Source organism: Cryptomeria japonica, chromosome 5, assembly GCF_030272615.1.
Source record: "Cryptomeria japonica chromosome 5, Sugi_1.0, whole genome shotgun sequence".
Lineage (NCBI taxonomy): Eukaryota > Viridiplantae > Streptophyta > Pinopsida > Cupressales > Cupressaceae > Cryptomeria > Cryptomeria japonica.
This window is the reverse complement of record NC_081409.1, coordinates 254,378,245-254,450,333: the sequence shown is the minus strand read 5'-3', so window position 1 is coordinate 254,450,333 and position 72,089 is coordinate 254,378,245. Positions and strand designations below refer to the sequence as shown.

Sequence of the window (72,089 nt, the reverse complement as noted above, 5' to 3'; positions counted from 1 at the left end):
GTCTTTGAAGCAAATACATCTTGTCGAAGGCCCCCTATTCACAAAGTCTTTTGGATCTAAAATTTACCTAGCTTGTGTGCTTCCAGAAGGGGTATTATTGCAAAACTACTAACAAATCTTTGTTGCAAAATTTTGGCAAGGGTTTTTTATCTTTATTGTGTGCCTTATTTTCATAGATTATCGAACACTTCAATTGGTGCACTAAAATGAACCAGTGTCTTTTGTGTATTGGGCAATAGGCTCTTTTTGTTTAATCTCTAGAGGGCCTATCTCCCCATGTGGTCATTAGGACTACTAGTGAGGAGAGAACGATCTAAGTGGTAACGACGAAAACCCACCTCTTATGAATCACTATAAATAATTGTATCCATGGTGAAAGCCATGGGTAACGTGTGCTAGTTAGTTCATACCGACACTATGTCTCCCCATAAACCCATTTGATCAATTTTTTTTGATCATTTGTAGGGCGTAACCCCTACCGACTGGGAGCCTTCTGTATTTACAAAGCTGAAAGTGTCACATGTATGGCCACACGAGCGGATGCCCTTACTAGCACCTTATTGTTTTAGAAAGCCAAAATCCTTCTAGTTGTTGGGGCAGTAGGTCGGACCTCTGGATTGGCCAACACACATACGGTTCTTAGTAGAGATACAAAGTTCACCACAGGGAGTTTTTCGTGGGGACTAATGCTTGGTTGTCCCAAAGAAGAGAGTGTTGAGGGTGGAGCCAATGGGGTCAAGCATCTAAGTATCCGCTCTGAATAGCGTAGCCTCGGGGGAAACCCCATGTGGGATCAACAACTATTGTCTTGGCCAACCATAATAATTGTGCTTGTCTTTTTTTGAACACTCAAACATTCAAGACCAAACATCAAAACATTGTGTCTTTTGTGTCTTCAAGTGTATGCAAGACTTTTTTTTACATCAAACAACACACTTTCTTTTGAGTCATTTTGAGTCTAAACACTTGCAAAAATTGAGTCCTCATCAATATTGTGTCCTCTTGTCACGAAAAATAGTCAAAAATTCAGATTTGGTCACAATAACAACTTTACAAAATTGGAAAAATTGCACTTAGTTTTTGGAAATGTGTTTGTTCATTGTTAAACAACGTCTATGTCATTTAGCCACATTTGTGAAGGGTAGAAATGATTCTATGTTAGTACAAGTAACATTACATTTACAAAATCTCAAAACGCGTTTGTGCGGTTTTCAACAATGTTTATATCATTTAATCGCATTTGTGAAGTATACAAGGACGTCTGTATTCAGAATTGGAAAAACTTATAGTCCAGCAAACAAGAGTAGTCAGTTTCAGACTCATTGAGCTTCCTAGGTCATTTCTCTAGGTTTTCATCTAGAATTCAGCCTATTTTGGGTCTCACAAAGTTCATCATTGCTTTACACCTTGCATTACATTCATATTTGTCTAAACTTGAGTCAAAATGTCACTTGCTTGTCCTCATGTTACTTTGTCAACACACTACATACAACAACATTTTGCTAAGTGGTCCCTCATCAAGGTCTATCACCTTTGGGTCTCATTTGGTCTTACTTAGAGTCAAGGTCAACTTACCTCATCAAGAGAAACTATCATTTCTTTGGAAGCCACACCTACTCGACTACATACATACTTGGTCTTACACGTTGGACATTGAAAGTACACTTCAGATTCATTTACATTCCATCCAAACTCTTGGTCTTCCATATTCTTTTCATTTTCATCTAATCTCACACATCTTGGTCAAGACCTAGTTCATGGTTGAAACCTGTTCCCAAAAATCTAGGAGAGAAGCTAAAGAGGCTCAAGAGTCCGCAAACATGAGTGCCTATGAGTATGAAAATGATGTCTTTTTCAATTCGGATCATACCACATTACCTGACATGGACACTTATAGAAACATCCAAAATGTTGAGAACATGGACAATACAAACAACAATGATACACACAATGACAATATGGACAACGTTTCCGTACATTCAACATAGATCGCCATTTTAATCGATTGGTTGAGGAAATAATGAGGAGAGATAGACAATATTTTCTACAAGTAATGGCACAAAGTGGAGCCAAGATTCCTCATGATTTTGACATGTCTCAAATAATGGAACATCGACCTTTGCAAGATTCTCAACTCAACATGGATCAAAGGAGGCCTAATAGTGGAGGCAACAGGGGACCATATTTTGTGCCTGAGTCACCATCATCTTTGTTTCAAAAACCCAAGATCCCAGATACACATGGTCAAGCTTATGATACTCATCTACGCAGACCTTTATGGAAGTCTTATGCAAAAAAATACACTCAATCGCATACCAATGCTAAGGACCAACCACAAAAGCAATTGGATATCCAAAGGCATGCTCAAATTTTGGACACAAGGAAACCCCATATGAAATTTGGGGGAAACACACTAGAACAAACTCATGACATGCCTATACAGTATGGTATACATGGACAAAACAAATATTTTATTCCTCATCATGACTCTATACTAGGTGGGTCCTACATGCAGCATCACTATAGACCTCCTCCATATGAACATGTGTATGATCAATATCATCCATATATGCAGTATGATCCACCCCCACCCGGTGGCTTAGGCATGGGATATGGTCCAAGAAGTCGATCTCCACCTAAGAACAATTTGGAACATCAAATCAAGGACTTACAAAAGAAAATAGAGGACATAAATACACCAAAGCCAGCTTACACAATGAGAGACATATGTCCATATCCATTTGACAAAATCATTCCAATGCCTCCTTTTCCTACACATTTTGTGACACCTAAGTTTGATAAGTACAAAGGCAAAGGAGACCCTAAGGCACATATAAGATAGTTTTTCATAGCTTGCATTGAGGTAGCATCAGAAGAGACGTACTTGATGAGACTATTCCCACAAAGCTTAGGTGATCAAGCCATGGAATGTTTCTCCCAACTCCCATCTGGAATTAAGTCATGGGGTGATTTAGCAGAGGATTTTATCCAACATTTCTCATACAACATAGAGACAGACATATCAGTCACCACTTTGTGCAACACCAAACAAAAGGGTGGGGAGTCTTTTTCATCATTCTTGCAACGATGGAGGAATTTATCCAGCAGATACTCTTGTGAAATTCCACAAAAACAAATGGTAGAGATTTTCACCCAGAATGTCAACAAAGACATTGGTTATGACTTGAGAAAAGCTTGGTTGTACACCTTCAAGGAAGTCATTGAAAAAGACTTAGTGACAGAAAAGGTCTTAATTGAGCAAGGTGTCATCAAAATATTCAAAGAAAACAAAGAAGACTTTAAAGGAAAATACAAGCCAAGATTTTGGAACAAAAACAAGAACACAGTCAATGATGGTGTTGTTGATGCTAACAGTGTAAGACCCAAAATCATTCTTTCTAGACTGAGTTCTACAAATAATCAAGTGAATACTCAAACAACTGCAAAACCACGAAGGAAATACACCCCATTGGGAGAACCACTTGAATCAACTTTTAGGAAGCTAGTGGCAAACAAGATAATAATAATTCATGACAATCTTTCAGATGAACCAAAGGTCAAACCAAATTGGTGGAATGATGATGAGTACTGTAAATTTCACAAGAGAAAAGGACATAAAACAAGAAATTGTCATCATTTGAAGAACATCATACAAGATCTTATTGATAGAGGTGATATTGAGATCGAAGTACATTCATCCAATCAAGAACATGAGATGTTTAAGGAACCATTCCCTAAACATGACAAGGGAAAAGCCAAAGCCATAGATGAGCAGACCAACTATACAAGAGCATCCTATAACTATGATTCAACTATCAATCACATTTCGATGGATAATTATGTCTCTACCATTATCATCAAGGACAAAATGCCCAAAGACCCAAAGTTGTCCTAAAAGGCATTAGACCTTCTTTTGAATCTACCTCCGAATGTAATGTCACAACTTGACAAGGTAAGGTTACTTTGCAAGGTGCTCTAGCTAAAAACACTGCTTCCTTAGCAACCAAGCCATAGTACGATATGGTATAACAATTAGGGAAGACACCCACGCTTATCTCTATATTAGAGCTTTTACGCATATCCCCCACACATAAGGCCATTTTTGACAAAACTTTGAGAGATACTATTGTCCCCATAGATCTAAATGTGGACCAGTTTCAATCCATGGTGGGATATCTCTCTGTTCCACATTATCTTACATTCATAGAAGTTGATGATGCCTCTGTGAGCCAACCGCATAATGCACCCTTACACATTGAAGCCTTTCTACACAAACATCAAATAAAACGAGTCATGATAGATGGAGGAGTTGGTCTCAATATATGTCCTTTGAACACAATAATATAATTGGGATAGTTTGATAAAGTTGTGAATGCTACAAACAAAATTACCATCAAGGCATATGATGACGAAGAGCATTCATCCAAAGGCACAGTCACCTTACCTCTCAGAGTAGGCTCGATTACAAAGGATGTGGTTTGTCAAGTCCTAGACCTCGATCTCAAATACAACATATTGCTAGGACGTCCATGGATTCATGAGATGAGAGCAGTCCCATCTACATACCACCAATGCATTAAGTTTCCTCACAATGGAGTTGAAGTAATAGTTAATGGTGATCCTAATCCATTTATATACTGCAATAACTTAAGACCAAAAGATGAGACAATCATTCTAATTAATAGAGAAGCTATCCCTTCTTCTGCATACATTGACCCTGAATCATTAAAACCTTCAACATCAAAGCAAGGTGAGCTTAAAGGGAAATACCAGGACAAAGGCATGGGTTAACACACTCTAAATCAAACCATGTTCTTATGCTAAGTTATGAGTTTTCTGAAAGAATATGGACGACCACATCCTTCTAAACAGGTATCTATCATTACACTAAAATGGAATCCTACTATCTTCCAAAAGTGGGGTGAAATGGAAGTAGAAGACTTATACAAAATGCTTTACAAAGACCCTAAAGATGGTACATAGGATCACATCAACATACCATGTGAAAAATATGGCAAAGGATTCAAGATCCCACAAAAGTTTGGGTATGATGGTAAAAGTCCTCTTGGCTTAAGAAATGAAGGTATCACTCAACCTTTGCAACCAGAATTAACATTTAAAAATCAATACTCAAAAGGGCTCGGTTTCATCTCTTCTAGGGTAAACACTCACAAATTAGAAGAACCATTACAAATCATGATGTTCAATGATCAACAAGAGAACCACTATTCCATCGACTCTAATGATTGGGAATGGGCTTTGAACAAATCCTCCAGTGACTATGAACTCACCGAGACATTCAGAGAACCAGGTGAACCCATAGAAGAAGAGTAATTTCATAGAAAATTCAGAGTTGGTCAAGAAACAACCGCTGAGGATCCCACACAGTCTTTGTCTCTAGGTTCTAGGTTGAAATCACAAAGGATGAGGACACTAATTCCGGAATGTGCTTTTAGTGATGACAATTTGGACTTATTCACAATAGAGACAGATGAGGAGAGTGTCAATGATGACCTCGACAACTACCTTGGCATACCTGAATATAACTATATTTGCACCCTAACACCCGCCGACTTCGAAAACATTGAAGGCCTTCCCCTTGTTCACCACCAACTTATCGATTGGGACCATGAAGGACCTGTAAAATTTGACACACTCCAAAACAATGAAGCCTTTATCGACTATTTAGGCATATGAGATGATCTTCCACTTGGGGACCATACGACACGATACACTATAGAACTCAACAGCGTGGCATATTTTGGTGAGGGTGTTGGGACTTCCAGTCGCAAAAATGTAAAAATAAAAACAAATCAAGGGTTTTATGGTGAAAACCACATTGTGGCACTGTCTGACCCCAAAAAAGTAAAAAGAAAGGATGTATCTAAGGGTGAAAACCTCTCTGAGGCGCCCAAAGATGGAAGGCTCGACATTTTCCCAACATCATATGAAGAAAAATCATCTATGTTAGTAGAAGAGACCATCAAAACAAACATCGGTAAAGAAGAGATTCCACATAACATATTCCTAGCACAATCTCTAACAAAGGGAGAAAGATCAAAGTTCATAAGTTTCTTCACAGAGGGACAAATCAATTTTGCATGGACATATGCCGATATGCCTGGATAGGATTCGAATTTAGTAATGCATCATTTGATAGTTAAACCAGGGGCAAAACTAGTAAAACATAAATTAAGAAAGATGCATCGACAAGTGGCATTATTAGTCACGACAGAGCTTGAAAAATTATTGGATGTCGGATTCATACAACCAATTGCTTATCCTGAATGGATCTCCAACCTAGTACTAGTCAGTAAGCTAGATCACAACATCAGAATATGTACAGATTTTAGAGACATCAACAAAGCTTGTCCTAAAGATGATTTTCCATTGCCAAACATCGACCTAATCATAGATTTCACAGCAGGTCATGCGATGTTATCTTTGATGGATGGATTCTTTGGCTACAATCAAATAAAAATCGCATCTGAGGATCAATAGAAAACAACATTTACTTGTCCTTGGGGAACTTTCTGCTAGAAAGGCATGCCCTTCGGGATAAAGAATGCAGGTGCTACATATCAACGAGCCATGGCTACTATCTTTCATGATCTCATGCACATAATTGTAGAAGATTATGTTGATGACCTCTTGAGAAAGTCAATAGATAGAGATACACATTTGGACATCCTTTCAGTTGTTTTTGATCGGTTGGAAAAATACAAAGTAAGACTAAACCCAAAGAAATGTGTCTTTGGAGTAACCTCTGGGAAGCTCTTGGGATTCATTGTCTCAAAAAGAGGAATTGAAGCCGATCCAACCAAAGTCAAAGCGATCCTAGAAATGCCACCACCAAGAAATATTAGTCAACTTTGATCTTTACAAGGAAGAGTCCAGTCCACATGAAGATTCATAGCACAACTTGTGGATAAATGTCATCCTTTTCAACACTTGCTACACAAAAACATCAAATTCAAATGGGATGATAACTATCAACAGGCTTTTCAGATACTCAAATATTATCTTTTGAATCCACTAGTCTTGATGCCACCGGTCCCATAACAACCCTTGTTACTCTACATATCAGCTACATCAACAGCATTGGGGGTACTCTTAATGCAACAAGATGCTGAGGACAAAGAAAAGGTAGTCTATTACATCAGTCATACATTGGTTGGTTATGAGCTAAACTACACACCAATTGAGCGTGCGTGTCTCGTTGTGGTTTTTTCTTCGCAAAAATTACCACATTACATGCTAACTCATAAAACTAAGATGGTCGCAAGGATTGATCAATTAAAATACTTTCTCAATAAGGCGACGCTTACTGACAGACTAGCCAAATGGGTGATGCTCTTTAGTGAATTCGAAATTGAATATGTGGACAAAAAAGAAATTAAAGGACAAGCTATCGCAGATCATTTAGCAAATGCTCCCATGATAGATGATGCTCCTCTAACTTCAGAATTTCCTGATGAATCCATCTTGATGGTATCACACACAAAGCCTTGGCAATTGTACTTTGACGACTCATATAAGCAGCATGGTGTAGGAGCTGGCATCCTCTTTATCACACCTCAAGGGGATTCCATTCCAAAATCATATTGATTGTCATTTCCTTGCACTAATAACATAGCAAAATATGAGGCATTAACAACTAGATTATGGATTGCAGTTCAGTGGAAGATCCAAGAACTTCATGTTTTTGGGGATTCTAAACTAGTAATTTGTCAAGCAACCAATGATTACCAAACAAAGGATGAAAAATCAATGCCTTACAAGAAAATGGTAGATGACTTCAAGCAATATTTCACATAGATAACCTTTGAGTAGATACCAAGAGAGCAGAATCGAGCCATAGATGCCATGGCTACTATTGCTTCACTGATCGATCTACCACAGAATGAAACCCGCTATGAGTTCTTGGTGGACAACCTTTTGGTTCCCTCGTATGAGATCACTCCTACTAAGATGATATTTGTCATTGGTCCTGATTCCTAGTTATATAGTTCCATTTTCACATACCTTCATAACAAAACCCTTCCTCCTGACTTATCCAACAACCAACATCGCACTTTCATTCGCCAATCTTCGTGATACGTCATTTTAGCTGATATCCTATACCATCGAGGTCTAGATGGCACTCTCCTTAGATGTTTAGAAAGGGATGAAGCTCAAACTACGTTATGTGAAGTTCATGAAGGAATATGTGGTCCTCATTCTAGTGGTCCTACCTTAGCCAAGAAACTCATCAGGATTGGATACTATTGGCCCAACATGGAAAAAGCTTCATATCAGTTTGTCAAGAAATGTAAGAAATGTCAAATTCATGGAGACCTTATTCATGCACCAACACAAGAACTTCAACTGATTGTGACTCCTTGGCCCTTTTGTCAATGGGGACTCGATCTCATAGGCAAGATTCACCATCCTTCCAATGGCCACAAATTCATTATCATTGCCATAGAGTATTTCACAAAATGGATTGAAGTCATGCCTCTCACACAAGTCACTAGAAAACAGATTGCTACATTCATTTTCAACTATATCATTTGTCAGTACGGTATTCCTCTTTCCATCATCACCGACAATGGACGTCCCTTCAAAAACCAAGATGTTTGTGAACTTTGTGATCGCTTCCATATTACTCATCATTTCTCCACTCCCTATTACCCCCAAGGTAATGGTCAAGCTAAGGCGTCTGATAAAACTATTCTTAAAATCCTCAAAAAGACAGTCGATGACGCTGGCCAAAATTGGCATATTCAACTTAATCTCACACTTTGGGCTTATCGCACAAGTGTTCGCACACCTACAGGAGCCACACCTTATTCACTTGTCTATGGCGTTGAATCTATCTTGCCTATTGAGGTCGAGTTACCATCTTTACGAGTCTCTTTGCACGACATTATCAATGATGAAGACTATAGGGTCTCTCGCTTACAAGAACTAGAACTATTGGATGAACGAAGACAAACTACTTTTAATCATCTCAAGGTTTATCAATAACGGATGAATTGCAGTTACGATCACAAGGTAAAGTCTCGCACATTTGAGGCAGGTGACTTAGTTCTTAAAGAAAACCCTAAAAATCAGCAAGACAGAGAGAAGAAGGGCAAGTTCGAACCAAATTGTCTTGGTCCTTACATCATCACAACAGCCTATGGATCCGGTGCATATCAGCTCTCAAGCACAAAGGGTGAACCTTTGAAGGATCATATCAATAGCATGTACCTTCACAATTTTTATACATAGCTCTTCAGAATATCCTAATTCAAAAATAAACAAAGAAAAAACAACAACAAACATTTCATCCAATGATGAAAACCACTTCAGTGGCACCCTGGGCGAGTACCATGGTGAAAAACCGGGTCACCGACGCCATGTGTAGAGACATTGCTCCTCCCGCCATTAGGATTCCATCTCATCCTTTCACTTTTCACACACCCACAACATTTCCATCCATAATAAATTAGCTCCTATATGTGACTAAGGAAAATCCTACGTCTAGTGATGGGTGTGGAACTGAGAGCATCACATATTTTGAGGAGTACAGTTTCTTCCAGTTTTCTTCAGTCTATCCACACACAGTCCACAATAAAGCAACACTTGCATTGTCAATCCACAATAAAGTTTCATCTTCTCTGCAATAAAGTATCAATTTCATGGATTCAGTCAGTTTCAGATGAGACACAGCAACAACAATGGGCTTCAACCAATCAAATATTCCAGCAAACTCAAGCAACATTATGGTTCAGTGCTATCTATCCTTTTGCGAAAGTAAACATTGTGACCACAATCAAATCGAATTATACAAGTGACAAGAGACACTAAAATTGAGGACTATAGTGGATGTTGGTGTTGAGTCTTGCTTTTCTTTTTTATTTTATCTCTTTGGTGACATGTCTTTTAGCTTTTCCAGGATGTCTCTGACTAAAGATTCTATCTCCAGGATGTCTTTGACTAGAAAGATGAGGATGGGGTATCGTCGCCTATTTTTCTTTGTTGTCTATAGATTGTTTCTTAGTAATGCTATGACTTGTCCAAGGATATGAGGAAACTGTGAGTCTAGTGTGAACTAGGGAATTCCTTGTTTGCGACAATCTGATATCCATGCAAAGGTACAATGAATTTTTGGGTCGAACATAGACCTGGATTGTCATAACCTATTTTCCATAATAAAGCTCAATGATGATAATAGCACAAGAAGCTCTTTCATTTCCATATCTTCTATCTTCCATCCCCCTTTCGTGACTGACCTCCATCGTCCTTTTTGAGTCCGTATAGTCCATTATCACATGACTAAGTATAATGACACGCCAAAAACATTTGCATTTCATGTAATCTGCACCTAAATTACCACATATTCACATTTCATACATACATATAGATACCACAATTGTGTCACATCTTGCACACAACACATGTTAGCACATTTTACATCCTCATCATATTCATCTGCATTTCATACATTCACATTTGCATTTGCATAACATATAAAAACCCAGAAAAAGAACAAAAAAATATTGCATTTCATCATGTACATATTTGCATCCATATCATAAACATCATATATAAACATGCATAACATAGAAACATCGCATAGGTACACATGCATATAGCTGCCGCAAAGATGAATCATCCCATATATATCTCAAAATCATAAGTGTCATGATATAATGATGTCAAAATCATATGGCTACAATCACCTGAAGGTGTCATCATACAACATGGTACAAAACTGATACATAAGGAGCCCTCTAAGGCTATGATGAAATCCCTCCCTCAGAGTCGGTTGGCCTCGACAGAGTCTGAGCCCTGGAAGGACCTGCCTCAAGATCATCTCTCCTGCCCCCTCTATCTGGTGGTGGTGGAGGAACCATGACCCCACCGCTAGACGCTTGTCTCCTGTCTCTCCCTCCAGAGGTCATCGCAGTCCGCGATGGTCTCCGGAAGCTCCTAGCCCGTTGATCTGGTGGCACCACTCCATAATACAGGTCTCTCTAGTAGGCTGTCTCCTCCCTTGCTCGTAGAACATAGGCATATTTTTCCCCTGTATCCTTTGCTACCTGCCCGCCTGCCTACCCTCGGTGTTGTCTTAGCCTCTGTATACACTGAATAGCCTAATCCCTCTCCTGCTCAGTGTCCCTCAACTATCTCCTAAGCCTAGCCGTATCCCTCTCTAGATCATGGATCTCGTATGCATGTCCCTGGTAGACCTCCCTCAAGGATAGTAGATCATCCTCCTCCTCTCTCCCCTCACCCTGTCCCTGTGGCTGCTCTTGTCCCTGTCCCCATCCTTGTATCTGTCTAGGAGGCTGTACCTATCTGGGAACCTGTGCTGCTGGCACCTGTAATAGAAATCCACCTCTACCCCTCACCACATGTATTTGTCTCTCATCTCCTCCCTCTCTCCTCTGGGCCACTCTCCTCTCTACCATTGTGCCTCGCCTCTGTCGTTGACCTCTACCTCCACCATCTCCATCACCTCTACCGTCTCCCTCGATCGGCTCCCCTAGATCTGTCAGCTGTGGAAACAGATGCTCTGGCTAATATGTAGTATACTCTACATCCATCCTTGCATCCTCCACATCTGCCCATATGTCCCAAGGCATGGGAACCATCTCCTGCAGTTGTGTCACAACCTGATCATATGACAATAACAGACCCAAATGCACCTGACCCCTCACTGTCTGTGCATACATCCTTGAACCCCATGGCATATGTTGTATCCTGCCAAACTGTCTGCATACTCTGTCTATCAACTACCTCTCAATAATATATGGTGTCCAACCAATCAAATATCTGCTCCTGAACACATATGGCAGTTCCACTGCATCATCCTCCCACTCCTCGCAATCTTGATAAGGCCTCCATACCACACTGTCTATCTCATCCGTAACCCAACGCCAATACTCTAGCCTCCCAATCTGTGGCTGAGAAGTAATCATATCATACAAATGAACATAGTTGCGCCCATGCCTCTAAATTGTATTGGTCGTGTAACCGGTGGATGCTCATAAGCCTATACTTGCAACAGTGTCACTCTGCATCCTAATCCTGCTGAACCGTGATACACAAACTGATGTAGCTCATAGTATAAGTGTGTCAGTAGACACGGCCCCCATGCAAACCTAGTTTGCTCAGGCACCAGAGTGTCTAGAGTCCTCCCCCATCCCACTACCAACTCTCATGTCGCCCTATCCGAACATAGGAACCCACTGATCACTCGTGTCAGCACCGCTAGTAGTGCCAATCCTGTAGTTGTCATGGTGTCCCACGCCACATGTCCAACACTCATCTCCAGTCCTGGATCCTGGAACATTTGTCTCAGTGCATCCCTATCTCTGTCTCAATCGATATCCGCAGTATCCTATATACATCCTCTAAGGTGACTATCATCTCACCCATTGGCAAATGAAACATACATGTCTCTGAGTGTCGTCTCTCAAATAATGCAGTTAGCAAACCCATGTTTGCCCGAAACTCAGGCACATACAAAATATATCACAGTCCCATGACCTCAACTGCTGCTCTATCCTTGAATGTCAGCTCTGGTCATAAACTTTGAGTCGAAGGGAATCTCTCTTGTGACTCCAACATCAGTAGGTTCTCTTGCAGTCAAGCAAATCAACTATGTCAATCCTAGTGGCATTCCCTATTCATCACAAAGTGCAGCTTTTTATCCTAATGGTACTCCTTGTTCATCACAAAGTGCTGCTTTTTATCCTAGTGGTACTCCCTGTTCATCACAAAGTGTTGCTTTCTATCCTAGTGGTACTCCATGTTCAACACAAAGTGTTGCTTTTATCGTATCTTTTACGGCACCTACTTGAGTGTATCCTCTTGAGTAGCTTATCCAATTGACAACGTATGTTCTATCACAAAATTATCAATTTCAGCCTAATCCAGTTGACAACGTATGTTCTATCACAGAATTGTCAATTTCTATTGGTACTCCCTGTTCATTACAAAGTTCCTCGCTCTATTCTATCCTAAGGCCTCTGCTTGAGTGTATCCTCTTGATTAGTTTCCTGATTAGCAATGTATGTTCTATCACGAATTGTCAATCCTGGCCCTAACTACTATCCTAGTCTTCCCTAGAGGACCTACTTGAGTGTATCCTCTCAGCAGCTTATCCAATCGACAGGGTATGTTTATCATAGAACTGTCGATTCACCCTTGAAGATAAAACACACTTGCATACTTCACAGACGCACCTGCTCTGCACAGACGTGCTTGTCCTGCACAAACGTGCTCACATCTGACACAAACGCTACTAAAATTGTAGAAGCGCCTAGCACAAACATAGATGCGCCTATCCTACCCAGACACGCCTCGCACCAACACAGACACGCCTTGGTGTTTTCCCCCCCACTTGAAATTTTTTTTTCAACATTCCTAAAGCACATTTATGACTCTACTTGACATGCATTTATGACAACAATTAATGCAACAAATTACAAGGAGGTTTTGTAGTACTCGCCGACTTTCCTGCATCTGCTGGCCTCTGATATCGACGAACGCGATCGAATCTATGCACAATGCCATCCTTGTTGACTGCTCTCTTCTCTCTCTGCACTCTGATCTCTTGGATGTGTGGATGACAATGAGGATGTTTTCCCTTGTAGTCTATCTTATAGACTACCCTAGCCCTCGTCTCTTGAGATAGTCTTCTTTATCCCGTGACTCTGTCACTCTATCCTATCCGGTTAGTCCATTCTAGCCTATCTTTCTTATTGAGAGATTGTCTATGATCTTTTCAGACATTTTCATCCAATCTCTCGAGGGGGCATATCATTCCCATCTTGGGGTAGCTTTGTATCAGTTTATCTAATCTTCTTTGAAACAACATGACAAACTGCATTGTCTCAAAGAGGGGAAAAATGTAGACACCTAATATTGTCATGTCTAATTAAATAAATATCTTAATTTATTTAATTACTTTATCCTAATTCTTCTATTAATTAAATAAATCTTTATTTATTTAATTAATTCATTTATCCTCTTCTAGCCTTATTTCTCATTTAAATAAATACATTTATTTATTTAAATTGTCCTTTCCTAAATTAAAGAAATATTTTTATTTATTTAATTGATCCCACTTCCTCTATTAATTAAATGAATCTTTATTTATTTAATTAATTCATTAACCTTTTCTACCCATGACACATGCCATTCATCTCTTAATTCCTACACTACCTACTCTTTCATTATTTTCTTATTTCTTATACCTACCATTTAATCCTAGCGACCATCTATCTTTTACACCTCTTAATCTTATCCCTCCATTTCTTATAGTGTCTTCTATATAAGGAGATTCTTCCTTCATTATCAACCCCCAACTACGCTTTCGAACTTTCATATGCGATCAAGCCTACTTGCAACCATATTTCCGTTCTTTGTTGAACTCTTGTGCACACATAAAATCTGAGAGCAAATATATCAAGCAAGATCAATGGAGATAGGAAGAATGGAGATCCAAACCCTATTGGACATGTGATGGTATAATCTTTGTGATTTCATTTGATTTGCATTGTCTTTGGTAATCTTCATATGTTATGGTGGATCTTTGTTGTTGTTAGGCTAGGGTTTTGTGGTTGAATTCATTCAGTTTGTCAATATTGTTATTCCATTTTTACCATAAACACAAAGCACATTGAGCATTGATAGCATCTAATTACACAAGACGTAAAGGGTAAGATACTTTCACGCTTCTGTTGTGCATTGTACAATTCGAATGATGCCCTCATACCTAATAAATTGTCTAGACTATTTGAGGCTTTATGGTTTTTTTAAAATTCTCTTTAATTTAGTTAATGTGCTTAGATTACTTTAAAACAAACAACTTCAAGTCTGCATATGCACGAATGTATATGCCAAACTACTTTGTTTCGCAGCAAAGGTAGAAATAAACTTTATGCAATATACTTTTTTGTTCAACAAACAACTTTATTCTTGCCTTTTTAAATCATGCTTCTCCTCCTCTTGCAATGAAAACTTTACCTTTACATCTCTATGTATGCCTCATCTTAGCTAGACGCACTTTTCATTTTTCATGACAATAATTAGGAAATCATTTTGCATGCTCTAGGATCAAGGGGCATGGCCTTTGTTGAGACCTTGGAGTTCAAATAGTGGGGTAATTGGCATGAATTTTATGATTAGGATAGTATTGTTAATCGTTTGGTCGTTGCTCCATAATGTACATCATGGACCATAAATTGCAATCAACAAAACCATTAAAGAACATTATAGATATAAAGAACTATAAAACTTCCAATGTGAACTTGTCAAAACAAACAATTGTCATGGTATTAGAAAACAATAGCATGTTTAGGGTGAAATCATTTGTATACAATGTAGGCGATTGTCTGTTTGACTCTTTTCATTTTTTATTACACATGCGATACACTTCTACAGAGCTACACATTGGAACTACTGACCATTTTATAAATTGCCTAGAAATCAATGATCATGATTCTTTATATTCATACGACCATAAGATGGACCCCCAAGGATTGTATGAAATGCATGGAGTATGTGATGTTGACACTTATCTACAACGCATGCGTCTCCTAGCAATTCCACTACCAGGTTGTAATGAGAATGGCCTTTGGGGAGATGCATTTTGTATTGGATGGCTAGCCAAATGGCTAAAAATTAAAATGTGTTTGGTCTTCAATAAGAAAATCAAAGTACTTGCACTTCAATAAGAACTTATAAAACAATGCATATTCTATCCTATTCCATGACCAAAACCCTACTCATGGACATTTTGAACTGCTAATTAATAAGAAAATGACTCTACACATGATGTAGATCAGATTACTAAACAATTCAAAGACGACTCCTGCATCAACTAGTAGTTTTGTAAAAGGCAAGTTTGTAAATGCAACACCCAACCTGTGCAAAGATGCATTGTCAATGTAAGATTGTGGCGACAACTTGTTCAATACAATAGCCAATCTAACAAACAATGAATACGATGGCCCATCTCTTTGACGGTACATGGCTCAATCATTTTACAATGCACTACTCTGCAAAGACAATGTAGCAATAGGTTGCATATAAACATGTATCAATTTTGACCTCATGATTAGTTGTGATGTGTCAAGTTGACAAGCATTTATCACAAAAAATGGATATCCATATGAGCAAAGCAAGCTTGAAGGTGCAGATTTATGTTTTGAGTGGCTATCCTACATATTGCAAGTAAGAGTTCAAGTATGATCAAGAGTGACCAACATGTGCATACAAGAATATTGAAAATCCTTAATACCTACCAAAGTATACAATATCACGAGTTACAAAGTCAACCAAATGCATACACACTATAACCCATATGGAGTGGACAATATAATGGCAACTCAGACTAATGTTGAACAACCACCTACAATGACATTGGTTCAAGCAAGACCAACAACTAATTTGCACAGGCTCAAATAATTTATTCGAAACAATGAATATACACGAATCAATACATCTACACAATCAAAAAATGTTTTAAACAAAGTTGTGCATGCATCAGCATCTATCGAATCGGAAAAACAACCTACGGAACTGTTCACAAAAATCACACATGACTAGCTTCGCAAAGTGAAACAACAAATACGTAAAGCAGTTGCATATCAGGGAATTTGAAACTCAACAAGAAGACCACAAACAAAACTAGAACATAACATTGAAAAGATACACGACATACCAAAACATTTCTATGCAATATGTGTGCGACTCCATTTTAAGAAGAATATGAGAAATTTAACACCAAAAACAATACAAGCATACCAACACCTACTACCAAACAAAGCGCACATTTCTAATCAAAACATATGCAAGTTTTGTATTTATCAACTAGACAAAAAGATTAAACCATCATATGCAACTCTAGAACATATCAACACAAATAAGCCACTAGTACACACATTTATAGTTTCACAACTTGAAGAAAGATTAGTGTCAATCCGAATTGCATTTGCACAAATTTGGCAATTAGGACACAAAATATCCCAAATTGGATTAACTGGAACAATTATTAATGTACCAACAAATATTAATATTGTACAAACACCATTGCCACGATCATCTGATGAAACATGGATAGTTGTTGTTGTGTTGAAGAGACATTTGCAATACAAAAATGCATATCAAAAAGGCAGAGTGCGTCTGAACGCTGTTATAAATTCTTTGAATGAATTGTGCAAAACAACATTATACAAAATAAAAAATGTGAAACTAAACAAAAAATGGCACGAATATTTGTACCCTTCACAAGAAGAGGCACCTAGTAGGGACTCTTCATTAAGTGACAATGACAATGAAATTGGCAATGCCTTGGAGGTTGAAACAAACACCATGATACACAGGTTCACTGAGTCGCGAACTATACATTCTCTTCAAGACAAAATGATCGAAATCACACCTTCAGAAGGGAAACAACCTTTGGGAATATTCCAAGACAAGTATGCAGAAGAGATGAACTTTCCAACGTTATTTTTTGGCGAACGACGTGACGAACAAATTCCAAAAAAGAATTCATATCAAAGAATTTCTCAATGCAAATTGCAAAATTCAAATCAAGCATTTGCATATTACAGCACTAATTTGCTTTTCAAAGCTATCAAAATAATAATTGCTCAAGTGTTTTCTTGCATTTGGATAAGAATCCGCAAAGGAAAGTTAAAAGAAAGAACATTGATAGCAAGAGATGTCAAGTACAAACCAAACCTCAAGAAAATTTTGCAATCTGATATTGGATATATAGATCTCAAGAAGATCAGAAATTCACCAGACTATTTGCAACATCTCAAGAAGAACATTTTTGCAATGATACGACAATTAGGACGACCAACATTATTTTTCACATTCACTAGTGCAGAGCAAAATTGGGTGCCATTGACACAAACATTGGGAGAACTCTACATCACACATCACACAACCACAAGACAAATGCAAATTGATTCGTTGTCCGACATTGACATTTCATCTTTGATAAAAAAAAAAGATCCCATCACTTGTATTCGCTATTACAAACATAGAATTAATGCAATGAAACAATTATTTTGTTCAGATGAAACTTTTTTTGGAAATGTATTAGACTACTTCTTAGTTACAAAATTCCAAAGTTGAGGAAATGAACATGACCACTTCATGTTATGGGTTAAAGACGCGTCGATCTACGAAAAAGATAACAATACTAATATTGAATGCTTTGTTGACAAAAATATAACTTGCGACACAGACACTTTAGATGACCACATAGCTAGATTGCATATGCACCATCACACAAAGCAATGTGGGTAGTCAAGAATGAGAAAGTGTCACTTTGGTTTCTCACAGCCTCCAATGAAGGAAACAACAATACTTGAACCATTCATTGACAAAGACCGTGACGATATGCACATTATTGCTAACTTTAGATCAATTTTAGAGACGTCAAGTTATGAACCATGCATCTCCTTTGCAGATTTCTTAGTCAACATAAACATGTCTGAACATGAATACATCATCGTCATACATTCTACGATGATCAAGCCAACATTATTTCTCAAAAGAAAGCTAGCTCATATATGGAATAATTCATTTGCACCTTGCATTCCACATCTATGGAAAGCAAACACGGATGCACAGTTTGTCCTCAATGCATATGCTACAGCAATGTACTGTAGCTCTTACATGACAAAATCCAATAATTCAATGACAAATACATTCACATTGAAGCCATAAATATGGTAAAAAAACTAGGAAATGCCTTGCTCAACCTGCAACAAATGTCTGCTCAACAAGTTGTACACATTGTCCTCTCTCTGCCCCTTAACTATAGTTCACGTACTTGTAAATTCATTGATACTTCCGCTCCTCACAACCACACTTTTATTCTAAGGACTCGTGAGGTTCTAAACAATGAACTAGACGAGTCACAAAATGTTGCTTGCAAAAGCTCTATTGATCATTACATTGCACATCCAGAAGCATTAGCCAATATTTGTCTTGCAGAATTTGTTGCAGAATATGCAATGACAAGAGGAAAATTAGCAAAGAGAGATCGATCTCAAATTATCAGATTTATCAAGTATGATAAGCATGTTGATAGCGAAAACTACTACAGAGAGAAACTTCTACTATACGTTCCTTTTTCCACCAATGAAAACACATTGAAGCAAGGCTTCCAAACTTAGCAAGATGCTTTTGCCAATAATGAAAAAATGGTACACATTAATGAAGAAAAGTACACATACAATGTAAACGAATCATGGGGTGATATGGCCAATGCTATAAATGATACGAAGCTTGAAGACGAATACTATAGAAATGTACATGACCTCTGAAAGACAAATAAGGATGACAACGAAGAGTACAACTTGGAACAAGACATAGCCACACTAAGACATAATGTCTACGTAAAAAAAAGTGTCAACACCATTTGAAATAGTTGGACATCCCCGCCTAAATGACAACACAAAATATTATGTTGATCGTAGAATGCTGAACAAAGAAATACAAGCTATAGTAAAAACATATTAATGAAGAAACAACAAAACCCAGATGATCCATTGTACTTGTTGGGTGAACTCACAAAGTTGGTTCCCACTTTTTGGTACGTCCTGATTTTTCCTAAAATCACACATTTTAAAAAAAATATAATGATTTAAGCTTTAAGAGGTCCCATTTGGAGTAATTAATTGAAGAGAGTTAAATCAAAGGCTCTTAGATGAAAATTTCTTGGATAGAACCTCTCTACTTCTAAATCATACTTGCAATGGAGTCTCCTTTGCATCTATCAAATGCTGATAAAAAACCAATTTTACATTAGCTTTTGGGGGGTCAAATTAATTCCTTTTAAAGTTTTTTATTTTTAAAGTATTTAGTCCTTATTATAAGCTTTCCAAATAGTATAACTTTTAATATATTTAATTTCATTAATATATTTTTATTTTATTTCTTATGAATGTAGGTTTTTCACCGAACATGAAGTTCTTTGTTCAATGCATTGGGAAAAATAGTAAACTAATTCAAAAAAAAATTGAAAAATATCTATGCACTAGGTATTGGTGTTTTCTTTCTAACAAAAAAAAGAAAATTGAATTTTGATATATATAGAACAAGTTATGTGTTCAAATGTACACCTATATCCAAATTATAATTAGTTGAACTTCAAAACTTAATAAAATAAAAAATACTCAACATATCACTATCAAACCAAGTGCATGCCCTGGGTATTGATGTTACAAACCAAAATTCAAAAGAATTAAGTTTTTATCATTTATAGAAAAAAAATTATGTGTTTCAGGATACACATCACTCCTAAAAAATGTTGTTTGTTGTAAACAACTACATTTTGAGGGAGATGGAAAAATCAATAAAATTTTATTCAAACAAATTTGCAAAAAAAATATTTAGAATCTAAAAACAAGATGTTAAAAATCACTAGTTTATATCATCTTCAAATTCTTAACGGATTAAAAGTTCTTAGGTGTCAAAAAGTGAAGGTTTTTTTCAAAATATTCATCTAAGTGTCAAAGTTGGTCAAAAAGTGGGAACCAGTATTGTGAGTTCACCCTGTTCTTAACAGGAGGTGTTGGCACAGGAAAAACCTTCACTAAAAAGGCAATGTATCAAGGACTTCTCCATATATACAATAACGCAATAGATAGTCACCCAGACAAAGCAAAGGGCTTGTTACTTGCATACACAAGAAAAAAAATGTATAATATAGGAGGCACAACATTGCACTCTACATTGTTCATACCATTTAACAAATCAACTTCTAATACTCTAACCTAGGAAAGATTATATGCATTGACAAAGGAATACCAACAGTTACAAAAGATTTCGTGAAATAAGGTGAACCCCAATTAAACACTTCGATGGCTTAGACATTATATTCTGCAATGACTTGTACCAAGCAGAACCTATACACGATTTTCTAGTGTTTCAATCACCAATAATATACATGGACCTATTGCCATATGATTTTTGGCAACAACATGTCAAATGATACAATCTGCAAACTACAATGAGGTAAACATATCAGTTGTTTGTTGTTGTCCTCCAGAGAATACGCATGGGCTCCCAAACCAAGGAAGACATAGCATATTTGAATAGCAAATGTTCACGCTCCCCACCTATAGACCCAATGTTTCCATTTATTTTTTACAAAAGAAAAGATGTCAAAGCACAAAACCAAAAGATATTATCTACTCTTCTTGGAGAACTACTCATAATTAATGCAATTGATGAACACGACAACAGTGTTCCTATAGAACAATTGTACAAACATAGTGCAAATCTGGCTAATCAAATTATGTTAAAAAAAGACATATTGGTTGAGATATATGGTGGTACCTATGATATACAAGATGGTCTTGTCAACGGCTCAGATGGACGATTCAAATCACATACACAAACCAAAAATGTCGATGTCATTTCGGTTGAATTCAACAATCAACGCATTGGAAGATCTCAAAATGCAGAACTACCACAACCAAACCAAACATATACTGACAATGGATGGGTACCAATTCTTCAAGTTGCAAAACCACTCCCCAGATACAGTGCTACATAAAAGACTACTATTCGAAAACAATTTCCACTTCAGCTAGCATGTGGTCGAACAATACACAGAGCATAGGGACTCAACATGCATGGTCTTGCATTTGAACCTTTTGGTGTCCATCAACATGGTTTGTCTTATACAGCTCTGAGTCGCACATCAACTATTGAAACATTGTTCTTGTTGAGCCCTCTAACACCATGAAACATCAAGATAAAACCAACAATCATAGATGAGATGGAACGACTCATCACAACTGCTAATTGGACTCTTCAAAATGACGTGCACTATCAAAAAAGTATAGCCCAAATTGTCATTTATGCATTAAACACTCGACATTTCCAAATGCATAGATAAGACATCCTATGTGACATAGACCTAATGTCATCAGACATTATTTGCCTCTAGGAAACATAGTTGTATACACCAACAATAAACAATACACTTCCGTGCTACAATTATTTTGCAGCGTTCCATGTTCATGGCATAATGACTTGTATTAATAAAAACATACATGTGGTTAGCACAACACCTTTAACACTAGACAATGTTGAAGCACTATTCCTCTCATGCATTCTTAATCAACACACATTGTTCATTTGTAATATTTATGCCAGACCAAGAACATCAGTTACCAACATCATTGCAATTATCAATGAAGCAATGGAAATTGCTCCTAGTGGCGCCATTGTCTATATTGCTGGTGACTTCAACATTGACATATCAATACAGTAAAAAACAATACAACTGTTTAAAAGACACATGCAAATACAAAACTTGCACTTGTTACATGAACAGAAAGACACTTTGCCAAGAAGCAATATTGATCACATTTGGACAAACAATAATGCAAACATAGCTAGGATCGAGAGGCTGGAAGCATATTGGACTGACCATGATATTGTTCTCACACACATAGACAATATTGTCTAGCCATGGCATATGCTATGCAGTGAGCAAACATTAATAGGAGATACCCCTTAGACAAAGTGTAACTATCTACCTCTAGCATTCCTTGTGCTAATACTATTGCAAAACATGCTTTATTCTTACATGCATAGCATAAGTTCCCCTCACAAAATCTAATGTCACCACTCTTTTGCAGGTCACTTAACACATGGATCCCAGCCACACAATGTCATCTGGATTAGTGTCTTCCCTAGAACATCATTTACCCAAAAAACAATACAGTATTTAGACAATTTTAACAAATTCCTTGACTGCATAGAATTAGCACAAACATTTCCACTGAACAAGCATTTTTATTGTCTCTTTAGGACTCATTGTTTTGCTTTTACAGATATTCCATACATATCCATTGCACTCAGCGAGACGCTCATAGCTTACAACAGGACCTTGGAAAACAATGATAACTAAATAATATTGCAACAATTGCTTGATTAATAATTTTGCATTTTCTACAAATGCCTTAACATTGGATGGTTCTAAATATTCTATTTTGCAAATACGTGCACAACAAAGAGACTTTGAAACAACCAACCCCTACTGTACAAATACCAACAACAAAGTGGTAAAACATGCCTACTATACTAAATAAATGCAAACTTATGCATCAATAAAATTAGCATCACAATTTGCAACATCTGTTTGCTTTGCTATCTAACAATAAAATTAGCATCAAAACTTACAACATTTGTTTTCTTTGTTGTGTTATAGCCATGTCAATCAGCTCAAAGGAAAAGGCAACCCTTGCTGCACCCTCACTACACAAGAAAGTCATACCAAACAAAGGTACCCCTCTCAACCACTTCATTACCAACCAAATTCTTTGCTTTCAAAATTTCCATTACTTCTCTCTTTCTAGTTCGCATTGCACCTTGAATTTCTTATTTATTATAGTTCAGGCCTATATGTCAATTATATATACAACATAGCACAATATGTCAATCAATTATTCTCATGTAAATTAAAAATGATTTCCATCCTATGCTATGCTTTCTTCCCTTTGTAAGAGCTCCACCAAGGTCGAATACAATAAGCAAGATTGCACTCCTCCACATGAGCACATACGAAAACGGTAACACATGTCCACTCTGCTAATGTACTTCACATCTCTAGCATATTGCATTGATTTTATAATGTCATGAAACCCTAATGACATTGAAGCTAAATATGCCTCTTTAATCTCCACTTTGTCAATGAATCACCTTATTCTCAACAACATTCCACAAATGTGCTACCATTGCATTGATCTCGATCTGTTAACTTTGTAGATGCCTCACCAACATGGAAATCAGTGCACCGGATGCCACCTGTCCACAACAACACACAATAAAATGGTAAAGCTAGCGTTGCTCCACAGATACATTGATCCTTATAGCATGTCTTCATTCACTCTGTAAGTTGCATTTGTATACATTGATCCTTATAGCATTTCTTCATTCACTCTGTAAGTTGCACTTCTTACTTTGCTTTCCTGTAGGCAAATTAGCAACATTGAACAACAAAACGTCACCACTGTCAAAATCAAACACAAAAAAGTAAACATAAACAAAGGTATCAAAACCATGCATCTCATTTCTACTAACACTATTTTGCTTTCAGTTTATTTGCTCCTTCAATTTCACTTCCACTCTATTTCTTGTCCATCAATAGATTACATTTCTACTTGGTCATTAGTCGACTCACCATTCATTTCCCTTTTGTGAGAGGAGACATTTCTAACACAACCAGCAATGTACAGAAAGCACACTAATATTTTGTCTTGCCTTCCTGTTTTATGTACAATCAACAAATGGATTCCATCAAGCAATACAATCCCAATCCATATCCATATAAAAGCAAGAGGTAACCCATGTCAATCTTGATAACAAAGGAAGTTCTACCTTTTGTAATTTACATTTACATTGAAGTCTGGCTTGAATTATCTGACTTTGATTCCTTGATACCTTGTGAAGCCCCTCAAGTCACTAAAACACTTTTTGCACTTCTTCTACAGATGCACTGGCCACATGGAATGCAATCAGCAAGAGAGTGGTGTTGAAGCCCTGCATATAAGCAAATGGTAAAAATGCCCAATGTAGTAAGAAGACTTACACTTGCACAATATTTCCCAAAGTCCTTTACTAATTTTTTACTCTCATGTCTTGTAGCCAACTCCAAACTCTCAAACAACAAACAGTGCCATGTTCCAAACATGCTCCACAAACTAGCCATTCAAGCCGCAGGTATCCCTCTCAAATTTTGCCATCTATTTAAATTTTTCTTTTGAATTGGAGAGATATATTAAGGATTTGAGCTTAAGTGTCATGATTGTTGCAATTTATCTTGTTGTTTGTTCTAGTGCCACATTTTCTTGAGGCGTTTTTTTTTTGTTTTATTGAGATCTCTCCATGTCCAATATCCCATTCTTTTTCATTTACTCTCTGGAGTTCAATTTGGTTACTCAACATGTACTCCAATTTTTTGTTCTATACTTCACTTCTTATTTCCTTTATGTTTTTATGACACTTGCATTTTGTTCTAATATGTTCTCATCTTTCTGATATGTTTATGTCCAATATCTTTATATTCGACTTTATTAAACTTGTTTTTGTTCCTCCATCCATTTTTTTATTAGTTTGTCATTAAACTCAATTGCAAATCAAAATTTGCAACTATGTTGTTTTCTTCCATTTAAAAATTTAATATTTCTTGCATCCATAACTAAGCCCTTTTTGTTTTGAAAAATGGAACTTGGTCTATAATCTTTTCAAAGAAGACTTTTGATATGGTGTCCACTTTCTATTCTTTAGGCTTTGATTGATCATGGAAATCTTCAAGTGCATACCAATTTTTGTCATTACTTGTCTACAAAGTCTTTTAGTACCTCAACTATTTTATTCTGCCACCCATGTCTTCTAGTTCCTACGTTGCTTTTAACCTTTCCTTGAAACACTAATTCAAAATTTTGGTTTCATATGTTATTTGCTTTTTATTTTGGCAAGGCAACTCTCAGTTACTCTTCAAATCTAACTGTGTTAATTCGGCTGGCGTCAACATTAGTCCTTAATGTTGACTACCACAAACATTGTTTTTTGTAAAGGATTTGTTCGATTTAGTTGTTTCTATATTTTCACAGTCTTAATCCTGTAGTGCTATAAATTGTGCAATATGGTTTACTTTTGCTCTTTCATTGATTCCCTATTGACCCTTCCTTGTGCAACCTCTCTTCAATACCAACAAAACCCAACACAATACTGGACTTGTGTAGACAACGAGTTGGTTCTATATTTGAAGGTGACATTATTGCTATATATGGACATAAAACAAAACAAAGATATTGCATGTGGACCTGATAGATTGTAAAGGCCAGATGACAATCATAATGAATATTAGCAACACATTGGTAGAGACTTTTTTGCCACGCTTGAGCATTGGATCAGGCATCCGCATTTCCAACTTTACAATTAAAAATAAATCACAATACGAAAGAGGTGATGCAAATTGTTGCATTTCTTTGACTGCAAAAAACACCTTTGAAACTATCCCATGTGTTTGTACCAAACACAAACTAGCACCTGATTTTACTATCTCACAACTAAGTGAAGCTAACTGCAACTATTCCGTTGGTTCATTCGAAACAATTGGTACCCGTTACAATTTGACCAAAACACACCTTGAAGTACATATAAAGGATGGTGATCTGCAGGATGATATGGCCACTATACATCTTGAACACTTTGAATTGCACCTTCTTTTTTGTTTCTCCTGTCATGTCCTCTCTTGTCCTTCCCTCTAACGTTTTTATTTTGCAGGTTCTCATCTCCACCACCTACACAGAATTGTGCACAACTTTGCAACAACTCTTCTCAACAGCAGATATGCCTTTTATACTGTTCAAAAATATTGTGTGTAATGGTTCCCAAGGAACCCGGTCATTCCGCCCATTGCAATCTACTTTCATTGAAGAGCTTAATGACTAGTGCACAAAGACACATTTGGAGACGCTTGCCAAATGTAATATCCAGGTGATCACACATACCTTTACAACTCTGCCTTTAGCTTTCTACTACATAGTATTTACAATTCTTTGCTTATTGTATACAGTGCGATTGCAGGTTGTCGGTATCCTGAAAGCAAAGAATGCCTATTTCCCACCCTATGAAATATCTTGCTCAGCATGCCACCACTCCCTGCCATTTGACACTGCAACTGACATGGACTTTGTCCATTGCACGTATTGCAATGCTGACACACAAGCCTCTTGCCACCATAACATAGTTTGCACATTGAATACACAAGAAGGCAACATCAACTGCTCCTTGCAAGGAGAGATACTTCAACAAACTTACCCAGATATCACAGATATAACATATAAACAATACCAATAGGACATCTCGCCAATGGTGTTTATGTTGTGTAGGCTCCACGTCTATGGCACTTTCACATTAGTTGTGAACAACACCATTATTGATATTGTTAGGCAATAGGAATTTTGATGTAATTGGGTTTCAACACTTGTCTGCAAGTACGGGTTTTGTAATCCACACTTTGACATGAATTTTGTTGTTAAATTCAGTTATAAAAATTTATTCATGAATCATTGGTACATGCTTCCGAAACCAGTATCTTAAAAAATCAGAATAGAAAAACTCAGAACGGTTCGATATGTAAATATATCACTTCGTTGCAGCCATACTAGGTCCATGTTAATGGATATTGCAAACTTGAAAAATACTTCGGCCTTTAAACTTGAGCTTTGTTAATTCCTCTTGCATATATATATATATATATATATATATATATATATATATATATATATATATATATATATATATATATATTTCACTTTCTCCTATCTCTTTGTATAACAATTTTAAATGTCCATGTCTATTTTCTTGTCAGTTTCATTGCTCATATGTTTTCCTCCATAATAGTTGGCAACATAATTATTTAGTGCAATAATGGCCTATGTGCTTTCTATTGCTAGTCTTATTGATGTACAAACAAATAAATAAGGCATTTAACCAAAATATTTTTGAGTTGGGCTTGATACATTATTCTAGAAGGTTTACTTATCTATACTTCCACAGTCTGCTTTGGTTCATGTTCATACACTATTCTAAAACTCCCATTTTAGCATAGGCTGGAAGCAGACTTAAAAAGGTTGCAAAACTTTGCTTTACACCTGCGAACTACATGAACTTTAAGTGAAAAGAAATGCTATGTTTTACTGTATGTATTTCAGTAACAATGTCATGATGGGGTTTGTTTGCCCCTTTTAGATCTTTGACTTTGTTTGTTCCTATTTGGTGTAAAATGTTTAAAGCAAGGAATTCATAGATTGCAGCACTCCTAGTTTGCTTCTATAGGATGAATTTCATATTGGGATTGATAGAATTCCATTCTAGCTTTGAGATTTGGGAATTTCTATGCTGAGTGGTTTGCACTTTAGTAGATTACTTCACAGTATGTCAGAGTTTGAAAGATATTTCGGGTTCAGCTACTTCAAACTAATACAATAGATATATGGTAAATGTCTTTCAAATGGATGCTAGAAATCTCTCTTTAGCTTTAAAAATTCATTTAATAACTTATAGAAGATTCTTTCAACTTGATGTAAGATGAATTGGCACAACTCGAGGCATTGATCATAAAAGTTGCAATCATAAAAATTGAATCTTACCAGCTGAAAATAGTTGCTTCCCTCCCTATAAATAGTAGTGCCAGAATGCTCTGTAGTTTTCCAATGCAAATTATGCGCTACTTGAAACATTTTGAACTTCTTGTGCAATAAACCAATCCAAACCCACCTTCGCAGGACTGGGCAGGAACTAAGCTGCCCTGTAGCCCTTGTTCTAATAGTAATTATTGTCTAGAGTTTATATAATCAAATTTCAAAGAAAAATATAACTGATGGGTTTTTATTTTTATTTTATTTTTAAACTTTAAAGAAATTAGAATTCAATATGAGATCTTAAATGCAATTTGAGTAATTTCTTTTTGTTTGAAAATGAACATTATTGAAATTAAATGGATAATTGAAAATATTCATACTTGAAAATACATTAAAATTATAGTTTTTTAAATTTATTTTTTAATTTACTAAAGACTTTTTGAAATTTGTGAAAGATAAATGAATTAAACAATTTAAGTAACCAAATAAATATTTTATAATTGTTTCTCATTTTCAATTGCATATAATAGTGATAATTATGACTAAATAAGAAAAATACAATTATGAAAAGAAAATACATTTGAAAAATGGTAAATACAGACACATGTCTAGATCTTGTGCTCTCTTTCTTCTTGTTAGACTTCTTATACATTTATACTCATTTCTTAACTCAATACAATCTCATATATTGAATCTCTCTTTAACTTTGAGGATGTCTTACATACTGATTCCTGAATTGGGTGGAGACACTTACATGGGCTGCAGCGCCTCCTTCCTCTTTTGCGAGTTTTCACTATTTTTGAGTTTTTAGAGTCAAGCTGGAAGTGCAGATTGCAACTCCATTTCCCGGTTTGTGAACAGGCATCTTCCATTGTGGATCAATCACTGCGTGATTGGCCTGAGTTCACTAGCTTGGGCATTGCCAGCTGAATTTTTTGTCTATCAAAATTTTACCAGACTGCTCGATGGTTCTTTTATCTGGCTATCTACACATCGTGGGATTAATTTGGCAGTTCATTGCATCGACTGTTGCATGACTAGCCACTGGTTTTGTTTAAGAGGGATGCCACGCAGTATCGTCACCGGACCTCACCACTCCATCGTTGTCAACCTCGCCAACTTCTTGCCTCTGTTGCTTGTGCTCACCGTCATTTGAAGTAGTGGCCTTTTTCTGTGACATGCTAAGCTGCTAGGTCCTATGGAGGACTAGGCCCTCACCCTTGAGTACTTTTGACGGGTGGGCCGCTTTTTTCACCTTTAGCTTCTATTCGATGTTTTTTTTTTCAAATGGTCATAACTGGTCATAACTTGGGTGTTCGTCATTTGTTTAAACAAAGTATCGTCGAAAAGGTGCTTTTGTGCACCATTCATTGGTCTAGGCTTTTTGTAAGCACATTCTTGTATTGCATTGAAGTGTCACATCATATATTTGGTGGATTTTGTACAAATTGTGTCATTTTTTTGTACTTGAAGTGAGTCGAATGCTATATTATAAAGTGCCATGGGAGGTTGTGTGGAGTTTTTGTTGTTTGCTAATTATAGTTTTGTCAAAGTGAGTGTAACTCCATGACAACAGATGAATGTCTGGAATTCATGCCTCATGTGCGTGTAGTTTGGTGCACACCCTTTATTTAGTTACAAGTACTATCTTGGTCACTTTCGACCTTAGATCACCCCTATCATGCATTGCTTGCTGACACATGGTTTCAGTGAATTGTCATGCTTCTCCCTAGTCAACATTATGGGTGGTATCATATTGTTCATGCTAATGCTTCATTGGTTTCACTTGAAGTGAGTCAACACACTCTTGCATTCTTGTTTTGTGGAGGCAACCTTCTCAGTTGATCACAGTTCTTCAAACTTTTGCACTTGTATTTTCAACTTCATTGGTTGAGTAGTGATGATGATATCACTTAGGCAACTTCATTGGTTGTATAGTGATATTAAGGTCACTCATGAAGATTCATGTGTCATCTGTATCTTTGATTGACTAATTGTTTTGCCATTGTTGTCATTTGATCATTGTTCAAAAAGTCTTATTTTGGGTACTTACGTAGATTATCATCATCGTTTTTAGAGGAGGATCTTGAGTTATAGCACCATATCATTCCTAGATTGACAACTATCTAAACACGTCTTCATGCTTTAGTGATATTCTTCATGCTTTTAGGACATCATTTTGGAGGCTTCCTAGACTTCATGTTCGCTCTTTTGGAGAGGAGTTTTCTCCTTTTCTCCATTTGTGAGAGAATCATTTGTGAATTAGTTGTACATGGATACCTAATATGGCTTTGTTGCCAAGATCCATAAGACATCTCATATTGCATGCTTTACTCCCCGAGTTTCACTTAAGAGGGGGCAAGGGTGGGGGGGGTGGGGGGGGGGGGGGGGGGGGTGTTGGAGTAAATAGCTTTTACTATTTACATTTACTTAAGTTTAACTTAGACCTAACTTGCATTTATTAGGTAGATGGATAGTTGTAGATTAATATTTGGACTCTATCTTCTCTAGGTTGAGACACATATCTAAATATTGTGCTCTTTTTCCTCATGCTCTTTCCTATTTAAGAAAGGCTCCTTGTAAATTTGTACTCACCTCTTAACTCAATACAATCTCATGCATTGAATCTCTCTTAGTTGTGGAGGACGTCTTGCAAACTGGCGCATGGATTGGGTGGAGACACCTACACCAAACATCTCATGGAGCTAAAATATACTTTCCCACACATGTAAAAGGAAAATGATTAACAATAACATTCAAATTCTACTGTCGTCTTGACATTGACATAATTTCAGCCTATAGTAGAGAAATGAAATACAAATATAACAATGTAGATGAAGTCACTATAATGATTATATTTTTTTATTGTAGTCAAAACAGTTTCCTTTCCCACATAAACTAATGTTTTTTTCTATCTAAACTACTCTTTTTATTTTATTTTACAAACTTTTCCTTTGCTACTCATACAACATTATAGATCACATTGTAGCATCATTTGACCTATACACAAAAATTTGAACTTCTAAAGTTGATGGCAACCAATCTCCATGTGAAGGTAAGTCTTTAAATGATTCTCAGCTAGATTGGATACACTTGATGACTTAACTATAAAATAATGACCTATCTAGTGGTTTTTTTTTTTTTTGCTATATTTCTTAACATTAACATTTTGTGTCATATCCCTTTTATTGTTTGGTATCAATATTTAAATTGTTTTATATGTGATTTAAAATTGGCTTGGTATTTTCTATTAGGATCATTCCCAAAGAATGTCTTGATTTAATTTACACGTAAAGAATATTTTCAAAAGATTAATATAAATCACTTATTGAGAAACACATTAACATATTATTTTTAATTTAATAGATTCTTTCAAATCCTAATGACTGTTAATTTTGACTGATAGTAATTTTGGGGAAAAGTAGAATTAAACTTATTCTACTCATCATTGATAAATTGGCCTAAAGGCTTCATACGCTGATCAAATATAAGATTAAGACAACAATTTTAATTTTTTTACCATTATTTTGAGTATGGCTATTAGAATTTCTACAAACTCATGAACCTAATAGGATAAAAGAATAAAGGTATTATGAGTAAACCAATAGGGATTATAACAAATAGTGAAGTAATGCCTAAAATTAGGGAAGAAAGAAAGAAACATCATTTGGAATTTTGTGAACTAATTCTAACATGATCCCATGAGGTTGACAAACCCCATGGCCACTTTCTGCATAATACCATCAGTAATAGCACACGAAGTTTTAAGAGTCTTTCCCATTTGATAGTGTCTCTCCCTATGTTCCTCCACCTTCGCTTTGAGGTTTGTGACCTTAACCTGTTGGTCAAGTATCTGATTTTGTTGTTTTTTGGCACTCTAATTCTCCTTATTAGTAGGATTTTCCTGAGAGCAAGGCACCATTTCCACATGCTCGAGAGAATTTTGAGGCAGGGAATTATGTTTTGAGTCCTCCTTTTTCCCTAGGGAATCACTCAATCCATCCAAAGCCTCCTTACAATCCTCCTCTTTCTCCTCCTCTTCCACTTGAAATTCCTCATCTTTTGTATCCTAACTAGAGGAGTCATCATCATCTTTTGGGGTGAACTCAGTCGGTTTAGGGGATGTATCCTTGGTTTCCATTTTGATTCTCTTACCTGTAGCAAGGAGGCGAGCCAATCATCGTTCACCAGAGCTACCCACCTTCTTCTCCTTTTCATGTGGGTCATCCTCTTCCTCCTCAGAATCATGTAAATCAAGGTAAATTGTGATGTTTTTCTTGCTCGACTCCTTTTCTAACTGGTTCATCCTCTTCCTCCTCAGAATGATCACATGAAACAATTTATTCAAACAAATTAAAACAGAGAGGAAATAAATTTTTCAATATATTAGGGTTCAAACTTAAATCGCACACATTAAGTAATATATTAAGTCGAGATAATGTTAGTCAATTCTGAGTGTTTAACATTTTTAAGTTTAGAAGTGTATTCTTAGTGTGACCATGCATCCTAAGCAACATATTAAGCCTTGAAAATGTCAGTCAACTCTGAGTATTTAACACTTTTAAACTTAGAAGTAGAAGCTTAGTGTGTGATTTAAACCGTTCTTATATTAGATCACTCCAGCAGTAACCCTAAATCACCAACATCCTCCTTGAACCGTTGCATATTGTGGAGGCAATACTATGAGCGGTCGCCTCCATCCTTTCTTGAGGCCAACCCAATACATTTGGGGGAGGATAAAGATATGGAGATATTGTGTGTTAATGACGCTCCAAAACATGGTCTGAGAAAACCACGTCTGGTATAAATATTTATTTTTTCTTATTGTGCTTCAGCTCACCTCTTTCTGAATTCCAACTTGATTATAAGTAAGATCAAGGTAAGATAGGTTGAGCACTAGACTGAATCATAAAGATACCCTAACACAACAACAACAAAAAAAAAATTATATGTAGATTTTATGTTTATAGAGGGCGAGCAGATATGAACGCATTCTTTTTTTCAATTTCAGTTTATAACATTCATTGTTTCTACGGTCTGTTGGGATAGCTTAGAATCCGCCTTATCCACAAGCATTGGCATTAGGGTCCAAATCTGCTAAATTCTTTTCTTAGCTCCTAGTTTCATGCTTATTCATAAGTTTTTAAAATGCCCCATTTTAATCCTATAGGGGACACTTAACCTTCTTTGCATTTGCAATCGCTTGCTTCGTACTGGAACAAAATTGCCACAATACTACTCTTAGCATTTTTTATTTTTATTTTTATTTTTCCTTTTTTCATGAATACACTTCTACATCTGCCACATCCGGATTATATATCACTATGAAATTGTCCCAGTATGAAAATATTTGCATATGAATGGTTTTAGTTCGAGCTATACTGAAAGGTAGAACTGATGCATAACCTTTGTTCTAATATATTTAGAGGAAGAAAATTTTAATATATCCAGAGACAAGTTGAGCTATATCCACACAGTTTCAGTATTTGCACAGGTGCATTATATCAGGTTTATTATAGGCATATTTTGTAATTGATTTTCTTTTTTGCTCTTCAAATTTATCGTAGATGTATATTAGTGCGTCCCAATGCAAATGTATATTTAGGTGTCTATTTTACATCCTCTCTAAAAATATGTACATTTTATTTATAAAGTGAATGGTATTCAACTCAGTGATTAACCTGATTTAATATAAATGATTCAGAGTTAAATTTAATTTATCTGAGTGACTCTTAATTTTTTTTGAAATTATAAGGAGCTAATCACATAAAGGAAGTGAATTAGCAATCAAGGAACTATTTTAGCACTCTTTATAAGATATATTTAATAAACTTCATCGCATATAAATAAAGTGAAAGGGATCTCAATTTTATCGCATTTAAATTAAGTGAAAGAGGTCTCATTTATTGAAGGAGAGAAATGAAAGAGAAATCAATTAATCATGTATTTTTTACTTTGAAATGAAGAACATTGACTCTTTTTTATCACAAGAAGAATTAAACCTTCCAATTACCATTTGTATCAATCATATCGCCTACTTACAACAATAAGAGAATGCTTCAAGTAAAAGTTTATCATCATTGCACAATAGATAGCGTTCAAAATTGGATATCTCCAAGGTTAACATGCCAATAGGAGACAACTTGCTCTCCACCCTACCCATATGGCATCATCAAGTCATATGAAACTCTAGCCATCCTCTAAGCAAGAAGAACCATTTTAAACTTGATAATTACAAGTATATTTATTAGATTTACAAATACAAACTATTTTCACATCTCACAACTACAACACCAAAAGCATGCCAAAAATCATATTCCTTTCAAATTCATAAGTATCAATAAAATATGTGCACTTGCACTTGTTGTCCTGTTTTTTTAAAATGAGGCACAAACATGCAACAATAAAGGAAGAGCAACAAAGAACAAGTTTAGAATAAGAAAGTGATTGAAAGAATTATCTCTACATGAGGTTGCAAGGATTGAGCTCCTCCCCTCAAGCTATTCTCATCATGACTTCAAGAGATTTCTCCTTCCTTTCCAAGTCTTCTCACACAATCACTTACAAAACTTATAAACAAGATTGAAAAAATATTTGTTATTTTGAAAAATTTTAAAATAGAAAAAGTTTATTTTATTTAAATAATTGTAGAAAAGTATAAGCTTTTGGAAAATATTATTATTATTTTTTATTTAAAAAAATATCCAATAAAAGAGGAAGTATAGTTTTAATGGTGAAATTTACATACCATGTCATTTCTCATTTAGTTTTCTACATATTTTAAGGTAATGTTTTAGTACATATACTTAGCGAAAAATTACACAATTTTGTGTGAACTTGGGCTCATTTCCCTATCCTTAATATATATCTATACACGTAAGTATTTCTATAAAAAATATCATACAATATATTCATTTACACACACGCATGCGTATATACTCACCCTATCTACCCACATACTACATTTACTTATGGAAGCAATTCCAACTAGCTGCTTTTGACCTATATTTTATTATCATTCCATTCTAGGATAAATGGTGACCTCACTAAGGTAGAATATCCCATTTCAATTTAAAATTTAAAATTCAAATTTGATAGATTAGGCCTCTTCACCCTTTTTCCTTGAGACAACTAATAACGCTTGTGGAACTCGATTCTATGTACCAATAGTTAAATACATTTGATAGATTTATTGTAATAATAAATAATAATCAAATTGTCTATTAGAATTCAATTATTTATTTTTAATCTTAACTTTATACACTAATTTTATTAACCTTTAAGAATAACTAATTAAAGAGATTCTAATTGTTTCTCATGGCATGCCTTTACTAATCTTCACGTCTTGTGCCTTTTTTTGGATAAAAGGTAAATAAATAATTGTAGGATTACCTTGGTGTATATTTTTAAGATTACATGAAAATTATATGGAGAAGCTAAAAATATAGTGGATAAAGAATTATATCCAAAAAATAATGCAAGAAAAATAAAATTAAGAAAATAGAAACTAGAAACATAGAGGGCGAAGAACTACAGTCTGAGTTGGCCTAGTGGTGGAGAACTTGTGCTCTTAAAAGAGAGGTCACAATTTCAAATCCCACAAGGGGGTATGGTATGTACGCCTCATTTGTCGTGCAGTTAGGCATCTCCCGCGAGGAGTATGAGGTAGACCCATATTGAACCTCCTGCGAGGAGTATGAGGTAGTCCCATATTGCTCTAACCCATCTATAGACCAATATACATATTGTTGGCATTGTGGACTATAAAATGCCCTTCCTTTCCTTTTATGAGGAGGGATCAAGGAAGACGGAATATTCATAGGAGGAGGTTTATCTAATAGAGAGACGACACCAATAAATAGTTATAAAGTAAAACTATACTCCATTGAAGGAAGAATCTGGGAATTATTGATAAGAAATTTGAGAGCATTGAATACTCTCCTATCCCTAGCAACCAAAACAAATGTAATTTGAAACTTTTGAGAATAAGAAAAATAAATATTTTTCTAGTCTTTAATGAGCTTAATTGCACCTTGTTGTTAAACAAGGTTTAGAAAAAGTATGCAATTAAAATTTTCACAAGTGTATGCAAATTCAAAAATATTTTTTTAATAGTGGATTACCAATTAAAGATTAAATATGGAAGATAAGATTTATAAAATATAATATGAAAACCCTAACACTAGATTTATTTGGAAAAATCCCTTTTGAAATTTTGTTTTCCATCAAAGAGAGGTTGAATACTGTATCAATCTTGAAGAATAATTTCATTTGAAACACTAGAGATCTTTTCAATTTTGTAGCATTCAAAAAATGCATGTGTACATGTAAAATTAGTGAAAATATTATCTTCTACATCCATTGAATATAGAATTGAGAGAGGAATAAAAATTTTGGTTTTTCAAAAGTAATAAACCATCAAAATATGATAAAAATTAAAAATTTCATATCATAAATTGAGGATCTTTTAAAAATTGTAAGTGTAATTTCCAATATTCATGACTAGAAAAGGTAATATTTATAATAAAAATAGATGGTATATTTTACTTGTAACTCCTTCATAACAACACACATAACTAGTTATTCATCTAAACCCACCTCATACCTCATGTAATGATTCAAGATGATCCACTACTCAAATCATGTGATCAAGTTGAGGAATATTTTAAAAAATAGATTTATAACCACCACTACCAACTCCATTAGAAATGATAATCTAAAACATGGTAAAATAATAATAAAAGATTTTCTATCAACATCTCATGCAATGTCTCGCGCCCAACATTTCCAGTCCAATTTTTCAAACTCATCCTTCCCACCTATGGACTCTTCCCTTGCACTCGACTTGGTGGTTGACCTGGGATTCATCGCCAATTCTACTATTGAGGGTGTACCTCTTCATTCTTTTGTGTGCATTGGAGGAGCTACTCCTAATCTTTTTGGTGTGGGTTCAAGTGTTTATCACTCGGTGGCTGCATGGGGGGTACTATGGAGTTCTCCAATGTTTCAGGTGATGTTGTGGCTGCTTTGGCTATAGATTTTGCTTTCCTTGATAAATCTAGCTCTCGTCAAAGAACCTTTACTAACTTCTTGAGAAAAATATTATCGAGCTCTTCTCAGGCTAGGGCTTCCTCTCATAAGGCTATTCCCTTTTCTTGCTCCTCTACCTCCCCCAAGGTGGCTTTAGGCCAAGTGATATTAGACAATGAGATTTTTTTCAATAAACTAGGCCTAGTTGGTAGGCTTTTCTACTTATGGCCTTTTCTATTTAGGCTTTTATTATTTTAGATTTATTACCATATACATGTTAAATAATGTAGTTCATGAGACCACAACTTTGATAAATTTCAAAGCTTAATATTTTATGCTTAAAGTGAACTACAAAATTATGGGACCATCTACTTTAAAATAATCCTTAAAAATTTTAATAGCACTCATTAAATTGTTTTTGGAAGCCCCCCATGGTACCACATCCTTAGTGATCCAAGCCAACCTCCTCTTCGTAGCACTAAATATTAGCACCATCATACCATATAAATTCTTCAAAACCATGTATCTAGAACTTGGATCTCTCATCTCATTTGGGATTATTTTTGTAATGAGCAATCAAATGTGCATGCCACTAAAAACCATGTATATAGTGCAACAACTATTGTGAGAGAAAAGTAATAGTTATGATTGTAACCCCCACTCACTGTTGTAATTAAATAAAACAACCAATCTTTCTCTCCTTTCACCTCATTGTAACTAAAGTCTAATAAAGAAGATTCCCCCAAATTCAAAATGACACATTACATCAGTTTTAAATAGATAGTTTCCAAACATAAAACTTGTTATGATAAAGTAATATTTTTTTTTGGATAAAAGCCTGAGGCCTATAGCATATATATATATAGATATAATAAAAGATTAAATTAAATATAATAGAAAGTATGAGAACCCAGGAGGGCAAAAAACTCGTCCTCAAAAAGAGGAGAAAATCCAAAAGAAAATTCCACATAAGGAATTTATACAAAGTCGTTTGTCTCTCTCCCTTATGTTGAAGGCATATCGCACAAGATCTCAAAAATCCTTGGGAAAAAAGGTCTCTAGTGTACCTTCAAACCTGTTTCCACCATTAAGAGGCATGCCCCTCAGCTTAAGGACGCTAGGGATGCCTTCTTAGAGTCAGGTGTCTACAAGATTGTATGCTCTTGTGGTACTCCATACATTGGTGAAACAGGTCGTTTGTTCATGACTAGAATAAAAGAGCATTGTGCCGACATTAAGCACGAACGGGCCCTCAAATCAGCCTTACCTGAGCATTCGTCTACTACCAAGCACCATATTTGTTTGGAGGACACTCAAATATTGTGCAGGGAGAACAATTTTTTCAAGAGAAAAGTCAAAGAGGCCATTGCTATTATTCATCACCCCTCCAATCTTAATCGTGACGATGGGTTAAACCTCAGTATCTCGTGGCACCCTCTGCTTTTCGTCCTCCAGCACCATCCCCACCCCCCACCTTGACTTCTCCCCCTCTTTCTTTTTCCTTTGTGTGTCTCCCTCTCCCCCTTTGATTTATTTGCATATTTGTATATTTTCATTGATATATACGTATATTGATATTTACATATGTATATTTATATTTGCATATGGCTATTGGTATATGTTAATGCTTATATACATACATGGTTTTGTGTCTCTGCCTTTTGGTATAGGTATGTGTTTATACACATTTTTGTAATTGTTTATATATATATATATATATATATATATATATATATATATATATATATATATATATATATATATATATATATATATATATATATATATATATATATATATATATATATATATATATATATATTGTTGGCTTTATTTCTCTTTCTCATTTTTTGTTTTTTAGTGGTTTGTGTGTGTTGCTTGGCTTTCCGTTTTCTTTTCCTTGGGTGGTTATTCCTAGGAGTTTTTTGGTCTCCCTTCCTTCAGGTGGTCCTTTTTCTTTTTCTTTTCGTTTCTCCTTGTTCCTCGTGCCCTCCCCCACCCCACTCCTCTTTTTATTTTGTCTCAAATCTGCAACTCAACATCTTTCATATCTTTAGAATTCTCTTCATCCTGATGATGAATCACGGAGTGTGATTCGAAACGTTGATGGAAAAAAATACACACAATCGAATCCAGAAAAATAAACTAGTATACAATATGGATTGTGGAAATCTCATAGCTTTAAAATAAAGCACGTCAAAAAGGAGGGAAATGGAGGTAAATCAAACTTCCAACCCATAGCTTTGTCATATAGACCTATTTCCAAGCCTAAATAGTCAAAATCATGTGCAGGGTACCTATGGTATAAGAAGCGTGTACGCTCTGTGTTTACTATAAACAACGCGCACGCACTACTTTTGTTTAAAATTTGGGAGTGTGTATAATATGATATTGTATATATAATGTGTATATACATATTTTATATATATATATATATATATATATATATATATATATATATATATATATATATATGTATATATAATATATTTTATATAATATATAATATATTAAGTATATATATACACACATATGTGTGTATGTATGTGTATTTTCTCCCTCTCTCCCCTTCTCCCTTCCTCCATACCCCATCCCTCTCTCTCTTCTTCTCTCCCTCCCCACTCTTTCTCTCTCCCTACCGCCTTTATCTCCCTTACTTTATATTGTTGTATTGCAATTAGGTCTACCATGTAGTGGTCACCATTTGGATGAATAGTAGACCTAAAATCCCAAGGTCCATAGTTTGAGCTCGAGAGGCTATGCTTTCCTTGATAGACTTAGCATTTGACTCAGTGTACAAAACCCATTATGCATCATCTCTCTCTCTCTCTCTCTCTCTCTCTCTCTCTCTCTCTCTCTCTCTCTCTCTCTCTCTCTCTCTCTCTCTCTCTCTCTCTCTCTCCACTAGTACAAAAATAACAATATATGACTAAAAAAACTGCCAAAAATTATAGATAAATGACGAGATTTGATCACGTGACCACTCGTAGTTTATTGTCAGTCATAAATCAATTTGATCATGTGACCACTGGTTTTTTTTATTGATCAATTTGGTCATCGAGTTGGTCATTGATTTAGTCATATATTTAATCACTAATTTAGTCATGATAGTCACTAATTTAGTCATTGATTGTTGTTATCTGGTCATTTATTTAGGCATAATAGTCACTAATTTAGTCATATATTTAATCATTAATTTAGTCATTGATTGTTATTAATTGGTCATTTATTTAGTCATTAATTGTTGTCAATTGGTAGTATATTTAGTCATTCTAATCATTATTTTACCGTTAACTGGTCATATCTTTAGTCATATTAGGGCACGATGGAATCCAACCACCATCCTCTTGCTTGTAAAGCAGGTGCTCTTCCATTTGAGCTAGCACCATTTAAAGTATAATTATACCATGTACCCTATGTTAGTCTATAAACATACATTTCTACAAATATTTGATTGTCCCATTTTGTATAAACAATATCGAATATTTGGTTCCATCTCTTCAACACGTTGTCAGGTCTGTAATTTTTCCAACTAAACAACCTTAGGATATATACAATTTTCTTGCATGCTAAAATGATGAATGCAAAATATAGATGCCAAACCCCAATGAAACGAATGTTGATCAGCAGTAAAAGTTGTAGCAACAAAGTTAGGAGACTGTATCAATCAAAGTATCCAATTATGGACAGTGGATTCCATAATTAACAACGTTGATAAGAGTTTTCGAACCTTCAAATGCCAAAAATAATTATGATAGATGATCAACACTATTTATGGGGCTAATATAAGCTTTGAGATTCTTACATGGCAAAAACATGATTAATATAGAAAAAATAGATCTGAGTACTAATTGTTGATATGATTAATATAAAAAAAATAGATTTCAGTACTAATTGTTGATATGATTAACATAAAAAAAAACAAATCTGAATACTAATTGTTGAGAGGTGATTGATATGTTCATTTAGAATGAATAGGTGTACTTGCAGTTTTATAATTTTCTTCACTAATTTCATTCTTTTCTATTTAAAATTTCTCAGGCTAGAAATTATGGTTATTTGCCAGTGATTCTACCTGCACTTAATCCTATGGCAACTATGGCAACTACAATTTGACGATTCTTCCTACTGATTTTTTTATGTTGCTAGAGAGGCACAATCAACACTACCCTGGTTAGGGATCACAACAGAAACAGAGTAAGCTCACCTAGAGCATCGACAGTCTTATAAAAGATTAAAACAAGTATGTCATTAGATAAAAATGAGAATGATATATCGAATCAATCAATCAGGTTCCTATTCTGTTCACGTTCTTTTTCTATGCCAGTTCATTTTCAGCAATTAGTTGCGTATTCTCTTCCTGTTGTTATACCCGCTTTGTGACTCTCATCCACAATGTGAGAATAGGAGAAAAAGAGATCAATATAATACCCGGTTTACAAGGATATTCACTCCCTAAAACCCATAAAAAGTAACAACTAAGACTAGCCTCCAAGATGCAATGATTCAATATCTTTTGAAAATTAATGGAATTTAACATTAAGTTTTAACAAGCAATGCTAACTCTTGTTTAAAAAGCCTCAAGTCCTCTAAGATGAGAGTAAAGAAGTCCCCATGAAATATGGTTTGCAACTTGACTTCAATGAGATTCAAGTAGCTTTCAGCTGAGCTGTGTATCATGAAAAATTGTAACTTTCCCTAATCATCTAGTGTCTTCCAGGAGAGGCCCTTACTAGCTTAGATGGGTATTCAATAAATAACTAATATCAACTTGTAAAAAAATACACAAAAAACCTCAAAAGAAGGGCATTTCTACCATAATAATTACTTAGAGAATCTGTTGCACCAACTATTTGAAGCATTGCCTTAACTACCAAAGTTTTGTGGAGCATTAACTATCCGAACAATTATGCTTGAAAGAAGCTCAAGACTAGATTGTTATAAAATATATATTTTGTCCAGTGCTAAACTAAAGGTGCAAAATTAATACATAGACCAATTTTGGTCTTGTTTGTGTTGATGGAAGAAGAGTCTATTGAAGTTTCTATGAATTAAAAGAGTTCTGTAAATTTTCTGAAATGAGATCATAAACAGTTGAAAATTAGTTACTATTGTGACATTAGCATATACAATCATTTCTATTATTGTGATAAATGTGCAGGACCACTATAAATGCTCCATTTAAAACCATTAAAAAGAACACCACTCATAAATAATATGTTTGACACAAAACTCTGCATCAGAAGCTATGAAGGCTTAATTCTTTGACCCCGTGAAAAAAAATCTAAATATAAAAAATAACCATTGCAAATGGCAGAAATACAATAAATCTCACTTATTGTGCTGACCCATCGCAATCTACAATTCTAAAAGACAATAACTTCTTCAAAGAAACCAAACTTGCAAGTCCTTGCAAGATTATAGAGGAGGAATTTCATATTAAATTTTTAAACAGGCTTGCATCTTTATTATAAGTAATTCTAGATCGTAGCTTTGAAACACACAAATTTAATAATAATTGAATATATTCCATTAGCAAGCTGAAGTAAGCCATACATAAAGCATAGGAGCACAAGCATCCTCAGCTACAATCAAATATCCTCTTTCAGTTTAGCTTACCCATACAGAAAATTTGACAGAAATAATGAAATAGTTTGTCCTCTGGATGAGATGAACTTAAGTGACAAAAGCATCAGGGATTTCATAAGAAAGATGCAGGTTCAAATCTCATAAAACATGATGAGTATTCTTTTTTTTGTAAAATACTGAAACACTTATTGAGTATGGCATATCTAAGGTCCAGTCCAAGCCCTTGGTGAATTTCATGAAAGATAAACCCTTAGTAATGGCAACAAAGCCGAATTTTACACACTTAAAAAAGGTAAGGCAATTTACCAAATGAAATAGAAACAAAGAAATGACAAAATTTAATTTAAGCTACAATGGGACTCAACACCCACTAGTCAAGAGTCTTTGGTCATGAAGGGACAAACTTGTTATAAAAGGTAAAAGAATATAGTGAGGTCAAATCAAGAAAATAGAGCTTCAAGGCACAATGTGGAAGGGGAAGTGATAAGGATTTTTGACTCCTTGACAGTCACAAATGTATGAGAATCAATAACATTGACAATCATGTTCAAAGCATGTAAACCTTTCATTTGTGCAGTCCAAACAACCCTGTAACAATATGAAGATCAAACATACCATTCAAGGATAATGATAGCAACATAATCCTTCAAAGGACATAAACAGAGTAATTTGCAGCAAAATGGGGCAGCTTTAAATGGCCATAACTTTACACTATTAAGCCATATTCAAAACTTCAATATTTTATGGAAAGGTGGTAAGATGAAGAACAAAACCTAAAAGGATTTTAGCATGATTCTTAGGCATGTGCGAGCAGATTTTTCTGCAACTTAGCTTACTGTTTCACCCAGAACAACAGTTGGAAATAGTGCAACATTAAATCTAGCTATTTATAACTCATGCCTTGGGTAGTAAACTAGTTGTATAACAGTAACTGTCTATCATTTTGGATTGCCCTCGATGATATGCCTATCTTAAATAATAAATAAAATTAAAAGTGAATCCACTAAATGATGACACTAGCATAATTTCAAGTGTACATCAGAGAATTTACTACCAATTTTTTTTATGCAAGCATTTAGTGGTTCACTTGTGTAACTTTGATGTTGTAGTTTTTTTCTAAACATTCCTAACACCATTCATTTGATTTCTTAATCTTTTTAACATTTCCCTTTTCAACCGATGTTTAGTTACTTTGGCTTCCTCTTGACTACACTTTTGGATAGCTTTGGCTACTTGTAGAATAATGTGGTTTGGACAGCAGAAAAATATACAAACAAACCACTAAATTAAAATAGAAATGCCAAACATAGCTATGGAGAGCCTAACAAGCCATTCAAGGGTTTCTTAAGAATAATGTGGACCAACTAGTGAGACTGAGAGAAAACTAAATCAATCAACAATGAGTATGATACGGTGGATTATGAGTATAAATCTCTTAGATATTTTTTAATTACTAACACTTGAATTTTAACATTTTAAAAATTCCAAGTGTATGTGTGTTCAAGGAAAGGAAATGTATTCTAATCCTATTTCCTTTTATTAGGAGTTGCTAAAAAAATACTAAATTGATTTTTAAAGCGATCTCTAAATTCAGGTAGGATTTTGGATTTTGGACTTATGAATAACCTTATGCAAAAATTTGTCTAACATTTACATTCAAGAGGAATAAGATTATGAAATGGCCATACTTTTAGATTTTGTAGCAGATCTCTCACAACCACAGTGTTCAATCTTAATATTTATATATTTTAGGGTTATTAATGGATTGAATATATGCATCAACATTGAAATTAACAATGCATACCTTGCCTGCAATAGATATATCAAGCCAAGACCTCCTTGGTGGAAAATAAAGACAATTTACTAATTTGTCTAAGTCAATAGATAGTCATAACTATTCTTGCCTGAGACTCATGAAGAGAGCCAAAATGTGGTTTCCATGGAAAATGTAGGCCCAAAATAATAGCCTTACACATTAAGGCATCATAATACTTTAAGTCAAATATTCTAAATATAAAGGATAGTTAAACCAGATAAATTAGATATGGTTTTAATAATTTTTCTAATCATAAGCATATCAAAATGAGAAGGCATAGAAAATATACACACACTCAATGCTAGGTGATAGAGGAAAAGTGATCATGTTGCCTAGTAATAGGCCATTTTAATAACTACAAGCAACAAATTGCAGGTGTAGAGTTGACACCCTTGGTAACCATTCTACCTATGCCAAGCCAAAAGTTTTGGTATATGGATACCATTAGGGAATAAAAAAATAGATAAGTTTTTTTTTTACAGCATCAGATTATCTGCATCAAGAACATAATATCTATATTTTAATGGCTACAGAATATAGAACTTCAGGCCATAATTTATATAAATCATTTTTTGTGGAATATGCATAATGTGATATTTATAACTAAATTAAAGAAACCTTCAAGCCTTGCATTTGATACATTTAAAAAAAATAAAAAATTAGGTGATAATAGTATTAAACTAAATTTCTAGATAAAACAATTATATACAGGTTGAGTTGAAAGAAAGAAATATATAAAAAAAAATGATCATCATTGAAGAGGGCATTATGTTACATAGGGGCACTAGAATGGAGAGGTGAGAGTACAGTTTTAGATGCTACCTCTATTTGTTTGAGCCTTAAGTAATCTTCTTTTGGCTACCACTTGCCACTGCCCTTCGTGTCTGTTTTTTTTTCCTGACCACCCCAAACAAAAGTAACCTGGCAAGAGAACTCTTACCTTTAATCCAAAAATATTATATGATTTGGAATGATAGAAACACATGATAACAACACTGTATTGAAATTTTACACACGCAGACAAGCTCGTTCACCATCATTGGTGCAAGATAAAAGTCATCAACAATAGGTGTATGATTTATGCTATGTTAAATGCTTAAAAAAATAGAAATAATCCTATTAATAAGTAATAATATATTGAAAATAAATTGTAGTGAATGGACAATTGCAAAAATATTCTAATAAATAATAGTTTTTAATATTTCTTGAAATACAACATACACAATATGTATGTTGTTACCTTAGGTAATTGCTTAAGTAAGAATGCACCTACAACAAAGTTGTCCAAGCTTAAAGGAGGAGTAAGTCCATGAAACCTTGAAATGAGCATATTATATTTTATTTAATATTTTTTTATATTAATGAGGCACGTGCTTAATATAGGTTGATCAATATTTTCTATCCAGTAGGTTCTATCAAAATGGCAGGTTTATGATCACATTACAATATTGTACTATCACTAGAATAAGAATACTGAAGTCTGTGTCAACAATCGAATCATTTTCTATGTTGTGTGTTCTAGTGCAATCCATATTTCTTATTTATCCTCTTAATATCCTATGAGTTCCTTCATATTGGACGGGTTTGGCTGCAGTCGACTGGAGACATTGATTATTATAGGGATTGAGAATATATGTAAGTGATCTTTATATGCTCATTGAAGTTCATAATTCATTAATTTTTAATAAGATAAACTCTGTTCAGTCATTTTGGTATCTCACAATTGTCTATTTATGTCACAGGTACTTAACTATATATCTACGTTACCCCGAGTTTCCAGGACGAGGACGGTAGGGGACAGTGGGACGCGTTTCCCAGACGGCAAATTTTTTTGCCAAATTTGGGGACGGCGGGGGACGGCAAAGGGGATGGGTATATAAAATATAGGGAAAATTAAAAATATATAGGAAAATTCTAAATGTTCCGTCAAAACCTTGCAAATGCCCCACAACCTCCACCCAAGGGCAAAACCTTTGCCGTATTTCGGTTTCTTCTCCTGTCGGCGCTGCAAAAACACGAGTTTGACGGCGTTTTTAGTTTTTGCTGTTTAGTCTTTAACGATATTCATATCGTTATATGATAGGATATATATCATATATGATAAAATCATATATCATATATATCATATACGAAATATATCATATATGATTATATCGTATATGATATAATTAATTTTTTAGTTTTTAATTTATAATTTATAAGACGTAATTTAAACATTTTTTTTTAATAAAAGGGGTAAAAACTTTATTGAAACTCAATAACAAGAATTACAAAGAGAGCCAGAGCCCCGGGCCCCAGAATAGAACCAACAAGCCAGCCCTGCTTCAACCAACTACATAACCATCCATATCCTCAAGTAAAAATCTTATACAAGTCCTGAGATTGATCCTCGGAGAGATGCTCCCAACCTTCAACTTTCCAATCACTACCATGTTCCGAGGCCCACTTTGCCAGACAATCAGCTGCTCTATTCCATTCGCGAGGGATGTGGATGAAAGACACCTGCTCCATTAAAGAACTAATATGTAGAATCTGTTGAACAATCCCTGCCAACTGCCACTGGATCCCATTCACCTTCTGCTCCTTCAACAAGTTAACAACAATTTGTGAATCTGATTCACAAATCACCTGCCTTCGTCCCTGCTCCCAAGCCCACTCTAGGGCATAGAGAATAGCAAATCCCTCCATAAAATTATTAGAGTTCCTCCCTTTATGAACCGAAAAGAGGAAAACTACCTCCCCCCTACTATTCTTGCCAACACCACCAACTCCAGCTGGGCCTAGGTTACCCCTAGATGAGCCATCAGTGTTAATCTTGATAATCCCATCCTGAGGGGGTATCCACCTTCCCACCCTTTGCACCTTCTTCGTAGCCCGTCTACCTCTCCTGACACAAGCAGAGGCAGGAGACCGCTCCTGCAAGCCAAACCTACTCACAATGTCTGCCTCATCTCTACTCAGCGGAAAATTCACCTCACATTTAGCTTCCACTGTCTCCCGGATCATGGCAATGATCCTATTCCAAACTTGCTGAACAAACAATCTGACCTCACGAAAGATCATTTTGTTCCTCTCGAGCCAGATCTACCACAGAATGAAGATGGGCCCAATATACCAAACAATCTGGAGGAAGGAGGACAAGATAGGAGGTCTGCCCAAACTGCACCAGAACTCCACCAGAGAGTCCGCGTGGACACAAGCATGCTTCCACACCCCCCACCAATAATGTCAAATAAGCATAGAGAAGGGACATCTAAAGAACAGGTGTGAGGAATCTTCCTCCCCATTACCACACAAAACACAAATAGAAGGCCCCAAGAATCCCCGCTTGCGGATATTGTCCCAGGTAAGACATCTATTCAAAGCTAAGGTCCAAGCAAAGCAGTTACACTTCGGCCAAGAAACATTATTCCACACCTGTTTCCACCAGTTCACCTCTCCTTCCTCAGGTCCTTGGTTCAACAATTCCCGGTATCCACTAGCCACCGTAAAAACTCCGTTAGGATTTGGAGACCAAGCAAGCCCATCCCTTCCCTTGAGGAAGCTACAATGTCTACTCGCCAGAATGCCCTGTAACTCTGCACACTCTTCCTCCATCCCAGCAACCGGCCACTCATTAGGAGCCTTCCACCACTCCAAATCCAGCCTACCACACCTAGAAACAGCCTTAAAGTCACTCACCCTTGACCATCCCGCCTCAAAAAACCTTTGGCTCAGATTCCCAAGGTGGGGAAACTGATCAAGGATGGGAGGATATCCATCCCAAGAATCGTTCCAGAAAAGGACCTCTTCCCCCCTTCTACAGATCCAAAAAAGCCTAGACTTAATGAGAGCAGCCCCCCTCTTGAGAGTGTACCAGATCGAAGAGCCCTTTCCCTCAAGCGGATACCTAGGGATTCCTCCATCGGGATCCTCAACATATATTTGTTGGCCAAAATCCTAGCCCAGCCTCGATCCTGCTCCACACACCACCTCTAGTACAATTTAGCAACCAGTGCTTCCCCAAAAAGAATAGACTGCCTTAAACCAAGCCCCCCCCCGACTGCTTCGGGCTACACACTAGGTCCCAATTGACCAGACTCCATTTGGACGAGGAAAGATTGCCTGCCCATAAGAATTGCCTAGCCAGAGAGTCCAAACCCTTCAAGAACCACTTAGGGGCCACATGAAGCATACATTGATAGATTGGAAGAGCCTAAACCACCGACTAAATCAATTGAACCCTCCCAGCAAAGGATAGCCATCTGTGAGTCCAATGATCAACCTTTGTGCGAAATTTATCCAAAATGCCTTGCCAAGACTCCCTAGGAGGGTTGCCAAGAGAAATAGGAATACCCAAATAGATCAAGGGCAGGAAGCCAACTTGGAATCTCAATATAAGAGCAATCCTCCTTTGAATAGTTTCAAGAGTATTGAAAAAGATGATAGATGATTTATCCTCATTGATCAGTTGGCCCGAGGCCGCAAGATAAACATCCAAGACCTTTCGCAGATTAGTAGCTTCTCTGACCCGAGCCAGCCCCATAAGGGTCATGTCATCCACAAACTGCAAATGTGACTGCGGTTGTAGGTCATTACCCCATCTCCAACCCTGAATAATACCCAGACCCACATTATGCTTAATCAGCCTCCCCAAACCCTCAGCCAGAAGAATGAATAAATAAGGTGAGAGAGGGTCCCCCTAGTGAAGACCCCTGGAAGCACCAAACAGCTCAGTATGGTCTCCATTAATAAGCACTAAGAAAGAAGTAGACGTAACACAACTCATAACCCACTGGCCCCAATCATTAGCAAAACCAAAGGCCTTGAGGATCTTTTGAAGGAAGGACCACCGGACTCTATCGTACGCCTTAGCCATATCCAGCTTGATAAACATAGCTTTTTCCTTGGCTAAAGCCATAGAATGAATGGTCTCCGTAGCAATGACCACACCATCCAGAATTTGGCGACCTTCCACAAAACCACTTTGCTCCTTAGAGATGACATTCCCCAAGCACTTCTTCAGTCTATCCGCTATCAGCTTAGAGATGATCTTATAAACCACATTGCAGAGAGATATAGGGCGGAACTGTCCTAACCGGTCGGCCCCCTCACACTTAGGAATTAGAGCAATGAAAGTCGCATTCAACGCCCGAAGCATCTGCTTGTTCCTCTGGGACTCCTGGACTACATCCAATAAATCCAGTTTGATAATATCCCAGAACTCTTGAAAGAATTCCACCAGGAACCCATCCGGTCCAGGAGCTTTTCCTTTCCTCATGTGAAAGACAATCCTCTCAAGCTCATCCAATAAAATAGGACACAAAAGCTGCTCATTCATCTCCCACGTGATCAGAGATGGAATGCAATCAAGAACCTGATTCTCCGCCACCGAATCCCCCGGGAGGTCCTCCCTGAATAGGGCTTGAAAGAACTGTAACGACTCCCTAGAGATCTCCTCCAAGGATAAGCATTGCTCACATCTATCGTTAACCAAAACATGGATGGAATTTTCATGTCTTCTTGCTTTCACTGAGTTGAAGAAGAAAGCAGTGTTCTTGTCCCCCTCCTTCAGCCAATCAATATGAGCTCTTTGCTTCCAGTATATTTCTTCCCTGAGCTCCCATTCCTCAACCACCTTGACAGCCCTATCCTCCTCCCTAAGCAACTCCTCAAACAGGCCATGCTCTTTGATTTCGCTGGTGATCCCATTCAACACAAGTTGAGTAGCATTCTTCGCATGAAAAATATTCCCGAAACCCTGGCGGTTCCACTAATTAAGCTGAAACTTAACAAATTGTAACTGCTTGGCAAAAGAGTACATGGCAGTGCCAAAGGGTGGCTTCCCCCTCCTCCACCACTCTGCAACAAGAACCTGCAGAGAAGGATCCCGAAGCCACATAAGTTGGAATTTGAAAGGAGAGCGAGCTACCCAAGCTGAAGAAGAAACCAGCTTGATGGGCCAGTGATTTGACCCTCTCCAGTCGAGAATCTCGGTAGTAGTGGACCACCTTCCACCAATCCAGAAACAAGAGACCAGGAAACGATCCAACCTCTCTGCAATCCAATACTCACCCATCCTCCTATTGTTCCAAGTGAACAAACCATTGCCAGGCTTAATGTCAACAAGCTGCAACAAGGATATATTATCCTAAAACAAGACAGAAGAAGGTTCCAATCGCATGACACCCCATTTCTTTTCACTCAACTCAAGGATGGCATTGAAGTCGCCTGCCATAATCCAAGGATGAAAAGGGGCCATCCTTCGCATACAAGAAATATGGGACCATAAGTTTTGCTTACCCTGAAAATATGTAGGTGCATAGATGTTAGAAAACAAGATGGGTTCCCCAGTCTCAAGACTAGAGATGACCCCGGATAAAGAAGATCTGGAGGCAACCCACCAGACCGGGCGAAATCTTAAAGGGTTCCAAAGACATGCCACCCCTCCAGCGGATCCAGCTGCCCCAACACACTGACACTCGCCTCTCCCCCACAGCTTTGGCACTAGACCCATCATACTCTCCACAGACAGTTTAGTTTCTTGCAAAAATAGGACATCAGGTGAATGATTCCTAATCAAATCCCGAACAACTTTTTGTCTAGGGCCACTGTTCAAGCCCCTCACATTCCATGAAAGCACAATCATTTAGGGGAATTGGAAAAGTGAGAATCCAAAGTCTTTATTGACCCTGACTCAACCAAGTTCTCCCTCATCAATTTGATCTTATCCAGATCCTTCTTTCTGCCAACCTTTGAGCTCTTCTCTGAAGCACTTTTCTTAATATCTTTCTGATGCAGACCCAGGAGAGCGGAGGACTTATTACTTTTCCCCCTAGCCGAATCGAATTTCAAAGCTATCCGAGAACCCTTACCCTCAACCAAATTCTCCTCCAAACCAGGAGTGAGTCCCAACTGGACCCCTACTGGCTGATCCATCTCCATCTGTTGGCTTCTAACCACTAGCAGGGCCTAGGTAGAGTCCTCAATTACACTTTCTGAAACCCCCTTGATGCACCTTGATCCAGAGGGGTTAGCCCCAGATTTACTTCCTGGTGGCTAAGATCATCCAAGACCTCGAATCTGTTGAAGGAATCCTCCCCCTGTCTCTCCTGTAAGGGCCTCTTTTGTCCTCGGTTCTTGTTCTTTGTCTTAACTGTGACAAAACAATCGGCACCCTCAACCTCGACCGACATGGCAGCTTTCCCTTTCTCAGCCCTATCTAGGCTCAGGTCCGACTGCTAAGATTGGCGCACCGCCGGTTTATATCTCAATAAATATTGAAGATTGTGTTGCATCTACTAGCAATTTTAAAACCTTTTAATGTGGACATGCTAGAATTTGGAGTCAAGAAACGTCATTTTTCTAACATCGAGCAAAGGATCAACTGTTAGTAACAATAGAAAAAGAAGTGCAAGTCCTAACAGAGCGAGATAGAAAGAAAAGGTTCATTGAAGAGATAACTCTAATTTTGAAGAAGACACAAATTGAGGAAAAGAATAAAAACATAAGAAGGAAAAAAAAAATGTCAAATTCTTACCTGGTTCAAAATCAATTTTTCCGAAGTCTTTTCAATTTTTGCTTATGGTCTCTTCCTTTGCTTGTAGCCTGCAGTCACAGTTCTCCAATTTAATGCAAAAAAAATTAAACTCTAAATGATAGAAATTGAGGCTAAGAAGATATTTTTAATTTCACAATTAGAAAAATAAGCAAGCAAATATGCTAAGAAGAATGGGTATCGAGGGACTTAGCTGAGAAATGTAATGATAACAAAATATATTTAATATGCAGTGTAATGAATTTGCAGGTTATACAAATATCAAAACAAATACATTTTCCTGTCAAATGGTCGTGCAAGACCACCTAGGAAATACTGTGTGCTCCCTAAAGAAGAAAACAAAGAAAACATAGTACAAGATTTGCAAAGAATGTCAGATAGAGGCTATGATATCCAACACCTACACCTTGCAATGGTATTTCGACCACCAAACTGTATGGCAGTAGATGCACAGATAGTAACAGCTTCGGAAGGCTGTGCAACAACAAACTCACATAAATGGAAGGACAACCACATATAAAGAAACACCCAAATAGTGGAACACATTCATAAATATCTTGTTACAATGAGTGGATCTACCACAATGGAATCACACCAAATTTGAAGGTTCAAATCAACAATCTTCTACCAACAGGTTGTCTAACGAACTAAATACTGAAATAAAAACACCACATTGTAGTGGGCATTATAGCAAACTGAAAATAGAAATAAATTATGAACTTTCTGCACAAATAATTCTTGAATGAAAATACCTCAAAAGAACAACGTTTTTCTGTCCTCCAATCCTGAACAAAGGAGCTCAAAACTGTGATGAGGTCGCTAGGGAAAAACCCTACGAAAACGGAGCTTCAGGATATGATTAACCACTGTAATATTGGAACAATATCTTTTTATTTTTGTTCAAACCCCAAATATAGAGTTAACTTGGGTCCCTTCATATATATTTAAAATCTATAACCTAATCCACTATTCTGTAATGACCCTCACTAATATTTACCTGAATTTTTCAGATTTGGCTGCATGGCATTTCGCCAAACGCTTTGCATGCAGGGGTTGATTTCTGATTTTCATGTGTTTCAGGATTTGATTTAGATGTTTGTGGATGGTTTCAGTGCCATTGTAAGGAACCTTGCTAGTTCTAATTCTAAAATTCATTACCAAATTCCAAACCTCATGATAGACATTTAACCAAACACTTGATAGCACAACATTCAAGAAAAATCACTGGTTCATCAGAGGCATTCCAACAAACAGTTTGCATGTAGAGTTCCAATCCACTAGTACATTACATGGGCATTTAGACAAACACGTAACTGATTTGCACCATTCAAAACACAACTGACTATTCAGGGCAATTTTATCATACACTTCACTTATTAACTCTTATTAGTAAGTAATTCATTGTTCCAAGTGCGTATTAAGAGTTTGTTGTTGTAGACTAAGAGGAGATCAACACACAATTACCTAAGTTGTGCCATAATTTCATATTAATGTCTACTTTCAGGTTTACATGAAGGAGTTTATGTACATGACAATATTGTGGATATGATTTATATTTCTGATTGATATAACTTTCACCTTCTTAATCAACAACTCAGCTACTAAGGTTGATTTTCTTGCATATCCGAGTGAACACAACTGTAGGTATAAGGTAGCACAGCACCTGGTAATAAAAAAACTCCTTGTCTTGATGTTGCTGAATCACAAACTCAGACTCTCAGAAAGGACATAAGCTCAATAGACCTTTGGTGGCGTCCAGTAACCTGTAGCTTTCCCCTTGGTAGGCACGAACTCTTCCTCAAAACAAATTGTGATAAAAAATAGTTCCAGACGACTCCACAAAGAGTATTTGCCCCCGTGGTTAACACTGAAATTCATCGAAGAACCTCCGTCTCTGTTGGTGCATACCTGCGATTTTGGATTTCGTCCAAATCTTCAGTGGCTAGGGGTCACGCCCTAAGGTTTGGGCTACAGTATTCGCCCAGATATTCAACAAAAGAAGGAAAAATAATATCGTGAATAATGTCTACCCAAATTGGACGATTCATAATAAGTTTTTTTTTTTCATAGAACCACATCATGAAACAAGAGACGCAAAGCGTCAAGTTTTTGTCGAGATGTTTTAGTTTGTTGACAAACAATTGAAACATTGAACAAGGTAATTAATTGATTTAGATGAGCAGGAAAGAAATGATTGAGTAGAATATAGGCATTCTATTTAAGTTCTTGTAAAGGTAGTTGATATTGTAATGTATTAAATATTCAAATTGGTATAGAGTTTTATGTTCAATTCATTTGCAATTATTATGTACAACCACAATTGACAAAAGAAGACAATTAAACAAATAAATTGAACAAGAGATTATGTTAATTAAAAGAGAGGAGTCTCGTATGATTTCACATTTCTTATTAATCTAAAATTGAATTCAATTATATATTTAAATAAACGTTTTCAAATTGACTCCAACTAATTTTTATATATAAAATAGTAAAATATTCAGTTATTAAAAAGTCAGTCTCTATTGTTACACAGTCAACATAAATAAAGAAGAAAGATCCGGAGATTTAAATATAATATCAGTGAATTGACAACATTCTTGTAAAGCCAAAGATTTTTTGAAATAAAACAGAAAAATTTAATGGGCAATGATCAACCTTACCAGGAATAGGAACTGCAGAAGCAATTACATGAGGTAGATGAAAATGAATTCCTATAACGTGTTTGTAATTCTCCGCAATAATGGACAAGGCAGAGCCCACACCTCCGCCAACATCAACCAAAGAAGTTATCTTCTTAAATCCCTCCTCGTAAATCTTAATGGCCGAAGACATGACAGCACGAGTGTCACTGGACATGGCCTCGTTAAATGCCTTGTTCTCTTCAGGATTCTTTACAGTGTACTCCCACATAGTCATACCAAAAGCCTTTTCGAAGGCACAGCCACCTTCTAACATAGATTCGTGTAGATGCATCCATCCCTGATAGGCAGAATGGTTGGTGCATACCAACAAAAGTGGAACACAATTTTGCATGGACACAGCAGAGCTCAAACCTCCTTTACTTGTTTGCTTAACAAGCAATTTGGATAGGCCTGTGAGGCCATATCTAGATTGATTGTTACAAATGTAGATCAAACTGGAAAATAATTCTGGTCAAATTTATCTTGCATAGCATCAAAAGCAACCCATGGTTGGAAAAGAAGACAATCTTGCACATGATCAAATTGTCTATGAAATATTGAATAGAACAGGCATATATTGTAACTGTGGAAATTAGTTTTGCTTGAGAGGTTAAACACAGAGAAGAAATGGACAACTGAGTATAATAAATTTATCTTATCAGACAGTGCATTTTTTAATTAATTTGTCTTTTGAACATTAGGTACATTTAAAAAAGAGTTGTTGACTATTACAGTGCAACATTTATGTAAGCAACAATTTGTAGAGTGCATGATAAATATAAAGTTTTAAACATATAAAGTTTTAAACAGAGAAAACAAATTTGTATCTAATTTGCTTTGATTTGTTAACTAGTAGTAGTCTATTTGAGAGGAGTTCTTCCATTTGACAGGTATTCGTGATTTATACCTTAAAGATTCTCTCCTTCCTGCAGAACAAAAATTGGTTTTATTGTTTGTAAATTAGTATTTGTTATAATATAGAGGTAATAAAAATGTTTGAAATGTATAAAGGTTAATGTAATGTATCATGTTTACCTTTTTGTAGAAATCATTCGTGAAGAACAAAGGCATGAGTAATGAGGTTGTTTTGGTTGAGAGTAAAGTGGCCTTTTGTTGTAAAATCACGTAGAATGAAGATAACTCTTGATTTGTCTTCTTTGTAATCTTCATATGTAGTATTTTGAAGTGCTGGCAACAATTGTTCAACTATGGACTTATCAAGAGAGAATTGTATAGTTTCTTTATTTTTTGCTGTAAGTATTGTATTCAGCTGAAGTGAGTATACATAGTTTACTTTTTTGTGACACTTGGTGCAGTGAGCAGTGTTGTCTTCAAGCATGCCATAGTTCTCAAATTTATAATTGCATTGTGGGCAAAATGCATGGAATGGAGCTGAGAATGGATTTGCCACTTTTAAGATACCACCAACCTATAAGAGATGGGTAAATGTTACTGTGGTGTGCAAACAATGCATTTGAAAAATAAAGACATGCATGTTGTGAAAATAGTTACCTCATAAGTTGTATTCAGTAAGCCATTGAGCCTTTCCAATGTTCTTTTGTTGTTGAGTTTGCATATGAATGTAGAAAGGCTTGTGCGGAATGTTATTCTTTGGTCCACTTTTTTTACAACATTTCTGAACAACATTGCAGGGATTTCATTCCTTTGTAGATGGTCTTCTATTGTGAGGCATTGCTGGCCAAAACTTTGGTGCAGGTACAACTATGGAGAGTAACATTGTTAGTTATGTTGTGTAAAAACTTTTAGAATGCAAAGTATTTTGTTCTACTGAACAGAAGTTTGGAACAAGTTATTTGGAAACAATTTACAAGTTTTTTACCTATACTTTGTCTATTTCATTGTCACCATCTTTGATGTCAAGTGTGTATTGTGAACCTTGTTTCCCTGTCCTTGTTACCAAGGCACCAATGATTCCAATGGGGTACTCATCTGTACTGAAGCGTAGTTGTTTTATTGTGGTGCTTGGTATGAAATTGTATTCTTGACTCATGTGTGGCATTGTTTCAATTGTTGTTGAGTCTTTGAGGATTAGAATACAATCACTGTCACCACGATCGTAGTCTATCTTTGGGGCAATATCAAATCCTGAGATGCAAATTGCAGAATTTTGCACTATTTTTTCTTCATATTTTTCTACAAGGTCACCAGTAACATTAACTGTAATTGTCATTTCAGCTTTCAAATTAGTTAGATCTGCACGGAGGACAGGCCTTGATTTGTTCACTTTGTCAAGTGTGGCTTTATAGACAGCGAGCACATCCCCTTCAAAGATGTTGCCTGCTTTCCTTGCATTCAAGTCTTCAATAGATATGGCATTTTGTCCTTTCACTTTTGATCTGCAAGAATCGTAAGACTAGTGCATTAATATTGTTAACTTTACATAATATTTATTAATTTGATATAAGATAAGTTCAATACCTTTTTGTGATTTGTTCTTGATTGATTTGTGTTTGTTTTCCTGATCTTTTTGTTGGCTCCATTGTTCTCCTGCAAAAAAAGATATGTAGTATTGGAATAAATTTTATTATTATTGTGTTTTGTTTGCATGTATGGATGAATTGTTTGTGAATTGTAGAAGCCAAATTTTATATGTGTTGTAGAAATTGCATTTCTATTATATTTGAACACTGTGTATTTGTGATTCTATTTGTTATATTTTTTTAGTATTTTGAAGTTTAGTTTCTAAATTCAGTGATGTGCATGTTCATAAAAGTAGCAAGATGATCAATCCAGTATGCCTCTGTTTTATAAATGAAGCATATGTTTTTGTATGCATTAGACTAGATGTGATCAATTAGTGGTTTGTTTACAGTGTGTGATTCGTCTAACAAGAAATGTATATTGTATTTTTTCATATAACTCACAAGCATTTTTTGACGTTTGCTTTGTATGGCCATGTCAATATTGAAATCTCCCACAATGTATAGAATTTGTTTTGGGGGAATGTGGGACAAAACTTTGTTCATGATTGTTAAAATTTCAAGTATAGGAGCATTTGGTCTTGCATAAACATTACAAACATTGAGATCATTGTTTGGGAATGGTGTTGTTATTGTCATTGCTTCTACATTTTGTGATCTGTGTTCTTTTGTTTTTGATATTTGTAGATGTTTCTTAGTTAAAGTCATAATGCCATGAATGTTATGTATAGCAACAAAATTGTAAAGGTTTAGTAGAGTGTTACTTTGATGAGGATCGGTATGAACCTCTTGTAGACAAATGATGTCAGATGACATTATGTCATAGTCATTTAGAATATCATTTGTGTGTGCTTGTAAACTACGAGTGTTTAATGTGCAGACCAAGAGTTGTGCTATATTGTGGGAACATACATTAATGTTTTCAAATTGCCATATTGCATTGGTTTGAAGGCGTGACATTTCAAGATGTACTTTTTTCTTTATTTTGAAATTGTTTATAGTTAGAGGTTTAAGCAAGAATAATGATTGCATTGATTTGGTACGTGAAAGTGTGGTATATGTGAGGCCATGTTGCTGGATAGCTGTGGGATCAAATGCTAAACCTTCCATTGTTAGTCCTTGTGACCGATGTATGGTTCTTGCACATGCGAGTTGTATAGGAAATTGTTTTCTAATCGTTATTTTGTTGTTCATTGATATTTTTTGAATAGGTCTAGCAATCTGAAGTATAGGTACCCATTGTTTATCAATGTCATTTGTGTAGCATTGAGCTAGTTTTTTCCTTTCTTGTTGTCCTATTGTAGGGTTGTTTATTTTGAGCCATACAATGTCAATGTCATTGTATTTTGTGTATGCTTTAAATATTCCATCCGTTCCATTGACTAGACCATCTTTTCTGTTATAGTTGCCTGCATAGATTTCCACAAGAATGTTTCATTTCAATTTTATCTGTGTGGGTAACATAGTCGTATGATTGTACAATCTTATTGTAAAATTATTTTCTTCATATTCATCTATTGCATCTATGACAATGGCATTGTCTGAAATGATAGATAGCATTTTATTGTTGTGTTCGTCAACATCCTTTTTCCTATAAAATAGGTAAGGAAATGTTGGGTCAATGGGTGGTGGCCATGAGCAATGTTGATTCAGATAATGCAAATCATTGTTTGTTTGTAACCCAATGCGAATTCTATTGAGGATTGATATAAAAATGTCATCTTTTTGTCTCATTGTACAATTTAGTGAATAACACCTTATTTTCTCTTTCCAAAAGTTGTAGGGCATCAATTCTTTTTGAGTTGGTTTATTTTAAAACACATTAGAGTCAAGTACAGGTTGTGCTTGATATAGATCTCCAACAAAGATCGTGTCAAGGTTCCCAAAATGTGCAGTGGGCATTTGCATTATATCACGTAACCTTTTGTCAATGTACCGTAAGAATGTAGAGCCCACAAGCGATATTTCATCTATAAGAAGTAAACGGAGTTGTTTGTAATGCTTTGACATTTTGTCTAGTGTTTCAGTATTGAGTGGAAGAAATTTGGATTTGTTAAATGAAATGTGAAATGCTGAATGTAATGTGATTCCACCTATGTTATATGTTGCTTTTCCAGTGAATGTCGTTTTAAGACCCTTTGGTTTGTATGGATCATTTTCAAAAGAGGTGTTATAAATACGTACAAGTGCTTCGTATATCGCGTTTGCAGTGAAAGTCTTTCCAGTTCCAGCTCCTCCTGTTAGAAACAAGTGCAATGGGGTTTTCATATTTTTCAATTTTGTAATCACAATGTCCTTGACAATTTGTTGTTGTTCTTTATTAAGCATTTGCCTTAATTTGAAGTACTCGTTGTTATCCATTATTTGTGGGTGTTGTCCGATTTCAAAGGATGTTAAAAATTTGCTTGAAATTTTTGGGTGGGCTCTGTTGTTCATGTCTAATTGTATGTCATAGAATTCCTTGTCTTTAGAATTTGTAAATGAAGAGGCCTCGTCTTGTGTGTTTTGATTTTCTAAGTTTACATCATTGACAACTTCGTCAATGTCACCCCATGCAGAAGTAGTGTTGTACGTAAACTTTGAATGATTCATTTGTATTGTTCTTTCATGATGTACATATGCACTTACCCATGAATTGAAATTATCTTTCAAAGTATTTTCATGTGTCGTAAATGGCACGTACAGTACTAATTGCTCTCTGCAGTGGTTTTCTTCATCTATATGTTTGTTGAAATTGATATAACGTATAATATTTGGTTTTTTTTAACGTTCGATATGTCTACCAATTTTGTGATATTCTGAGACGAATTGTGCAAGGCAAATGTTTGCAATAGATTTTGGTCGATTTATATAATAGTCGATAATGGATTTGCAAATTATGTTATCAGATTCGTCTGGTTCCTTCTTGATCTGTTTCATAGATTTAAGTATGAATGTGCGGTCATTATCAGATCATGTATCTATGAATACACATTTTCTTGAGCTATAGTTTAGTGGTAGTGATAGAACAATGTGCGTAGCTTGCTGTGATAACATTTGTTGGAGGTTTAGCAAAGCATTTCCAAGTTTACTTATCATCTTGATTGCATCAATATTGTCTTGTTGGTGATCTTTTCAAATTTTTTGGAAAGCACGTGTCATTGATTTGTCAACTTTTGCCATGTATGAACTGCAATACATTGTTGTAGCATTTGCATTTAGGACATATTGTGCATTTGTATTAGCCTTCCATAGGGGGGTTATTTTTTTTGAGAAACTATTGTTCCAGATCTATGATGGCTTTCTTTGTAGGAGTAGTGTCGGTCTAAGTAATGTAGATCGAAGAGCTAATATGTAATCTTCCTCTGTTAATTGCATTTCATTTATGAGCATGTGGAAGGTATATGAACTATCATAGTTTGCTTTTTGCAATTTTGAATTTATATTTCTTGCAATTGTAGTTAGAGATTCATTTTTTTCTGGTAGTGGTTGCATTATCGTAGTATTTTGCATTGGTGGAATGGGGAAATTGTATCTGCAAACTCATCTTCTAGATGTCTTGCATTGCCTTGTGTGGTGATGTTTGTGTAGTATAGCTAAATCAGGAGTCAAGTGTTCTGTGTTACAAGTGATATACTTGTCAACAAATTGTATTATGTCCGTATAGTTGTCTTTGCCATAGATCGGTGCATTGTCAATCCATAACAAGAAATGGTCATGTTCATTTCCTCGATTTTGAAATTCAATTACAGAGAAATAATCTATGACATTTCCAAAGAAGGTGGAATCTGTAAATATCAATTTTTTTAATGCATTTATCCTATGCCTATAGTATCGTGCACAACTTATTGGATCATTCTTGATCAATTGGAATTTATCAATTTCCTTTGATAAGATTCATGGTTTTGTAGCCTTGATTGGTGTAAAGTTTGTAACTATTGTAGTGTATTTGTCAGGGGATCCCAATTTTGTTTTGCACTAGTGAAAGTAACAAAAAACGTTGGAGGTCCAAGTTGTCGTATCATTGCAAATATGTTCTTTTTTAGTTGTTGTGTGTAATCTGGTGATATTCTTATTCTTTTGAAATCGGTGTAACCTATATCTGATTTCAACAATCTCTCTAGGTTTGGCTTTTCCTTGACATCCTTTGCATATAGCTTTCTTCCCTTTAGCTGCCCTTTTCGAATTCGTATCCACATTGTGGACAAAACTTGTCGTATAAGTACTTTGATGGGTTTAAAGAATAAGTTTGTTGTGTGGTATGCAAATTGTCTATGCGAATTTGTCAGTTCCCATTGTGCAATCTTTTGGTAGCTAAATCTTTTAACAATGTCTTCATCACGTGGATTACCAAAGAATAATGTCGAAAAATTCATTTCTTCGACGTATGTGTCCTTGAAGATTCCAATTGGATAGAAATCTTGTGCAGGTGCAATTTCAATGACTTTATCATCCATTTTTTGTATAGATGTAGATTCAGTGAATCCATGTATCAATGTTTCAGATGGATGTTCTTGTTCTTTCTCACTATCTGTCTCATTATCAGTTGTACTAAGTTCACTGTTGTTTTCATCTTCATTGTTAGTCTGTAAACAGTCTTTCCAGTTGTCATTAATTTGGACATTTTGCCATTTGTATACTTTTGTTTCAACCAATTGGGTTAGAGCTTGCATGACAATGTTTGGTCATATCATCCCCTTTTGGAAGGCATTTTTATACTGTAAGCATCTTTTGAGATATACAGCTATTGTCATTGTACTATTGATTGGTTGTGGTAGTGCTTTTTGTATTATGTTCATGCTGATAGGAAAATTAATAATAGAGCCTGTAAGTCCTATTTGGGATCTTTTATAGCCTAGCTCCCATATTTGAGCGAATGCAATTCTGAGTGAAACAAGTCGTTCTTCTAGTAGCGACATATTTTGTACATAGTCCAATGGTTTGTTTGTTCGTATATTACTTGATGTAGCATACTTAGGCAACTTCGATTACTTCAAAGCAGTAAAGCATATTCGACATATGGAATCTGACAATATAGTATTATCACATTTTACTAGCTTATAATATATTTGTTTGAGTTTTCCTTTCATGGTTCTCATATCTTTTCTGAAATGCAATACGTGGCATATTGTACATGTATGTTTAGGGGTGTCTTCAATTGTTCTCTGGTAAATCTCAATTGGACAATATGATTTTGTCCTTGTTGACTTTGTTGATTTTATCATTCTACTTTGCCTGCGTTGTGATTTATTATTCTCATTTGAAGTTGTATTCTCAGTTTGAAACATTTGTTGCACTATTTGTTGGATGTTTTCATGTTTCTGATTATTTCTAATCATATTCTTCAATTGGTGAAATGTTAATTTTTTTTTATGATTGCTATTTTGTTCTCGAGTTTCCTGTTTTGAACAGATATTGTTAATTTCAATCTTTTGTCTTTTCCCATGGTCTATAATTTTTTCATCTGTTTTGTTTCTTATCATTTTCTTATGTTCGTGTAATGTTATTTTCCTTTTATTATTGGTAATTTCTTTTGCAGTTTCTTGTTTTGAATTGCTATTGTTAATTTCAAGATTTTGCCTTTTTCCCCTGTCTATATTTTCGTCTTCTCTTTTGTTTCTAATGATTCTTTTAAGTTCAGATAATTGTGTATTTTGGTGATATATTGCATGTTCATTTTCAACTCTTAATAGCAGTTTGAAATGACCACTACGAGGATTAGCATCATGGAACAAGATGTAATATTGTTGACTTTGTAATGTTTTGTTGTAGTGCAAGTACATCTTCCCTGCTGTCGTTGACCAAACACATATTTGTTTTTTTAACCAGTTCGATAGCCAATGTATACAAAATATGTCTCCCCATAATCCAACTTCAGTGGGTGGTGCACATGGTTTTGTAGACAATCTCATCTTACGTAGATATGTTTCTTGATCTAGTACATTGTGTAGTTCAAGAAGAGTAGGTGGATAGAGTTCAAGGTTGTATGAGTTGATTGCTTCTATTTCACCTCTTGCAAGACATGTTTCAAAGTAGTTGATTGTGCCATTTCGCAGTTGAATTGATGTGTATTTTCCTTCCAAGAGTAGTTAAAAGGAGTCAAATAGACAATCACCTACATTGTACTTGAAATTACATGCCCTGTATAGTCCATGACAGTTTAGCACATTGTCAATGTTTTGTATTTGTTCTCGAGCAGAACACTTGTAACTATCAACATCTACTATCTCCATTTCTTCGTTGTCGGTTGATTTTAATTATTTAAATATTTTGGTATGTTTTTGGAGAATAATAATTGGCTATTGTAGATTGTATTTCACTTAGCTTGTGAAGTTTAATTATATGGCATATCTCTTGTTTGTCAATACACGTGTCGATATCTGCGGGAAAAGTAGACAATGTGAGTAGAATATGCTTTTCTTGTATATATATATATATATATATATATATATATATATATATATATATATATATATATATATATATATATATATATATATATTTTAATGTACCTAATTAATTGCACTATTCAAAAGCTATAATTATTATTAACTTATGCCAATATATGTATTTTCAAATGCATTCAATAAACCATGGATTAAAGTTTTTAATTTTGAAATGTTTATATAACATTTCATAATTCATAGTAGTTGCATTTGTATAAATTACTTTTCTCTAAATTATTTCGTGTATTAAATTATGGGTTTTCATTGCATATTTCAAAATACATACAAGCAAGAGAACAATGAATACAAGGTGTATATGATTGTACTAGTTATATTGTATAGTCGTTAAAAGTATATGTAATTTCTACATGAACGACAAGTAAGGCATAAACCATTTCAAATGCTACTATGCATTTTTCTATAGATTTTGATGATAAGGGAGCACTACAAATTATGTTTATTGACAGAAAGCTTGTTTACAAATTCATCACCAACCCCACCTAAGGTAGCATTTCATAGTTTCAAATATTTTTCAAATGCATTGAAGAAGAAGGTGACACTAATTCTTCATAGGTGCATTGGTGAAATGAAGATAATTAAATCCAATTTTCTGCCAACATAGTTTTCCATAAGACAGACAACCTTCAATGCAATGCTTGAGAAGAACCTTGTAGGGCTTACATCGTTCAATGGTGCAAATAATGGAGTTAGCACAAAGAAAATTGATATGCCAACCAGATCATTTACACAGATACTCTTCTATTCAAATTGAATAGGATAAATGTATAGAGACTGAAGATTAGAATCTATTATGCCACTTCTAGTTTACAAAATAAATAAATTAATTATTTATATAAGTTGGGTTTTTAATAGGCTCTTGAATATGGTGACAAATCCCACAAGTATATATTGTTCTAACTATATATACATGGTGGTGAAAAATCATCTTTATTTTAGTAATTATCTTACAAAGTCAAACTTTAAGCATTTGTAAATAATATGTAACATATAAAGCTTACTATTAGAACAAATATTTGGGTGGAAATAGTTTGTACCCTTCATATTTGATCTTTCAATATGTCTGCAAAGAAGGGGCTTGGCAAAGAGTTTGCACATTCTGTGAAAATTTGTTATAGTTCAAACTGTAATAATATTTTTGGACAACTCTTCACATTGAATGCTTAATAATGTCTTGCAAATATGTGCATAGTTTGATATTGTAGTCTGGCAACTGATTGAAGCTTTTTTATATCCTTGCTAAGTCCTTCTTTACTTGTTGCACCTCTAAGTGAACTTTTCAACATAGCTGACAACAATGTTTTCTTTTCTTTGGCAGCCTCGAACCTTTATGTGTCAGCGAATAGTAGACATTGCATTGATGTTCAATTGATATGCCATTATTGGGCTGTTCACTCTTTGACATGCCTTCCACATTTAAAACATTGTCAGCTTTAATCTGAAGCTCTGTGGACAAATTGTCAGCATTGTGGCATACACTATTTTGTTGAAGCCAAACTTGACTGTTCTCTACAATATATGAGCAGAAGAAATTGTCAGTGAATTCAATTACTGGATAGCAATGCCAAAAATTGGAAAAATCATTTACAAATAAAGTTTATACCAGTTATTTGATGTAGGTATGCACACTTTGAAGTTGTGCGTCCTTCTTTTTCCAAGGTTGGAGCTGACAAATGAGGTGTAGCATTATAATTTTTGAAACAATTATAGGTAATTAAACCTGTATAATTGTCTCCATTGCCTTTAATAATGTCACAAACAGTTGGCTGGAAAATGTATTTGTGGACAATATCATTCAACAATCCACTACCTGGGGAAGCAGTTATTGTGCTTGCCTTTTCCAGTGTTGGGGTAAATGGATTTGATAGAAACAGTTGTAAAGTAGTTGACAACATGCAATCACCTTCTTGAGTTATTTGACTAAGATTGTCAATGTCTATGGTACTATGTACAATGGAATTACGATACATGACTAGTTTATTGTAAACAGTTGCTCTAGACATTGGGCTATTGAGATGGTTAATATGAGGAGGACAATCAAAATATGAAAATAAGCATCGAGATGTACAAGTATTATACTTTCCTTGCTCTATCTAACTACTTTTTTTCGGCAGGGATGAGAAAGGTTTTGTGTTTTTTAGCAATCTCTCCGTATTTTTATTAGCTTTCTGGAACCCCTTGGTAGAAAACCATTAAACAATGAAAAATGCAAAGAATTAGTAGAATATTATGACATTGCATGCCAATAAAGTAATGAATAGAGGAGTGTCATGTATTGTCATAAGCATGACAAATACGATGCACATCTCTAAAAAGAGAGCGCCTAGTTCTAATGGCAAGTTACTATTGTAGACAGGGAGAATCATTGTTTTAAATTTTTCAGTTCTCTACTACCATGTGCACAATGTAATTTCATGACCTGTACAAAATGTATAGGAGTTTAGTAATTTGAATGTGTCTTCTATAACAATATCGTATTGAATATCAATGACAATAAATTTTCATGTACAAAATATAAATCAAGAGTGTTTTGATAATTTTTTGGTTCTGTCAGTGGAACTACATTGTATGTACAATAGTAAGTACATTTATGTAAACAACAGTGACAATATGCCAAGATCATTTATTATTCTCAAGATTTTTTTCCCTCTCAATGGAACTACATTATCTCTACAATGCTAGGTTGAGTTCACAGTAATATGAAATTTGTACATAAAAAATAAACAAGTGAATTGTACCTATATTGCTCAAATCTCAAGGTACTATTTTAGTTGATTTCCCTTGAATTTTGCAAAATTGGGCTTATTTGAACCCTGCTACAAAACTAATGAATATAATGTGTCAGAACCTAGTTCATTGTCATGTTAACTATTTTGATTTTCTTAAAATTTGCAATTAAAAGAATATTTGTAAGTCATCGTTCAATTTATTACTATATAAAGGAACTATTAAATTAATTAAAAATTTGTACACATAAGGGCTAAGTAACTCTCGCAAAAATTATTTCACTTAAGCTGAATATGATATTCAAATTATATACGAGGTATTTTCAACTCAATATAACAGAAAAGAACAGTAAAGGAATTTCTGGTAACTCATAAATTTGTTACTTTTTACATAGACAAATAAATTATTTCTTACATGTTAGTTATATGTAAAAATAGATAGTTACATTAATTTCATTTTTTTCAACCAAAAATTAATGTGTTGTAATTAAGTATTGGTTTCTTATTGAATATTGCATTGTTTCAAGTGATTGGGTAGTGATATTTTTGTGCATTGTTGTTGTTTTTCCTTTGTTTATTGATTATAGATCTGACATATTAAGATTAGGACATGCACAATTCATGATTGCAGTTACCAAAATCATATTTTCACACACATACATCTCAAATAGCAATTACAATGACACCTTTAAATATACACTTCCTTGTGACAATGTTGTATGTTTATGGCTGAAATATATTGATAGTAGTAAACATTCGAACACATATAACTTTTATAGTAGACTAGTAAAGCATAAACATAGGTGCATGACAAAGATGTGCATGCAAATTAAGAAGACACTTGTGAAACAAGTGTGGGGAGTGCAGTTGTAATAGGTGGATAAGGAGGAAGATGTGTGTATAAGAACATCAGTGCCTTGAAGACATTTGAAAGCTTTCTTGTCAGATCATGGCCCAAGTGCTCGCTATGTTCTTTCAAGGCATGTGTAAAAACTAGCTCACAATTATTGTTCACAACAACTTTTACAGCATTGTAAACACAAGAAGCTGCATCACATAGTGCTATTGTGTCGGGCGAAAATATACCCCCCAGAAGACCATTATGGTTACTTGCATGATAAGCATTGATAGCTACATTGTAACCAATTGATGGAGTGAAATAGTCTTGAATATATGAATTTGCAAACTTTTCCACAAACTCTGGGTCCTGGACCAAATCCATGCAATTTGATAGGAAACAGGACACCACATCACTGTAGTAGACTAAACTAGAAGCATTCTATAGGAATTCTTCACCTAATATCATCCTTAGACACTCTTCAATGGAGGGAGAATGAAAATGAAAGATGTGTGCCATTGTAGTCGTATCAATTGGCCCAATAATTGGACAATCCCATTTTAGTGGAAAAATATATATTCTCTTATTGCTTCTCACAGTGTACATTCTGTGATAATATGTAATTAGAGGTACCATAAGAATAATTGAAGTACCATCATTTTCAAAAGAAATTAAATTCTTCAGAAATCTTTATCTCAGTTAAACAAATGTGTCTATAAATTTTGATTTGGTATGTAAGAAATATTAATGAGAAGTTCAAACAATATATATTACTTTATTGATTGGAAACAATAATAAATGAATAAGTTAAATTCAAAACAATCAATTTGTCAACAGCTAATGTTGTTACAAAATTTGAACAAGGATATAATAGAGTCGCACTAGTTAAGTACCATTAGATGATATAATGAAAAAGAATTGGAAATTGTAATCAACAATAGAATATATAACATCAGTAAAATTCCATACACGAGTAAAAGGTGGACAACCTTGTAAAATTGTTTCACTCAAGCAGCTAATTCGCTCAAAGTCTATGTCAGTATCCTAAACTTTTCAAAGAGAAAGAAATTAATGCTAGGCTAGTATCACTTGTTTATTTTCAGGTTCGTTAAATTTTGCATGCATAATAACCAAGAAATTAAATACTGATAATTATATGCTTTAGCATTTAATCTGAGACTGATGATAGGTAAACATATAATTTATTATAAAAATTTAAATATATAATATCAAAATAATTATATTTATTAAAAACCTACTATTATTTACTTATATATGTCTATTTGTAAGAGTTCAATAATAATATTATTAAAATTTTAATATAATATATATCTTAGATTCAGTTAACTATATATTATAGATGATATAATATAATAATGATTAAACTATAAAAAGATAAAAAATTAAAAATTCAAGCACATAATTTATTATTGTAAATTACATAATCTATAAAATTAAAACTATACAAAACTATATATAATTAATGTGAAATATGTTAATTAATTAAATCAATATATAATGGACAATCACATGAACTATAGAGAAGTAATATAATTATAAAAAGTAATTAAAAATAAATATATAAAAAGGTATAAATATATAATGCCAAATATAATTATATTTATTAAAAACTTATTAATATTTACTATTAAAAATAATCCTATTTATTAAAAATTTACTATTATTAAAAAATATAAATATATATTTAATGATATCACATTTCTACAATTCATTATGTTCATAATTCACAATTGTTGTGATTACCTTACGGGGGTATGGACGGAAGCCATGGATTGCTTATCCGTTTTACATATTGTCTGTATGAGGGTCATAACCTTCTCGTATCCGGTCACTTGATGTGAATGCTCAGAGACCACCTTCATACCTATTCAATATATAGTGTTTATAACCTATAAACCTTTTTGGCTCACTATTCGATACACCCAGAATTTCGCCTTGTATGCTTTAATAAAAATGCGAAGATAAAGAGTAAGAATGCAAACATTATTGCTTTGTAAACAAACAAATTTGTAGTATGCATTATTTAATCTTGGAAATCCTTTTTAAAATGACAAGGGCATGGATATTTAATCTTTGTATTTAGATATTGGTACCGGAAATCTAAGTAGTACCCTCATTTTTGTGAAAAGATATTAATTTGATCTCCATATTGAAAATTGGAAACAGATCAAAATTTGTCTTTTCTTGCTTATTGAGATTGAAGAAGAAAAACAGGGACTTAAGTCCTAAATTAAATTTCAACAATGAACAAACTAATCGTTTTAACACACAATTAAAAGTAAGAATAATTATAATAGTTGTCTAAAAGAGAAGAAATTCTAAAGAAAATGAGATGCATAGAAATTTTTTACATCTACTTAATTCTTCTAATAAATCCAATAGGTATTTCTTCAATCGATGTCATTGGCATATTCCTATCAATACCTATTAGTCCGAACTCCAAATGTGACAGATTTAGAATTGATTAAGACCAATTAAAAAGGATTGAATGTATGTTGTAGGTAATCTCCGAAAGGAAAAAAATATTGAGCTACTGCAAATTTTAAAATCGTTCGTGGGAAATTAGGAGCAGATATTGTTTTAGGAGATGTTATTCTAGCTGGTTCCAGGAGCCACAAGTTTGAAGTTGTTGCTCATGAATTTAAGGAGGAGATTTGACAATTTGCAATTGTTTTGCAAGGTAAATATAACTTACTGGTAAATTGACATATAGAACACTAAAAGAAGCAGTAGAGATAGATGCTCAATGCTTCTGCTGGAATTGTTTCACTGCATAATTTTCTAAAACTCTATGAGCAACCCCTGCTAATGTATTAATTTGTGCCTCTCAGGACAACACAAAAGGGAACAGTGTATAGACCAAAAACTTTACTCAAATTAGATGAAGAAGCACACTAGTAACTTAAAACAAAACTAACCCTAGAACTTAAGGAAACAATCACCAATTTTTTACATGTACAAGTTAAATTTCTGGAATTAGAAAATATATAATCTGATTCTTTACTTTTCAAGACAACAATTAAATATCCGTAAACAAACATCACTCACTGTTTCCGGATATCTAAGATCACTTTCAATACTATTTTACCAGAAAAGAAACATATTTACTTTTCTTCAAATATGAAAACCATAGAATGCTTGGCTAACAAAGTCTTGCGCACATACCTATTTATCAACAGAGCACAGATTTATATTACGGATGTCCTATGTCTGCGCGGCCTTGAAGCCTAACTCCTCCTCCCAACTCCACAGCCTGTAAATTAACGGCAAATTTCTGTCAACTTAGCAAGTTATACAAAATTTAAATCTTTATTTTCTGCCAAAAAAGCACAGCAAAACCCATTTTTCAAAACCAAACAGAACTCCAAAAAACACTCTACGCAAGGCTGTAAAATCCATTGATAAAGGAAGACTAGCACAACAACTTCAGGATATATTGTCCAAAACAAATTTGGAAATGGAGTAACCAAAAAAAACATCCTTAGGAAAAACTTCCTAAATTGACCGATCTTTTGCTCAAATTGACTTAACTATTTCTGAATTTTCTAAACAGATTATGAATAAAAATTATAAAATGAAAAAGAAATCCATGGACATGAATTTATTTTAAAGCCATGATTCGTACTCGATATTGTTTTTCTCTCATTGTTTCGTTTCTTCCCAGCCAAAGAAGTTTTCCCAATCTCTATGCTTGGCATACAATAATCCTCAGTAATCTACTTTGTTTCCTTATATTTCCAAACTGCCTACCCTTGTCGTATGGTGCATGCTTCTTCTAGACGATTTTGCCAATCTCTTTATTTTAATTTTCTTAAGGAATGTCTTGAACAAAAACTGATAAAGGCAAAAGAAAGGAGACAAACATTCTCGAGCCAACAAAAGATAATTAATAGTCCAACAACTCCACAAAAATTCATGTGCATGCATTAACCAACGGAGGATGTTTCCAGACTAAAATTTAATGTGTCAACTGTATGCACAGTAAAATGTACAATACTAATAGTTCTATGTATTGAATATATATACAATTGTCAAAAAGTATAATAAATATGCATTGAATTTTATGAAATTTGTTAGGGAGATATATCTTAACAACAATTTTTTATTTAGAATTTCTTGGATCTCATTGAATGAGATAAGATTTTGGTTTGACACTTTGGATGGTTCATAAAATTATTGACTAAATAATTGAAGATAATAGATTTTTTGGAATGACTATTTGCAGAATTCACCAATAAGAAAGCAGATAAATAGTATTATTTGACTTGTAAAAAAATAGGCAAAAATTAGAACTATCGAAATATGAACAAATTTTCAAAAATACGGGTCAGTGCAAGAAGATGAGTCCACTTTTTGGCCAAAAAGTGGAAGTGTTTTCCCTGTTTTTCAGATTTTGTCTCACTTGAGCTTAAATTTTGAAACACTTAGAGATTGAATCTTGAAAAAAGTCAGTAATATAAAAGATAGCTCTCTGAGTGTACTTTTCAAATATGTAATTTATTTTAATACCCACATAATAAAAAATAACTTTTTGAATGAAGTTCTAAAAACTATGTTTTAAAAATGCCTGTTTCAGGACCATACCATGCATGTGTACGACCCACACTTTTTGACACAATTAAAATTATTTTCTCAAACCGTTTTGGGAAATGGTTTGTAACACACTGAAGATTGATGAGCATATTTTTCTGTATTTTTTTTTCAAATATTTTTTTTTTAATTAATTTTTTAATGACCGTAATTATCTTTTTAAAAATTTGACGTGTACGACCCACATAATTTGACGTAAACTTAG

The 72,089-nt window shown here is 35.0% G+C and overlaps 1 long non-coding RNA gene across 3 annotated transcripts; it reads right to left on the bottom strand.

Annotated features, from left to right (window-relative positions):
- Positions 1-40,340: 40,340 nt before the first annotated feature.
- On the bottom strand, positions 40,341-54,192 carry LOC131058595 (uncharacterized). Of its 3 annotated transcripts, none has more exons than XR_009109498.2 (4): positions 53,723-54,192; positions 52,127-52,194; positions 45,430-45,528; positions 40,341-45,100 (listed from the first exon to the last, which is right to left on the bottom strand). It is a non-coding gene; the product is annotated as an uncharacterized LOC131058595 (long non-coding RNA). The 3 variants fall into 3 exon arrangements; XR_009109499.2 differs by having other exon boundaries at positions 40,341-43,379; XR_009109497.2 differs by lacking the exon at positions 40,341-45,100 and having other exon boundaries at positions 45,249-45,528.
- Between the last annotated feature and the right edge of the window lie 17,897 nt (positions 54,193-72,089).